Source organism: Rutidosis leptorrhynchoides, chromosome 4, assembly GCF_046630445.1.
Source record: "Rutidosis leptorrhynchoides isolate AG116_Rl617_1_P2 chromosome 4, CSIRO_AGI_Rlap_v1, whole genome shotgun sequence".
NCBI classification, from domain to species: domain Eukaryota; kingdom Viridiplantae; phylum Streptophyta; class Magnoliopsida; order Asterales; family Asteraceae; genus Rutidosis; species Rutidosis leptorrhynchoides.
The window spans coordinates 439,121,680-439,193,768 of record NC_092336.1 but is presented as its reverse complement, the minus strand read 5'-3'; the positions used below and the strand labels follow the sequence as shown (position 1 = coordinate 439,193,768).

The window sequence follows — 72,089 nt, the reverse complement described above, 5'->3', positions numbered from 1 at the left end:
CATGCTGCGAGATTCCAAAATACTGATTGCTAATTCCCGATGATTCGTATGGCAATTCTCTTTACAAGATGCGAATGAGTAAATGATGGGGTTTCAATGAATAACTATATTGACTTTTTGGAGAGGCTAAAGTCAAAGGGTAATGAAGTTGTTGTTACATATGCTAATAATTTGGTGGAATGTAAAAGGTTCCCCGGTAACGATGGTGTTTATCTCAAGGTTATAATACTGAAAAGTCGAAGTTGACTTGCTGGAGCTGTGACAAAACTGGCTACTTTGAAAAGGAATTGCAAAGTTATTTTTACTAATAAATGCCAAAGAATCTGAAAAGCGGATACGTTGTTTAAACTTTTACATTGGTTTCAAGAGTTTTTCGGGTACATAACGGTGGGTAACATGTGGTTGAATCATCATCTCGATTTCTCATCATTTGAAGCGTCTTCAGAAATTTTCGAAGGGTTTGAACACAGATTGTAATCGTTAATATACATTTGATGTTCTAACACAGTTTTGAAGTCAAAATATAGCTTTGAAAGATGTAGGAATCTAAAAGTGATGGTACCGGTTATATCTCGAATTGAATTCCGAGGTTTCAAAATCAGAATATGTAATTGAGTTTGAATGAATATGGTTATTTTGATTTCTTTGAAAGTATGTATACTACTGTGAAAGTAGGAAGTATAGTTGATAATTTGATTAATCAGATTCAAAGAATGTAACATATTAATTGTAAATATATATATATCTCTCGGGTATTACCTACCCGTTAAAAAATTTCACAATTAATATTTTGTACAAAAGAATTTTATTATAGTCTTTATGAAAATATACATGTATATATTCTCTTCAGATGTAACATAGATTTTAATGAGTTACTACTAAATTAAACTCATTCGATTTATGGCTAGAACTAGAATTGAATAATCCCTTAAAGGCTTTAGAGATTACATAAGTATTTCTTCAATAATATTGAAATTATGAATCAATACTTCGTTATATGTTGAGGAGTGATGTTGGTTTTTTGTTAAATTCTTGTGAACTTCGCAAAGTACGAATGATGGTATCTGGAAAGTTTTGGGTACATCAATGATGAAAGTGTAAAATCAAATCTATACTTGATTTATTAGGAATTGGAATTTGTTGAATTGAGACAGAGATTGTAGTCAACGATAGTTAAGTTGCAGAAATGACGTACATTATTGCATATTTGTAATATGAATTAACCGAGTAGTTAAGATTCACACACAATAGCTTAGCACGGAAAGATTTATTTTTATTTCAAAATATATATATATATATATATATATATATATATATATATATATATATATATATATATATAAAATATACATATAATTTCTTCAGAGGGAATGAGTTAATTCTTCATAACTCGTTGATACAATATACGCGTTATTGATTCGTAATGATGTCCAGAGTGATTCTTGAACTGACGTAGTTTGTGATATTATAGATGTTGTTGATTCTGATGCTGACTGCACTGACGATGCTGGTGACGCTGACGGTGCTGATGATGCTATTGGTAAAAACAAGTTTAGCTGGTTAATCACACACCATTTTTGTCAGGGTTTCTACTCTTCCTTCTATCATTTTGGTTTGCTTAACTGATTTATGGTTAAGGCTAGATTAGATAATCTCTAAGACTTTAGAGATTACATAATCGCCGCGGAATGTTTCTCTAATGAAGTTATGAATTAATACTTCGTCAGTTATTGTTGTTGGTACTCCTTGGTATCTATGGTGCGTATGACGTTGATGCTCAAGTTGAGGTTTACGATGCGGTTGTGGTTGGAGGTGGTAATGGTACTGTTGGCGTTGATAATGGTGGTACTGGCTATGCTGTTGATGCTGCTGCTGGTGTTTGTAATCTCTGCACCACATTCTCCAAAGCCACTACCCGAGCGCGAAGCTCGTTGACTTCTTCTATTACACCGGGATGATTGTCGATTCGGACGAGCGGATGAATAAGATCTAAAAATTGAGATAATATATAATCATGACGAGACACTCTGAAAATGAGAGAGAAAATGGTGTCTCGGACAGGTTCACCGGTAAGTGCTTCAGGTTCTTCGCCAAGAGGGCAATGTGGTGGATGGAAGGGATCACTTTCTTCTTGTCTCCAATGACCAAGTAGACTACGAACCCATCCTCAATTCATCCAGAATAGATGATGGCTAATCGATTGATCCATTCCGGTCACACTGCTTTCGGAACTCGAGTGGAATTTCATTTCGGAACCCGAGGGACTCGAACTAATGATTAATTCCATTTTGTACGATTGAATAAAGGATTTTTTTTCGATATAAAATGATTTTTCCGGCTATCGGGTGGTATTCTAATTACATAGAATATCTATGTATAAAGAGCAAAAGATTCCGTAGATTGCGGAGGAATTTACGGAATATTTCAGGCAAAGTTTACAGTAACAGATACGATAAGATATGATTTAGCAGATACGCTAAGGTATGAATTTTGTCTATACACTACTCATGCAATTAATGTAGCAAGACGTGTCTAGAATAATAAGGATAAGCAGGTAATTTCCTAAGGATGATAAGCAGATGATTTCCGACTAGAAATGATAAGCAAAACTTTTGACATGCAGACACGGTCGAAGTCCAGAATCACTAATGCATCCTAATAACTTATCAGTTTGACACAATAATGCAGACCTGGTTCGCTAAGACCACCCTCTGATACCAACTGAAAGGACCCGTTCATATACATTATAAACGATTCACAATAGTTGATTACATTGCGAGTTATTTGACCTCTATATGGTACATTTTACAAACATTGCATTCGTTTTTAAAGGACAATCTTTCTTTACATCGAAAATTGACAGGCATGCATACCATTTCATAATATCCACTCTCCAACTATAAATTGATTTAATAATAATCTTTGATGAACTCAATGACTTGAATGCAACATTCTTCGAAATATGCTATGAAAGACTCCAAGTAATATCTTTAAAATGAGCAAATGCACAGCGGAAGATTTCTTTAACACCTGAGAATAAACATGCTTTAAAGTGTCAACCAAAAGGTTGGTGAGTTCATTAGTTTATCATAATCATTTATTTCCATCATTTTAATAGACCACAAGAATTTCATTTCCAGTTCTCATAAATATACGTCCCATGCATAGAGACAAAAATAATCATTCATATGGTGAACACCTGGTAACCGACATTAATTAGATACATATAAGAATATCCCCTATCATTCCGGGATCCTCCTTCGGACATGATATAAATTTCGAAGTACTAAAGCATCCGGTACTTTGGATGGGGTTTGTTAGGCCCAATAGATGTATCTTTAGGATTCGCGTCAATTAGGGTGTCTGTTCCCTAATTCTTAGATTACCAGACTTAATAAAAAGGGGCATATTCGATTTCGATCATTCATCCATATAATGTAGTTTTGATTACTTGTGTCTATTTCGTAAAAACATTTATAAAAATTGCGCATGTATTCTCAGCCCAAAAATATAAAGGGTAAAAAGATAAATGAAACTCACGCATATAGATATTGTAAAACAGTTAATAAAGTATTTGCATGTATTCTCAGCCCAAAAATTAAATGAGTAAAAAGGGATTAAATGAACTCACCTAATGTATTTTGTAGTAAAAATACATATGGCGACATTGAGCAAGTATAGGGTTGGCCTCGGATTCATGAACCTAAATTAATTGTATATATTTATATGTTGGTTAATATTTGTCTATCAAATTAAGTCAAGTCATAGTGTACCACAATCCTAATGCTCGAGACTAATATGCAAAAGTTAACAAAAGTCAATTTGACTCAAAATAATTTCCAAAATTTATACATGATTATTATATACTTTAAATATCGTCGTTTTATATTTTTAAAAGATTTATTAGAGTAAATAATATAATTTATTTATTAATAAATAAAACTTTATATAGAAATATACTTTTATATCTTAGATAATAAAATTTATAAAGTTCATTGAATATCATAAAAATATTACGATAGGTTTTATTAAGGTAATTATATTATTTGTATTATATTTTTATTTGATAAAATAACATTGATAATAATAATAAGTAAAAGTTGTATTATTTTGTATTAATAGTTACTATTATTCTACTAATAATAATAATAATATTTATATTTACGAAAATGGTAATATAACAATATGATAATTCTTATTAATAATAAAATTTTATATTAACAATGATATTCCTATTAAAAATAATAATTTTTGTAAAGATGATATTTTTAATATTATTAATAATACTTATAATAATAATAGTGATAAAAATAATGGAAAATGATAATTTTATCTAATTCAATATCTTTAAATTTCATCATGATACTCATACTCATTATTTCCTAATCAATTTGTTAATAGTTTTTAAATCGTCTTTTATATCGCGTTCATTTTAATGATAATAATAGTAATTATAATAATTAAGTGTTACTTAATATTATAATACTAATAATAATAAATGTTATGATAATGATATTACTAATAACTATTTTAATGATTAATAATAATAATAATAATACTAATTATAACTTTAACAATAGTAATAATAATAAAAATATCAATTTTTTTAATGATATTACTTTTTATTGACAATAATAATAATAATAATAATAATAATAATAATAATAATAATGATAATAATAATTTGATAGAAACTAGAATGATGTTAATAACGACGATGAAAATAATCATTTTTAATAATAATATCAAAAATTTAATTGACTATAACTTCTAATCCGTTCATCGAATCCATTCGACATCTAAATGAAAAGTTCTTAATTTTTCGCTAGCTTTCCAACGACATGCATATCTTATACTTTATCTCAATCGCAGGTGTAACTAATTCGAGATTCCACATAACCTAACTAAGGGCAATATCAAAAGTACAACCATGCATAATCCAATATTCTCGAGCACTAGTCAGGGATACACTATTAGTATGTAAAAATTAAATTATGAGTACTCACGTATCAATATTGAGATTCAATATTGCAGGAGAGGTACGTAAACGCAACAGAGATGACCAACACTAAATTTGATCTTACGAGCATACCTATGAACCATACCCATCACCTCCATAGCTATAACCCATAATTTCCTTAGCCCTATCCCGCTCCTAAAATCCATTTTTGAAATAATTCGTTCATGACCTCGTCGTAGTATTTTATGTATAATACTAATAATAATAACACTCCTAACCCTAAGATGGATAATAATATTAATCCTAATAATAATAATAATAATAATAATAATAATAATAATAATAATAATAATAATAATAATAATAATAATAATAATAATAATAATAATAATATATTAAATATATGTGAGAAAGTGATCGAGAGAGTTTGAGATATGAAATGGTCAGACAACTGAACGAGTTTTATAGACATATCCTCACTTTGGACATCATGCGTTCATTTTAGGCATCTTGCGAGCGAGCGTACAAAAAATATAGCACATGGTTTTCTCAAAACCACGTATGAAATACACTTTCATATATCCCTGACTAATGGTTTTTTTTTTCTTTCAAAACCACGTATAATATCCATTAATATAATATAAATATTATTTAATCTATAGAATTAATTAAATATTATATTATATTTACGTGCGTAGTAAAAATGTAATTTTTACTAAAATGACACGGCGTGATCTCATAACTCATGTACCACTTTCGGTTTTTCGAGCGCACTTTCGTACGTTTAGAAAACTAACCTTTTACGTTACGCGACGTGTACCCTTATTAATAATTAGACTTTCTCATCAACAAATTACTTTATAAAAATGTATCTTACATAATTGAGTGTTGTGGTCATTTGCTTCTATAAATCAGTGACTCGTTGTTCATCAAAATATGTTATTTTAAATTAAGATGTTTTATGAATAAGTAAAAATATATATATGTTTTTATTTAAAATTCTAAATTTGTACATAATATATAAATGTTTGAAATATTTATTTACTGATATATTATTTAGTCTTTCAATTCCAATTATATTTCATAGTTTTTAAATAATAGTAGTTATGTTACCAATTAATGTTTTTAAGATAAAAACTAACGAGTTGATTTATTGAGAGACACGAGTAAATCAAGTAAAGTACACTTTTGAATTTTAAACAGAAACAATTACTAACTTTTGAATATCTCTCGTAAATGACACTTTGGCAATTCACTTTTACCAACTATTCCGAATATTGTTAAAATGGAAAGATTTCTCAAATCAACGTGAGCCTTTCAACAGAGACTTGTAATAATAATTCAATATATCTGATAATTCAATCATTTGATCTTATCTTCTAATTCCATTGATAAACATTTTGAAACAGATACAATCATATAAAGTATTTAATCTAATATTTTGTTTACGTTTCAAGTTATAATATATATACACATATACATATATAATCATATTCGTTTAATGGTTCGTGAATCGTTAGAACTTGGTCGAGGTTGAATGAATGTATGAACATAGTTTAAAATTCTTGAAATTTAACTTAACAAATATTACTTATCGTGTCGGAAACATATAAAGATTAAAGTTTAAATATGGTTGGAAATTTCCGGGTTGTCACACTGTTGGTGCAGGTACTGTTGCTGAAGCTGGTACATTTTGCACCATACTTTTCACGGCTACAACTCGGGTGCGAAGCTCGTTGACTTATTACTCTAGGATGATTGTCGGTAGGAACGGGCGAGTGAATAAGGTTAAAAATTTAGATAGAATTTAATCTTGGCGAGGTATTCCGGAAATGAGTATGAAAATCGTGTTTCGGACTGGTTCGTTGGTAAGTGCTTCAGGTTCTTCGTCTAGAGGTGAATTCGGTTGACAGAAAGGATCGCCTTCTTCGCGTCTCCAATGATTAAGTCGACCACGAACCCATCAGATGAATTGGGGATGGCTGATTGATTGATTTACTCTGGTGACGCTTCTTTCGGAGCTGAAGTGGGACTCTATATCGGAATCCGAGGGACTTGAACTAGTTGTGAGTTCCATTGCGTACGATTGAATAAAGGATTTTCCGATATGAAATGATTTTCGAATATCAGATGATATTATAATTACATAGAATACCTGTACATAGTACAGAAGATTCCGTAGATTACGAAGAGAATTAAGGAAACGTGTCAGATAAAGTCTACAATAACAGATACGCTAAAATATGATTTAGCAGATACACTAAGATATGAATTTTGTCTATACACTATTCATGCAATCAATGCAGTAAGATGTGTCTAGACTAAGAATAATGAGCAGATAATTTCCTAAGGATGATAAGCATATGATTTTTGACAAAAACGATAAGCAAAACTTTTGACATGCAGACACTGTCGAGGTCCAGGCTCACTAATGCATTTAAACAACTATCAGTTAGACACACTAATGCATGACTTGGTTCGCTAAGACCATCGCTCTGATACCAACAGAAAGGACCCGTCCTAATCCATCCGGACGAAGTCCATATCGATTACAAACAATTCACAACAGTTGATTTCATCGCGAGGTAATTGACCTCTATATGATACATTTTACAAACATTGCATTCGTTTTGAAAAGACAAACTTTCGTTACATCGACAGTTGACAGGCATGTATAGCATTTCATAATGTATCCAAATATAATTGAATTAATAATAATCTTGATGAACTCAACGACTCGAATGCAACGTTTTTTGAAATATGTCATGAATGACTCCAAGTAATATCTTTAAAATGAGTAATTGCACAGCGGAAGATTTCATTCGTACCTGAGAATAAACATGCTTTAAAGTTTCAACCAAAAGGTTGGTGAGTTCATTACTTTAACATAAATAATCATTTCATAATTTTAATAGACCACAAGATTTCATATTTCCATTTCTCATAAATATACGTCCCGTGCATAGAGACGAAAATATCATTCATATGGATTGAACACCTGGTAACCGACATTCACAATATGCATATAAGAATATCCCCATCATTCTGGGATCCTCCTTCGGACATGATATAAATTTTGAAGTACTAAAGCACCGGTACTTTGGATGGGGCTTGTTGGGCCCGATAGATCTATCTTTAGAGTTCGCGTCAATTAGGGTATCTGTTCCCTAATTCTTAGATTACCAGACTTAATAAAAGGGCATATTCGATTAGATAATCCAACCATAGAATGTAGTTTCGATTACTTGTGTCTATTTCGTAAAGCATTTATAAACGCAGCGCATGTATTCTCAGTCCCAAAAATATATATTGCAAAAGCATTTAAAAAGGGATTAATGAAACTCACCTAATGTATTTTGTAGTAAAAATACATATGACTATATTCAATAATGCAGGTTTGGCCTCGGATTCACGAACCTATATCATTTGTATATTCATTAATATTTATAATCGTAATCGAGTAGGTATATATATTATTATTAGTGATGTAATTTATATATATTTAATAAGTGATAAGTTTCATTATTTATTTGTATATTTTCATGTTATATATATAAATGTTAATATAGTTAAATTATGTGTACAAAATATATTTACATATATATATATAATCTTTATTGTCATAATTATAACTTTAAGTACATTATTAAAACTTTTATTTTAGTAATTATGATTATTTTAAAAAAAATTATTTATATAGATGATACTGATAATAACAATAATGATAATTTTAGTGATAGTAAAAAAAATGATAATAATGATAATATTTATTATAATGCTCATGTTACTAGTAATAGTAACTCTAACAAAATGATACTAATACTATTAATAATAATATTTATAATATTGACAATAGTGATAATAATAATAATGATACTAATTATAATAGTTATTATCGTATTAGTAATAAGTGATAAAATAAATAATAATTCTAATAATAACAATAATAATAACTTTAGTAATACTTGTAGTAATCATATTAAATTATATTATCAATACTAATAACAATGATAATAATAATACTCTAAATTTGATTAATAATAATAATGATATTTCTAAACATTATAAATAATGAGAATTTTCGTAGTAATAATAACATAATTGGTAATAATAATAATATTGGTCATGTTAAAAATACTCATAATATTAATTTTAGTGATAATAATAGTTAACACAATAACAATAGTATAAATGATAATAATAACAATTACAAAGACAATAATAATAATAATAATAACAATAATAATAATAATAATAATAATAATAATAATAATAATAATCAAATTAAAAAAATTGAAACTACCTTTAAGAGCTTTAAAAAGAATGAACTGACTGAGCCGGGACTCGAACCCGCAACCTCTCGCACCCCGACAAACACCCATGACCATTCGGCTGTTGCCGATTTTCTGAATTATAACCACATCGAAAATATTATAAACCGTATGACTTTTATTCCCTATTCTATCTTCTTCTTCAATTTCAATTTGACCGTGACCTCAAGATAAAAAACGTACCATATAATGTTGGATTCAAGTATATTAATTGGAATATGACTGCCCTCTGTGATTTCCAATTTGATAGCATCCAAATAAATAAATAAAAAAATATCACAGTCGCTATTTACCGAAAAAAAAAAAAGAAGAACATGACAATTGATTTTGAAATTGAGGCCGTTTTAGATGAAGTTTTCTACATGAATTAGGTTATAAACCACTCATCAAAACTTTAGAAATTATCAATTTAATCGGAAACTTTAAAATGAATCGTAATTTCACCAAAAACAAATTGGTTGACTTTTGAAAATAAAAGTTTGACCCTCCAATTCGAACTCAATATGGAAAATTGGATCTTGAGTCTTTACAGATAGTTTGAGGAGGGAATTTAAAACATAATTGCATTTTTACATCTTGGAAATTTGTTTGAAATCGAAGTTTTGATTACTTGGATGAAGAACAGAGGAAAAAAAAAATAAAAAAAATGTTCTTCAGCTATTTTCTACTTTAACTTGATTAATTCGCTCTGTTAAAGGGTTTGGAAAATATATTTGGTGATGTGTGTTTGTAGGGTCTCAATTACCTCTGGCATCGATCGTTTTATGGCTCAAATGAAATAAACAGAAATTTAAAATAAATAAATAAAGAAAATTAAAGTTTGATATTGTTTGGTAAATGCTTTTTGGATGAATCTGATATTGATTTAGACTAGTATTCGATTTTAAAGACAAGAATCCAAAAGCTAGAACAGTTTGATGGATACCCAAAACAGAATTGTACAATTTTTAATTCTATTTAATTTATATTTTTAATATTAATAGTTAATGATTATAATAATAATAGTTATTATTATATTACTATTAAAAATAAATAATAATGATATAAAAGTGATAATGATTATGTTTATTAATGATAATAATAATAGATGATATTATTTCCCAATAACTATGACAATGATAATATTACTAATATTAATAATAATAATAATATTATTAACAATTTTAATAAGACTAATAATATTGATAACAAAAATAATAATAATTTATAATAATAATAATAACCATAATCCTTTATGCTAATAAAAATGATAATAATAATTTAAATGGTAATCGTAGACTTATTAGTGATACTAATAATACTAGTTATATTAGTATTATTAATGATAATAATAACATTATCAATAATATAATTTAAACATGTTAAATTATATATATATATATATATATATATATATATATATATATATATATATATATATATATATATATATATATATCTATATATGGGAAGTAATATGTTACTGATAATAATATAAATTTTGACAACAATAATGATAACGACAGAAATGAAAATAATATTATTATATCAATTTTTTTATCCAAACATGTAATTAAATACAATACTATTTATTATTTATGTAATGTTATTGTATTATATATTTTAGGTATTTATTTAATAGGAATCACATATAAATTAATAATAACATTTGTATATATATTTATATATATTAACATGTATATATATACACATATTCCTCTTTATTTTAACAGTAACTTAACTATCCTAATTATTATATTCCAATTCATTAAAGTATACTTTATTAAATCATAATATTATGTATTCTTATGTTTATGTTTATATAATATATATATATATATATATATATATATATATATATATATATATATATATATATATATATATATATATATATATATATATATATATACTTATTTATTTACAAATAATTGTTCGTGAATCGTCGGGAACAGTCGAAGGTCAATTGAATATATGAACATTGTTCCAAAATTTTCTAGACTCAATTCTACATACATTGCTTATCGTATCGAAATCATATAAAGATTAAGTTTAAATTTAGTCGGAAATTCTCGGGTCATCACAGATTACATCACGAGGTACTTGACCTCTATATGATACATTTTACAAACATTGCATTCGTTTTTGAAAAGACAATCTTTCATTACATCGAAAGTTGACGGCGTGCATACCATTTTATAATATATCTAACTATAATTGACTTAATAATAATCTTGATGAACTCAATGACTCGAATGCAACGTATTTTGAAATATGTCATGAATGACTCCAAGTAACATCTTTAAAATGAGCAATTGCACAGCGGAAGACTTCTTTTATACCTGAGAATAAACATGCTTTAAAGTGTCAACCAAAAAGGTTGGTGAGTTCATTAGTTTATCATAAAGAATCATTTCATAATTTTAATAGACCACAAGATTTCATATTTCCAATTCTCATAAACATACGTCCCATGCATAGAGACAAAAATCATTCATATGGATTGAACACCTGGTAACCGACATTCACAAGATGCATATAAGAATATCCCCATCATTTCAGGATCCTCCTTCGAACATGATATAAATTTCGAAGTACTAAAGCATCCGGTACTTTGGATGGGGCTCGTTGGGCCCGATAGATCTATCTTTAGGATTCGCGTCAATTAGGGTGTCTGTTCCCTAATTCTTAGATTACCAGACTAAAAAGGGGCATATTCGATTTTGATCATTCAACCATACATTGTAGTTTCAATTACTTGTGTCTATTTCGTAAAACAGTTATAAAAGCAGTGCATGTATTCTCAGTACCAAAAATATATATTGCAAAAGCATTTAAAAAGGGAGCAAATGAACTCACCATACGATATTTTGTAGTAAAAATATACATTCTACGGCACTGAACAATGTAGGGTTGACCCTGGATTCACGAACCTATATCATTTGTATATATATATATATATTAAAACATATATTTGTAATTGAACAATTTCATATTTATATCTTATTTATCTTTTGTACATATATATATATATATATATATATATATATATATATATATATATATATATATATATATATATATATATATATATATATATATATATATATATATATATATATATATGGGCACGATCCGTGGCTAAGCTTAAAACGAGTACAAACTGGATAAGTAAATGTAGACCACAAATTAACATAAAACTAAAAATAACGCTGAGGGGTAAAATTGTCATTTACAAAATAGGAATTACAGAAAAGAAAACACGCTGAAAACAACAAAAACCCTAAAAATGATGAACGAAGAAATATCAGATCCACGAAATCGAAGCTAAGAAATACGAAAAAAACCGACGATTGTTGTTACTAACAACAATCTACTGAAGATCGATCGTAAAAGAATATTACAAGCTGAGATTACAAGCTCACGTAATGGCGGAAGATTCATCCAACAAACGAAAAAAAAAAGATGAAAATAATAAAAGAAAATCAAACGAAATTCATGATGCAGGTACGATAAAATTAACGTTTTATTGATTACGTGATTTATAAATTCTGAAAAGTAGTTACAATTAAACTGATGAATGAAAATTGAAATTATACGATTCAATAATAGGATAATATGGTTTAAATCTGATATCGATGAATGAAATTGAAAATGTTTAGAATAATTAAACTGATGAATGATGCATTAATAAGAATGACTGTTATTTTAGTTGTTACATGATTGATTATTATATGATGAATATGATATAAACTGAAATGAATGATGAAAATATGAATGTTATATTTATGCATTGTGCTGATATTTGAATATCATGAATGTTAAATGATGAATGATAGAAAAAATAACACAAAAATGCATATAGTATATGATGAATGAAAAAAAAACGTACAAATAATAGTTTACATGTTATATTGTGATGAATGATAGAAAGTAAGAATGTGTTATGTTAAAAAAAACTGCCAATCATAATATTTAATGATAAATGATAAAAATGAATGGTAAAAAAAATACATGTTAATGGTTATAGTTTATGATGAATGATGAAAAGTACATGATGAATGATAAAAAAAAATACATTAAACTGCTTACATTATATAATGAAGGACAAAAAATATATACAATAATTAGATTACATGTTTCATGAAGATGAATAATAAAAAATACGAATGTTAGATGTTGAAAAAATGACTATAGTTATGATGAATTATTAAAAATACAGATGAATGATATACTTAGATGAATACATAATTATAAACTTGTATGTAAAATAGCTTATGATGAATGATTGCATAACTGTTTGCAGAGATTGAAGAAAAACAGAAATTGAAAAAGAAGAATAAACATGAAAAGTTTGAAAAATCCGAAAAAAGAAAGTATGTAAGAAAGACACATGCATTGAATAAAAAGGATATAAAGCTTGTTGAAAATGCAGTAATTAAGGTACTCCAAAATATGGAAGAGTTGAAAAAAGTTGAAAAAAGTTTGGATAGGAAAATTAATACGTTTGGTGAAGGCACAAGTAGATCAAAACCCAAAGACAATTCCGATGATGATTTTGAAAGGCCATCATTGAAAGCTTCTAAAGAAAAAGGTAACATTCATCTTAAAAAAATTAAAAAAAGTTATTTTACTTTGATTTTTATATTTAAAAAATCTAATAACTGATGTAGTAGTTATAATAATATAATAAGCAGGTAATAAACACGAAGAAGATGAAATTATAAGGTCAAGATCATCACCAAAATGTTTGTACACCGCGATACACAATATGAATGACATTCAAAAAGAAAAGATAAGGGAGATTGGATTTGGGTCAATTCTAGAAATGAAGTTCTTTGAAAATCCGATGAAACTTGGTTACTATCTAGTAAACAACTTTGATGAATGTTCATCAACAATAAATCTTAAGAATGGTTCAATTAAAATCACAAAAGAAACAGTGCATGAAGTCTTAGGTGTTCCAATGAAAGGATTGAAGATTAAATATGTGGAAAGAAGCAATCCAATTGATCCTGTGACTATTTCATGGAGGAAACAGTTTAGAAATCACCAAGACATACATTCAACAGATGTTGTTGAATACATGAAAGAAAGAAAAAATGCAGATAGAAAGTTCGTTTTGAACTTCCTTGTTCTTTTTGCTACTTGTATGGCAGAAGCTAACAAATGTGGAACATGTAATTTGAAGTTCTTGCCATGTATTACAAATGAGGTAGATGTATCAAAGGTTGATTGGTGTGGATACATATATGAATGTCTATTGCAGAGCAAGAAGGGATGGGACAGAGGACAAAATGGACGGTATTATTCTGGATCATTAAGTGTGCTAATTGTAAGTACAAATTCATATATATTTTACTGTTAAAATTAAACTTATTCTTTATATTAAATACAATAAAAAACAAATTGTACTTTATTCTTTGATTGCAGCTGTTGTATCTAGAAAGAGTAGAATGTGAAGGTTTCTTGAAAAATAAAAATATCTATGTGATTGAGCGATGGACAACAGAAGAAATAAAAAGAAGGGTTGATGTAGAAATGAAGAAAGGAGAATTTGGTGAAGGAAGAATTGTGAAGGCAAAAGAAAAAATTGTTATTGATGATTTTCAAGAAAAAGGGAACCAAAAACAAATAAACCTTAAACACCAAACAATGCAGAGGTATGTTTTGTGTATATGAATTTTAATGAATGTTAAATGTTTGATTAATATTTTATCAGTTTGTGGCTGTTTTGAGATGAATGAAAACTGTTTAATGAATGTTATGATTGATAAAATATAAAATTTACAGGACTATCTTAAGTGTTTAGAATTGAGGTATCGACGCATAATTGAAGAAACAAATGCAATTAACAGTGTGTTAACAAAAGCAACAAAGATGTATCCAAACAATAAGGATATTGATGAATTTGAAAGAAAATTTACAAGTTTGTTCAAGCAAGAATCTGAGTCAAAAAAAAGAGAAGAACCTGCAACAAAAGAAGGTTCTAAACAAAAACAGCAAACAACTGCAACTACTTCAATACAAATAAGCAATAATGGTGAAAAGAAATCTGCTTTGAAACCTAGAAATCTGAATGCTGAGATGAATGAAAAGCCAAGAGTTGAATCTGAATCCAGATTAAAAAAGAAATCGTTGGATGGAATAGAAACTCCATCATTCAAACTTTTGACTGAATCCGAAGATGATGACATCATATTAACACCATGGAATGCAATTGTAGTTGATCACAAGAGTGAGCTCACACAAATGGAAAAAGAAATCTCAACATTCATGTACTGTTTTGCTGATGCACCAGAGTAAGTATATAAAAAACAGATTATGACTAATGATGTTATTTTCCATAAATCATATTTATAAATTATATTTTTCATAAATAATTATATTTAAAATTCATCATGTTTGTTCATTAAAAGAAATAAAAATTTGTCATTCATCATGTTTGCCATTCATCAATGTTTGCCATTGACCTTGATTGTCAATCATCATGTTTGTCAATCATCATGTTTGTCATTCACTATGTTTGTCATTGATCATATCTGTGTCATTGATAATGTTTGTAATTCACTATGTTTGTCATTTGATAAATTCATGTTTATTTACTGTGTAATAATGATTATTTAACTCAAAACAGGGTAGTTGTATACAGCTGCATGAGCGGGAAACTACTAAAGAGAAATGAGATTGCAAGCCTACTTCATCAAACGGACTTATCAAACTCAGTCATTGACTGCTGGTCAGCAATATTGAACATGGAAGCAAAATTGTATACAAAACAAAAGGCGACAAGATATATGTTTCCAGCTTCAATTTTGGTATGTCATTAAAAAACTTTTTAAAATAAAAAACTCAATGATTATGTACTAACAGCATATAAATTGTTTAAACTGTGAAGACAGAAGATATGTTGGATTTGCGTGCTTATAAGGAAGAAACATATGTAAAATTCAGAGAAAAAATTGTTCACCAGACAACATGTGATGATATAGATTACAAATTTTCTGAAGTAGAAATGGTAAGATAAATTGATATAAAAAATGTTAACAAATTATTAATATTTATAACTAATGTAAAAGTTATGATTGTAAAATGCAGGTTTTCTTCCCAGTATTTGTTAGTGGACTAAATTTCTTATTGTGCTTCAATCTAACAAGCTCAGATATTGATATAATAGACCATAGCTACTTGGATATGCTAACTGATGAGAAGTATGGACTTGCTCCTGATGGTTTGGTAAGAAAATTAAATAACAAAATGAATATAAAGTCTGTTAATGATGAATGAGAAAAATTAATGATTAATCATAAATTTATGAAAGATGAATGATAAATGATTAATGATGAATGATGAAATGATAAAATGATGAATGATAAATGATGAAAGATGAAGGTATCATTGATCATTCATTTTATCATTCAGTCAAAAAAAAAATATAATTCATCACCTATAATCTTTTTTTTTTTGTGGGTTTGGCATCATCTTATGTATGAAATAAGTAGAGATATCTAAAATTATTAAAATCATTTATAAAATGTAGAAATACTTGTTCTCGAGTTATCTGGTAGAATTCAAACATATCAAATCAGATTTGTTGACAAAATCAGAACCAAAGAGAAAGGTATTCAAATGGAGATCAAATGAAATGGATCCGGCTTACGGTGTTTTAACAATGAGATATATGGAGACATATGTGAGTGGTGATTCATGGGATTGTTATCTAGAAGATGAAGTCCAAGAAAGGGACATACAGATTGAGAAGCTGCGCAAAAAATATGCTGCAAAGATAATCGTTAGCGACATCAACATTATTAAGGATGAAGTTCTCAAAGAAATGAATTGCTTTCATAGTGCATACACAGAAACTGAAAAAGAAAAACTGATGGAGAGTGCAAGAAGAAGATACACAGAAAAAAAGTGAAAACTTTTATGACAAATGAGTAGTGAAAACATGATGAATAATATTTTTATTTACATGCATGTATTAAGATTTTTTTAAGAAATTTAACTGTTTGAGTTTAATTCATCCAAATATAGTTATGTTATAAATAATAAGTGTTGCTGATGAATGTTACTTTAATGAGAAATTATGTTTTTTAGATAAAAAATAAGTGTTGCTCATTAAATATATACACAAAGAAAAGATGTAATGTAGATTGTTAAATTCATCATTCATGATTTCATTATTTTCATTCATCATTCATCATTCACTAATCATCATTCATCATTCATCTTTCACTATACATCATTCATCATTCATAATTTCATCATTCATCATTCACTATTCATCATTCATCATTCACTATACATCATTCATCATTCATAAATCCATCATTCATAATTCATTATTCAACATTTATCATTCATCATACGTTTTCTTATTCATATTGACACAATTCTTAATTTTTGACACAATTCGTTGTCAAAACTGTGAAGCTCATCATGAATAAGTAAATAATTATTATTTAAAACATTATTAATTCATTAAGCATTAAAAAACATTACAATACAGGTTTTTAAACCAAGATACAAAAGACAATAACATAATTATCTAATAATTCATCTATAATGCTTAATAACTTCTTCCATCTCATCCTTAAGAAAGTTTATTTTACTCTCTTCATATTTCATCTTCTTCAAATTTGCTTCCATTCTCATGTTGTTAAGCTCAATCCTCTGTTCACAGTTTTCGAAGACTTTATTTGGTTTTGCATCTGCTGAAATTTTATGATAAAATTCATTATCAACAATCTTCTTATAACTTTCTTTCACGTCAATGATGCTTTGATAGATTTTTTGATGATTTTTGTGCTTCTCATAAAGCTCACTCAAGTTTCTTTTCTTGTTGTTGATGAGCTTCACAGTTTTCACAACGAATTGTTTATCCATTTCATTGTACACATGAATTGGAAGAATCATAATTTCTGGAGATGGTGAACATGGTGGAGATGACGGCTGTGACATATTTAGGGTTGGGTTTTTTTTTAATTATTAATACAGTATAATTCTTTTGGGGATAAACGATGAAAGTATTTATAGAGAGAGAATAAAATATTTTGAAATTCAAAATATTTTAAAATTCAAAATATTTTAAAAAATAAAAAAAAATTTCAATCCCAAAATTTTTTAACTTATCCGATAATTTTCTAAATAATTGCAGTATTAATAAAAAATTCAAAAAGAAAAAAAATAGAAGTCACGTGATCCAACCTCACGTGACCATCACAAAAACCCCAAATTAATCATCTATTCACTTCATACTTTATTTGTCACTTGTATCGCTACCTCTCTCAAAAACGCTCGATCAAAAATAAAACCCTAAATAAAAACAACAAGAAGCTCGAACTACTTAAAATAGATTGATTCTCTGATTAAAGAGAAACCTCAAAAGAAGACGAAGCAAAAATGGAGAAAAATAACGAACCGGAAACCACAAAAGGTAGTAAACACAAATAAATTTTGTTTAATATGTTTATTCGTAACTGTTTATTTGTTGTATATTACAGATAATCTCATAGTGAGGCTTAAACTAGGAAATAATGCAGGTATATTACTTATTATTAAATATATATGTATATTTTTTTATAATGAATGAATGATGATTATAATTTTTATTAATGTCGTTTATCATTTTTAACACATAATAAATAATAGATTAACATGATGCATGTGCTTACACTATATATTTTGTAAAATGATATTATTTAGGTTTGATGTTTGATATTTTGAATGCTTAAAATTAAAAAATGTTTAGTTGTAATTATAATGAATGATGAATGATGAATGATGAATGATGAATGATAAATGATGAATGATGAATGATGAATGATGAATGATTTTTTTATGAATATTGTCTTGATGTTGGAGTTTTTTGTTACCATCAGCTACAATAATGGGAAAAAAAGTTACTGAAGAGGAACATGAAAGAAGTGAAAATACTAACATGGAGGAGGAGGAGAATGATATAGAAGAACAATGTGAAAAACAAGCAGACATTAATGAAGGTACATAATCTGAAGATGAGGAAGAAGAATACAAACAAGGTAAGATGAAAAACAACTTGATATCTATCTAGAAATTAAATGCATTATAAGTATTTGATTATAAATAAATATTAATAAATTAATGGTAATTGTTTGATTAGTTAAAATTTTTTTTGATGAATTATAAGTGCTTGATAAATGTTAAATGAATGCTCAATACTTCAATTACAAAATGAATATTAATCGGTTTCAAAATTAAATATACTTAATGAAAGGACCCGTCCTAATCCACCTGGACGAAGTCATCAACATTTGGTCCCATTGCGATGATCGGCTCCAAGTAATGTCCTTATATTGAGCAAATGCACAGCGAAAGACTTAATTCGTACCTGAGAATAAACATGCTTTAAAGTGTCAACCAAAAGGTTGGTGAGTTCATAGGTTTATCGTAACAATCGTTTCAATATGTTAATAGACCACAAGATTTCATAATCATAAACATAATACACTCGCAAGTGTATGTAAAGCATTCTAAGTGGTTGAGCACTTGGTAACCATACTTAACATTTAATCAACGTCGCATATTCCCTTTATTATGAAATCTCACTACACCGTACCAAGTGTAGTCACCAAAACGAAGTACTGTGCAACCGTTAAATACTGGTCGTCCAGTCCGGTTGGGGTTGTCAGGCCCGATAGATCTATCAACAGGATTTGCGTTTACAATACCCATGTAAATAGTAGTTACCAAGCTACAGGGAAATATGCCAGTGGTACAACTCAACGTAGAATATATTTTTAAGTACTTGTGTCTATTTTGTAAACATGTATAAAAAACAGCGCATGTATTCTCAGCCCAAAAATATATATTGCAAAAGCAATTAAAAAGGGAGCAAATGAAACTCACTTTTGCCTTGAAGGTATTTAATTCGACTTGGTCTCCGATAGATATCACGAACCTAACCATATATATAATATATCAACATATTTTCTTTTTAAGTAATCGTTACATATATATATACTTTTAATACTTTTAATATTTTCTTAGTCCGTAGTTAGCAGTCCGATGTTAGTGGTCCACAATTAGTTGCTTAAATAAAATAAATAAAGACCCCATCGTATTCGTATTGATCAGAATTAATCTCAACCCATGGTACCATGTTGTCAAATGACGTGTTGCGTACATAAAGTACCGTGTTGTCAAATGACGTGTTGCGTACAATCATGAGGTCTTATGATTAATCTTCTCGTGTTGTTTACGGGTGGTCCTGAAATATATAAAATCAACTCATAAGTAATTATATATAAAATATCATATTAATTAGAAAAGATATGATTAATTTACTTTTTCTCCAAATATTTTCGTAGCTAAACTAGCTTCGGATACCCAATCTTGTTTTAGTCGTAGTTTCTTCATTACAACTCCGTTTTTGTTGGTTCAACTTGCCACTTCCTTGGATCGAGTCAAATTTTAAGAATATGAACTGAAAATACCTTAGTTTGTATTCGAAATCATAGGTTATAGGTCAAACTTTGGTGAAACTTATGAAAGTGATTATTTTTCATCATAAAAACAACATTTAATGATCATTTTTCTAAAAATACTTACACTTTGAGTTAAACCATGAAATTTTTATGTGTTAACATATTTATAAGAAATATAATTTTTCCAGAACATGAACTTCCAATTCAAAGTTCAAGATGGTTTTTAATTATCCAACCCAAAACAGCCCCCGGTTGCACTCCGACGACGTAGATTCAGTTTTTAAGATGTTCTTTGTAAAACCAAGTTATATCTTGTTAGGTTAGAATATCATTATGATATATTACAGGTCTTGAAGTATTTTAAAAGTCAAGTTAGAATGATCTATTTAGTTTGCGAACAAGTTTGAAATCATTCAAACTATGTTCTTGTTGTTAAAATTTTATACCACAAAATAAGATAGCTATATGAATATGAATTGAATAAGATTATGAACAAGGTTACTACCTCAAGTTACTTGGACAAAGTTACTGCAAAAGATAAGAAATAATCTTGGAATCAAAGAGTGGTGGAGTTAGATCAAAATGTTGGAAGTAAACTTCTTCAAATGGGTGGTTATTTTGATATGTTCTTGAAAGAGTTTTCTTATGGTGTTTAAGGCTTGTAATTGAAGCTAAATGATGGGGAAAATGCTTGGAGATGATCAATTATGAAGTATGGAGTATTTTGAGAGAGAAATAAGGGTATAGGTATGAGAAAATGGAGTGAAGAAATTGTGTTCATTTATAAAAACGTTTTTAGTTTATAAAGAAAGAAAAGGATTCCTAATTTTGTTTACTTACTAATAATTCATACTACTTGACAAATTCTAGTTACCTCATATCTAGGGCAGTAATAATGTTGATTAGGATGTTGATTTGATGTGTATATACCAATAGTAATTACGTATAGAAGCTGGGTATTATACGGGTACATATACCCTAGATATACGTATAGAAATCTTGAGGAAACGGAACGAGAATTCAAATATAGCTATCTTTTGTGAATATACTTATATTGTTTTATGTATTTAAGTCCTTAAAAAGTGATTAAATACATTATATATACGATACATGTATAAGCATTATAAGTATATATATCAAAGAATGTTACGTATAGTTATCGTTTTGAAAACTTAAGTTAGTAGTTTCAAAATATTCTTATAACTCATTGTCATTAGTACACAATGAGATGTTAAACCATCCTTAGATCATGTTAAATATATATAAATACATATATATACACAAACGTATAATTATCGTATATTATATAGTTCGTGATATCATCGGTCATATTGGACGGTCAAACGTTGTGTAAAACTCTTTTCAAAAACACAAGTCTCAACAATTTGGATTGTTTATCATGTTGGTATGGTTTAATTTATATAAATATTAATCTCATAAGTATAATTTGGTCGGAAAATTCCGGGTCATTACACTTAATCATTAACAGATGAAGAAAGCAGCACAGACGATGATGCAATGTACTACGTTCAACAAAGGAAAAATGGAAAAAACATTAAGCGATCAAGATCTGATGCACGACTTCCAAACAAAAATACAGGTACATATATATTGTTATGTTTGAATAATTCATCATATATTTTTGAAAATAATTATTTTTCATCATAGAATAATTTAAATTAAAATATTATTGTTGAAAATATGAAATGCAGATAAATCTGCTAAGAGAAGGAAAATGGACAAAAAAAAAATAGGGAAAACCAAAAAAACCAAAAGAATAGTGAATGAGGAATCCGAAGAGTTTAAGAAACTAAAAACCAGGATGTCTCCAAGAACATTGTGCTTGGTTATGCAGAAAATGACGAAGGAACAGAAGCATAGAGTTGAGTTATTAGGATTCAAGAAACTGCTAAAAATGAATATAAAGGAAATTCCGAAGAAACTTGCTTATTTCTGTGTCAATGCTTACAACCCAGAAACAAGCCAAATGGAGTTTGAAAAGGGAACAATTACTATTACAAGAGAAAGTATCCATAGGTTGTTTGGATTTCCAATGGGTGAAAAGCAGATTATGGTATTCAAAAAGCCTCCAAAAAATAATACAAGAAAAAGCATTTGGAGAAAACAGTACGCAGGGATAACGAATGTGAGATTTAAAGAAATTCATGATAAGATGGTAAGCTCAAAGGAAGTTGGAATAGAGTTCTTCCTAAACTTCATCGTCTTGTTTTCTACAACCATGGTGGAAATAAATCAAATGGGAACAACGAACCAATTATTACTTGGCAACTTTCAAACTGTAAAAGATGTAATTACATATGATTGGTGCGGTTTTATTTTAGAGCGGTTAATAAAGAGCAAGATAATGTGGAGCCAATCAAACGAAACGATATGGTTTACAGGATCCGTCATAATTTTAATTGTAAGTACACTATGCATATAACATTCTTCATTATGTATATATTGAATAAAAATAAAAATATTCTAAAAAATAAGTGATGAATGTTAACAAAAATTAATGATTCATGAGAAAAATTTATAATTCATAACTCAGAATTTATCATTCATCACCTCATTTTGTATCATTCATCAATCACACAAAAAAATTTCATTCATCTTGTTTTTATTCAATACATAACATCCCTAAGGTCATTCATTTTGTTTTTATGATTCATCAAAACATAGTAACTAAAAAATCATGCGGACTAATAATGAAAAATTACAGTTGCATTATGTGGAAGCGACAAGGATTGCAAACATGGAGATACCGAAAAAAGGTATAACATTATCGATTTGGACAACAAAAATATTGAAACAGAGGGAAACAAAAGAATTAAAACAAGGAGAATTTGGAAAAGTGGAATTTGTGGACATAGCGAATGAAAGAGAAGATGAAAGAGAGAATGATGAAGAAGAAGAAGAAGACGAAAAAGAAGAAGAAGAAGAAGAAGCAGAACAACAAGAACAACAAGAGGAAAACATAGTGAATGAAGAAGAAATTGAGGAATCAAATAACGGAAGAGATGAAGCTGAAGAACATGAGAAGGTAAAAAAAAAAATCTTTCATATTAAAATTTAAATTAGTAAAAAGAATACAAATAGAAATATAAATTTTCAGTTTGTATACATGATAAAAGTGTATTTTCATACAAAATTTAATGTATAGAAAAATCATATTGTATTAAACTGATACTTTAATATAATAAAATGTAGGAATGTGAAGAAGGGGTTGAAAAAGACTTAAACTTGATCAAAAAGGTTGCAATCAGATACAAAAAGAGATTAGAAAAATTCTCAAATAATCAGAAGATTCGGTTGGGGATAACAAAGATGATTGAAGTCTTAGATGATCAAGAGGATGTGTGGTCAGATGTAAACACACAAGAAAAAAGGAATAATGATGAGATATTGTCACCAATCAGGGATTTTGAAATGGAAAATGAAGAAGAAAATAATAATGATGATGGAGAAGAAGAGATGGAGGAAACCAGTGCAAAGAAAAACATACAAGCTGAGAGTGAGCAAGAAGTTGAAGAAAGGGAGGTAAAACAACTAAAATGAACAAACTGAAACAATACCAACATTGTTTTTTATATGATGAATGTTAACGATGAATACTTCTTTATTTCAGGTGAATGCTCAATGTTTGAATGAAGAGAATGTTGCTAGTGAACAAAGGAATAATGTGATCCAAACTGAGGTAGATAAAAAATATTAGTAAAAAATAACAAAAAAAAATTATTAATAATATGATAAAAACTATAACTATAATTAATATTTATTTCAGGTGAATGCTGAAGAAATAGATGAAGAAGTTGATGCTACTCCACAAGTGAATGTGAATGAAGTTGAAGAAAGAAGACAAGAGAAAAGAACAGAGGTACATAATATTAATGAAAAAATATAAAGAATAATTATTTATAAAAAGAATATGATAAAAAACTATACTATAATCAACGTTTAAATTCAGGTGAATGTTGATGCAAGTGCAAAAGTGAATGTTGATGCTACTCCACAAGTGAATGTGAATGAAGTTGAAGAAAGAAGACAAGAGAAAAGAACTGAGGTACATAATATTAATGAAAAAATATAAAGAATAATTATTTATAAAAAGAATATGATAAAAAACTATACTATAATCAACGTTTAAATTCAGGTGAATGTTGATGCTAGTGCACAAGTGAATGTTGATGCTAGTGCCCAAGTGAATGTAAGAGAAGTTGAAGAAAGAAGACAAGAGAATACTGCTGAGGTAGATAATATTAATAAAAAAATATAAAGAAAAATTATTAATAAAAACAATATGATAAAAACTATACTATAATCAACGTTTAATTCAGGTGAATGTTGATGGATTGAATAAGCTAGTAGATGCTAGTGAACAGTTGAAAGTTACAGATTTTGAAGAAAGAAATAAAGAGAACAATAATGAGGTAGAAAATACTAATGAAAAATAGCAAAAATAATTATTTATTATATGATAAGAGCTAACTATAATAAATATTTAATTAAGGTAACTAATGAAGCATTGGATAAGGAGGATGGTAATGAAAAAAATAAACAAGTTGACGAGGGGGTTGTTATGATAGCTGAGATGCTGAAAGATATAAATGAAAAGAATCAAAAGGATGATTTAGATGAAAATGAAAATGATGAAGAGGGCATGAAAGGAAAAGCGAAACGAGAAACTTGTTTAGCAGCAGTGTACAGATCACCCTGGTATGAACGGCAGGTGAACATCAAAGAAAAAGTTTTGAAGGAAGAAAAGAAAATTGCAAGATACTTCAAATCTTTTCTGCATGATGATTAGTAAGTATACTTTTATATATTATCATTCATGTATTAAAAAAACACAACTAATAGTTTGTTTTACTAAAATATTTAATACTTAACTAAGAGAATATATTGTTTTTAGGGATTGATTTTTAAACAGTATCTAAAAGAGCAAGGAAATCCAATTGAAAAAATGGGATGCAAAGTAAACGTGCTACCACTGGCATGGAGCACAAAATCAAATGATATAGACTGTGGTGTTTTCGTGATGCGTCACATGGAAACATACATGGGAGATCCTAAATGGAAGAGCGGTTTGTTTAAAGAAGGACTAGGTCAAACAAAGCAGTTGAATGACTTGCGTGTGAAATATGGAGTGAAGATTTTAACACATCCTACAAATAAATCTATGAATGAGTGGATGGAAAAGTACAATACCTATGAAGCAAGTCATTCAGAAAAGGAGAAAGAAGAGAAGCTAAAGAAAGAAGAGAAGAATCATAGAGAGACAATCTTAAACCAATGTTTGTTTGATGCTTATTTTGTATAAACTAAATGTTTGTTTCCTGAATGATGGAAAATGGAACAATGAATGATATGTTTGGTGAATGATTGAAACTTTTATGATGAATGTTTGTGATATATTAGAAAAATTGATAAACGATGAATGATAGATTGAAAATAGATATAAATGATTATGAATTTAAAATAACGATAGATTATGATTCATGATAACAAAAAATGGATTATTACATTGTAACATTATGAATTTAAACTAATTTTTTTTTAAACAAAATGATTTAAAAAGATATAAATGATTAATAAAAACATACAGTAATTGTAATGTTACAAAAATGATTTTAGTAATTATAACGATTCATCTTTTATTTTTGATATTAAAACTTGAGAAGATGAATGATAAAAGGAGGTGATGAATGATTAAAAAACAAGATGAATGAAAAAAGGAGGTGATGAATAATAAAAAATTAAAATGAATGAAAAAAGTAAATGATGAACGACAAAAAGTTGAAAACAAATAAGCTGATAAATGATGGAAAAAAATATGAATAATAAAAAGGAGATGATGAATGATAAAATAGAGATCACTAATGGAAAACAATATGAATGATAAAAGAAGATGATGAATGATAAAAGTAGGTGATGAATGATGAAAATTTTGCGATGAATGATAAAATGAGATGATGAATGATTAAAATGACAAGAATAATGATTAAAATGATGTGATGAATGATAAAATAACGTGATAAATAATAAAATAAATCTAATAAATAAAAAAGAAAGAACTAAAAATGACTAAAAACAAAATAAACAATATAATGAATGATAAAATTTATGAATGATAATATTCATGATCATACTGCTTTAATGAATGATCCAAAACTTGAAAAAAATACCTAGTAATCTAATTTCACAGAAAATTATACTAAAAAAGAGTAGCTGTATAAAAACATATAGAAAATTATAAAAAAGATAAAAACATTAACAATTAATCAGAATCAGAATCTTCATCTTCATATGCAACGTCTTCATCATCTTCCTCACTTTCGTCTTCTAATTCAAAGTCAATGACATTTTTTCCTTTATTCTTTGAATTATGTAGTTGAGTGAGGTCAGTAGTACGAGTCCGAACATTGTGATCATGAATACCACAGTCAATGACATTTTTTCCTTTATTCTTTGAATTATGTAGTTGAGTGAGGTCAGTAGTACAAGTCCGAACATTGTGACCAAGAATACCACAACGCTTGCAAGCTCTGGGCTTAACATGTTTCTTAACAGCCACTTCTTTGGAAGACAATATCCGATTTGATCTACGTTGACCTTTGTTTCTAATATTCTCCGGAGCACGAATATTTGAATTGACTGGTTTAGAGAATCCCCATAGTCTATTAATATGTTCACCTCTAGTAGATGTAGAAGGCTCATCAGAAGTAGAACCAAGAAAATCGCCAATTAAGACATCAAACTTATCTCTAAAACTAACAAGTTTATCTAGATCATCTCGATATAAAGAGGAAACCTTCCTAAGCTTGTTGAAAACATGATTGATAATCTTTTTGGATTCAGACTTATCATTAGAATAGACGAAAATGGAATTAAATGTTTCAGATACCTCCTTTGACCACCTCCTCAACAAATGAACCATAGGGATAGCAACAACATCATGAACATGATATACATAAAATATGTGCCTACATAAACGACCTTCACGTGTAAAAAGCAAACACGAACAGCTGGCTTCGGCAGTTTTAACATCAAAAGTAACCTAAAAAAAAGAGAAAATTACAAAGTTAACAACAAAGATAAATAACAAAACATAATGAATGGAAAAAAATGATGAATGACAAAAACAAAAAATGAATGAAAAAAAGATGAATGACAAAAACATATAATAACAAAAAAAATATGATGAATGACAAATATACTGAAAGAAAAAAATAAATAAATTAAACCTAAAAATATATTAAAACAAAAAAAAATGTAAGTAATCAGATTAGGAAAAATTTAAAAAGATATGAAGTGAAAGCTGACCCTATATTTCCAGTTTAGATGAGGAGGAGGAAATTTCTCTTCAATTACACCTAATTGTTTATCTTCATTCTCTTCAATGGTTGAGCTGATTTGCACACAAGAGAAAGAAGACTGAAATATTTCTTCTTGAACCAACAGAAACATGGTTGGTGTATAAAAATCCCTAGCATGCAACTCAATTAGCTTATTGGTAACACAATTAATAGATCTATTATCCATTTCAAACTCGAGAACCATGTTGTTATGGCGCTGCTTTTCAACTACAACATCGAAACGTGAAAAAAACTCCACCAATTTAGAATGCTTGTTCTTGCATTTTATAAAGAATGATTTTTCACTCTCACAAAGTGCTGACGTTCTCATCAATCCAGCCATTGGTGTATCTTGGAAAAAAACACGGTATCCACTTCTCCTTCATAGCATACATATCTTTAAACTAATCGACATCATGCAAGCCAAATTCATCTAAAACATGTTGCCAACACTTTTCAAACTTTTCAGCATTCAACTCTTGATTCCAGAATATGTTATTCATTTGCTTACGAAAATCTTTATTTGAAAACAACTCACGACCAACCTATAAAAAAAATAAAATAATATAAAACAAATGAATGATATCAAAACATGAATTAAACTAGAAAATTTACCTTTTTTCAAGTTTTTAACTGATATGCCACATACATAACTGATGCTGCGCAGTCTTAAACTTTATTTTAATAGCCTCCAACATTGCTGGGTCTTGATCAGTGGACACTAAGCCCGGTTCAGTCCCAAAAACTTTGAGAAAACAATCAAGAAACCAACTAAATGATTCTATGCTTTCACTAGCTAATAAAGCAGCTCCAAAAATAACAAGCTTCTTATGATTATCAACTCCAGTGAGAGGTACAAAAACCATATTATACCTATAATATAAAAAATTAGTAATAAAAAATCACGTAAAAATAAAATAAAAATTATAAGATGAATTATAAAAATAAAGTATTTCAATCATTCAGTAATGTTTTTAATGTTTAATGAATGATATTATTAATGAATAATGTCTTAAATAATAATTATTTAGTTAATTTTTGATCAAAATAAAGTGCAGGTTTACGATAAAAAAAGTAAAATAAGTAATCTGTCAATATGAATGAGAAAAATCAATGATGAATGATGACTGATTAAATTATGAATGATAAATGATGAATGATGAATGATGAATCATAAATGATGAAACATGAATGATGAATGATGAATGATGACTGGTGAATGATGAATGATGAATGATGAAAAATGAATGATAAAAATAAAGTGTTGAATGATAAAAATAGAATGATAAATAACAAAAATAAAGTGATACGAATTACAAAAAACTTACATATTTGTACCATATGTAGCATCAAAGCCAACGATATCACCAAACTTAAAAATATTGTCAGCCCAAAAAACCCCACGTAAAAAATCATTATGATCACAATAATACTCGACACTGAAGTTAGGTAAAGTATTTTTCTTCATAAGCAGTTGTTCAATAGCAATATGTGCATCAGTATCACCTAGAGATTGGATCAAATCACGATGAAAATTATTGAAATCTACAGGCAAAGGACCAACATTATCAATACCACCACTAAGAGCACTAAAAAGTGTGTGAGCTTTAAATCCACCCATATTTGATCGAGTACTGAGTTTGAAAAGAAATTCCATGTGTTCAGGATCCAACTTCCTCCTTTTATTCAACAAATTCCTATTCCTCTCAGTTATGAGTTTGTGACTATGCCCCTCAAAAAACTTAAAAATAACAATCTTACCCTTAATAAGTTTGAATCTAATGCAAGCTTCACATTCAACCTTAATACTAGAAGATTTACAGTTAGACACTTTCCTACGCTGATGCTTTCGCTTTGCAGGTTTATCAGGAATGGAAGAATCAGGATCAGGGCTAGATTGAGATGCATTGACATTAGCAGGTGGATGAACAATAGCAGGGGGAACAAGAGGTTTTGGGACAGGATGACCTGACCTATTACACCTATAAACTTGGTAAAAAACTGAACCATCTTCATCTTTATTTTCAGAAGCTTTCTTAATATTGAACCCAGCAGCCTCAGCATATAAGTCATAAAAATATAAACAATCTTCCCATGATCTTAATACAGAACCGATAACAGGATTAAAATGATCTGGAACATTAGGAAACCACAATTTCTTTCCATCAGGACCTTCATCCTCATAAGAAGATAAAAAATGATTTCTACAGACAGAGTTGGTGCCTATAAAAGAAAAATACAATAAAATTAGTTATAAATTACATGATGAATGATGAATGATGAATGATGAAGCATGAATGATAAATGATGAATGATAAATGATGAATGATGAATCATAAATGATGAAGCATGAATGATGAATGATACATGATGAATGATAAAAAAAAATGAAACAACATAAAGTTTACGATGAATAATAAAAAAAATCCATACAATAATTAGATTAAAATGTTACATGATGATCAAATAAAAACAAAATATGAATGTTATATATTATAAACTGCCAACATTTATAATGAATGATTAAAAATACAGATGAATGTTAAAAAATACATAATGAATGGTACGAAAGTACATGAAACTGCGTATAGTTTAGCATACAACACAAACAAAAAACATTTATTATACAACAAAACTCTAAAAAAGCAGATTTCACTGATGAATCAAAACATATATATTGAACAGAAAAATTACATTTATCATTGATCAAAATGAATATCTAATTCATATAAAAAAACACTAAACATAAAAAGAGACTGGATGAATGATAAAAAATATCAGATGAATGATGAATGAAAAACTTACTAGAAAATGTATCAGCAACAGAATCAGCAGCTGATTCATTAGACGAATTTGTAACAACATGAACTGGAAAAAAAGAAACAAACGACGTATATCAGTTAAACCTAATTTTAAACATAAAACTAATTTAAGTAAAACAACAAAAGAGAATACGAATGAACGTAACCATCAGATTGAGCAATTGAATTTGAATCTGCGATTGAAGATAAATCCATGAGTATATGTTGTAAATTGATGATGAAGACGATGAATATTGATGATGAATACAGAGATCGAAAGTAACAGGATGAACGATGAATACAGAGATCGAAAGTAACAGGATGAACGATTGAAGTTAAAAGTAGTAATTAAAAAATTAAAAATAAACGATTGAATTGAATCTACGATTTAAGTTTAATCGATGGATATATGTTGAAGATTAATGATGAAGATGATGATGAATATTGATGACGAAGAGAGAGAACGAACAGAAGAGGAATGAACGAGGAGAAAAGATAAAATATACGGAAATTAAAAATGTGAAATTCTGATTTTACCCCTCCGCGTTTTTCCAGCATAAATTGTATTTTTTATTAAAAATATGAAATGGGAGGCCCATATTCACTTATCCAGTTTGTACCCCATTTAGTGCTTATCCCTCGATTGGTCCACTATATATATATATATATATATATATATATATATATATATATATATATATATATATATATATATATATATATATATATATATATATATATATTCAATTTGTGTATATATTCAAATTTCCTATTATTTATTTAGTTACATTAATATATATATATATATATATATATATATATATATATATATATATATATATATATATATATATATATATATATCTGATTAGTATTATATATAAAATAGATATTAATTTGTTATATATGTATATTTATGTAAAAGTCATTGACATCATTAGTACATACTTATATGTATTGTTACTTATAAATGTTTTTATATACATAATGTTTATTCGGTAAAATAATATTAATAATAGTAATGAAAATTGTATCTGATTAAAATGATAATATCAATAATAACGATACTAATAATAATAATATTTATATCAAATTTTATTACTAATAATAGTTAGGATAAATATTTTTAATAATATAATAATAATGATACTCATATTATTAATATTACTACCTATAATTATCTAATTATATTGATCATAATGATATTGACAATAATAATACATAATAATAATACTAATAGATTTAGAATGTTATTAATACTAATATTTATGAAAATAATAGTAACTTATATTATTTCCATAACAATAATAATAATATTCATAATTGTATCTAATGTTATGATAATAAATGATAATTCTTATAAATACACTTAAGTTAATAATAATACTAGTAGTAATTATAATACATGTAATAATAACAATAATTAATAAGTACAAAAATAATAATAACAATAATAATTAATAATAATAATAATAATAATAATAATAATAATACTAATAATAATAATAATAATAATAATAATAATAATAATAATAATAATAATAATAATAATAATAATAATAATAATAATAATAATAATAATAATAATAATAATAATAATAATAAAATTAAAGTGTATACCCTTCGTGTAAAAAGAAAAGTAGCAGACGGGACTCGAACCCGAGACCTCTCGCTTAACCGACACGCACACAAACCATTCTGCTACCTTCACTTTTCTGATTAAAACCCATTCTATAACCTAATATATCGTATCTGTTTTCCTGTCTTCTTCATCAATTTCATTCGATCACAGAATCAAAACCAAAATGACTGGAAACAAATTAAATCATATTCGCGAATTACTATTTGAATAAAGAGTTGAAATTAAATTACGAATGCCTGTGTTGAAGAATTGAATTTGATTAGAAAAGAAAGAATAATTAACAGCAACAGCTGTTTAAAAAAAATAAAATAAATAACGAAGAACAAAAAAATCGGTTTTTGAGTTTGGGCTATTTTGACACCTCGATTCCTTCATGAAACATTTCCCAAATCGCTCCTAGAAACCTTCTGTATTATCAACTAATCCAAAAACCTCAACACAAATCCAAATTTCTTGAGAAATCAAACAGTTAACTTTTTAATGTTAATCTTTGATTAAAAATTCGGAACGAATAGCAAAAACTGGGTAATGAAAACTTACAGATAGATTAAATGAGGAATTCCTAACACGATTGCATTAATGGATTTTGGAAAACATTTCAATTTCGATCATTTGCCAAAAAGTTGTACGTACCGTATATATCGAGCAGTAATTCGATTTTTCTTTTTACTATCAGACATTAATAATTCTATGGATGTTGTAATTGATTTAGAGGGTAAAGGAAAATGAAGTAATCAATTTCAAATTGGGTATTGATTATTGTATAAACTATTGGTGTCGACAGTTTAACACGAGGGAGCAGAGAAAGCAAAAAAAATAAATAAATCTGATTGAGACCTATATGCACATACGCGTATATATATCTAACCTTATCTCTTTAATATAAGTAATTATAATTATTAAATATTCTAGTAATAATAATACTGATTTAATAATAATTATATTAATAATACAGATAAATAATAATAGAAATAATAATAATTTATAATAATATACAATCATGATACTACAAATTATAAGAATTATATTATTAATGATAATAATAATACATTGTATCATATTCTTTTTTATTAATACTAACTTTAAGAATAATAATGATATTAATTATAATAATAATAGTATTGCTAAAAATAATACTAATAATAATGTAACAAATTACATGTAACAACTTTTTATATCAATATATTAAAATTTTTATAATATTAATATTACAGATATTGATATTGATATTAATCTTAATATTCATTTTAATGGAAGTATTAATAGTAATATTAATATAATAACCATATTTCAAATTTAAATTTCATATATCAATATTACAATTTATTAATTATGTATTAGGTTAATAATTGTTATATAATATATATAATTGAATATTTATACCTTTTATATATTTTATAATATACACCTACTGATAAATATGTACAAAAAGCATGTGTTATATGTATAATTTAATAACAACTTAATTATCATATCATTTATAATTTTACAATTTAGTTCTTACAATTAATCATATATTACTTTAAATTATTATTATTATTATTATTATTATTATTATTATTATTATTATTATTATTATTATTATTATTATTATATATATATATATATATATATATATATATATATATATATATAGATATATTTATTTACAAATAATTGTTCGTGAATCATCAGGAATAGTCAAAGGTCAAATTGAATTTAGTTCTTACAATTAATCATATATTACTTTAAATTATTATTATTATTATTATTATTATTATATATATATATATATATATATATATATATATATATATATATATATATATATATATATATATATATATATATATATATATATATATAGATATATTTATTTACAAATAATTGTTCGTGAATCATCAGGAATAGTCAAAGGTCAAATTGAATTCATGAAAATAGTTCAAACATTATGAGACTCAATTTAATAGACTTTGCTTATCGTGTCTAAATCATATAAGATTAAGTTTAAATTTGGTCGAAAATTCTCGGGTCATCACTGTACCTACCCGTTAAAGAAATTTCGTCCCGAAATTTGAGTGAGGTGGTCATTGCTAACAATAAAAATGTTTTCATGACGAATATGAGTTGATAAATTGAGTTTTATCATCAATGAGTAATATGGATAAAAATAATTCGATTATTCAAAGAGTACGAATGAAGCTATCTCCAAAGAGTGAAATAGGAAAGTAAAGATTCATCTTAACTTTTGACAGAGTCAGGATTGTATTTAGAAAATAAGGTGCGTCTTAACTTTTAACGTTGTATTGGTTGAATTTCGGAATTCAAGAGATTTGAAGAAAATCTTCGAAATCTAAAAGATTTGATTTCTTCGGCGAATAAGGAAATTAGGATCTCTATAATTAATACGGTGATCTACTTCGATTACTCTGTATGATATTTCCATTATAAATTAAACTCTTTTGTTCCATTATTCTCATCATTCCTATACTTTCTTTCTTAATTCTTCCTCCAAACAATTGTGAAAATGCTTAATCCCATTCTAATCCTTGATATTTTCCTAATTATCATTTCTATCATCTTTCTTTTCAATCTTCCACCAGAAAATTTTGTTTCCTTCTATTATTACTTTGGGGTGATTCTATTCTTAATTCTACCGTGTCTTTATATTGTTATACGTATTTATATCCACAGTTTGAAATTTCTGGATTGTTGTTGAGTTTTATGTCTCCCCTTACATTTTGATGTCCCTGCTTCTGTCTCCTATAATCGTTGTCGTCCACAGTTAATGCTCTCTCCTATTTGCTACGATTTATACTCCCTTTCTATTTCGGAGCTTCATGCTTTTGTTTTCTTTTTTGCAAGTAACGGTCCAGAATTCATAGGCGTCGAGTTTCGAATGAGCTTAATGTTCTAAACATGAAAGAACGTAATAGCATGATTTGATTTGTCAAATTACCAGAATCACTGAGTATAGAACTATCAAGAATATATTTTCTTGATATGTTCAGAAGTTAATCAGAATGAAAGAGTTATGTAACATGACACATGATGACGTTATGATCTGTGAATCATCACGTTCCATTAGAAACTCAGCATGACTTTCTATAATATAATCACGTTGATCAAGTGTCATTATATTATACTAACTCATGCATCAGTTCCCAACATTACTTCCATAACATTCATCTTTTAAGCTCAAAAGTTTTCAGAATATAAAAACTAACAGTTTCTATATGATGTAACACTGATAGTACGAAGAGATTAATGATTTCAGATGAGAACAGTTATGAAAATATCTTAAGAAATATGGAGGATATTTATAATAAAAGATACAATGATATCTTGGAATTTCTAATATCGAAGGATGGTGAAAAAATTTGTCCGCAAGAATTTGGAGTCAGAAGCAAGGTATTCGCTAAAGATTTCATCAGAAACAGAATCATCAGGATTCTTAATGTACAAGTTTAGTCCTTGTGATTTTGTTCAGAGACTCCTTCGTAGTTTGCTCAATCAGTTTTTTTTTCTGTTCCAACTTTTCTGAGCTTTTCCAACATACTATTCTTTATCATCAAACTTTCGATGAATAAAGTCGTTTACGGTTGTCTACGGTTTCTGCTGCTTCATTCAGCTTTTTTTCCCCAACAATCAGAGTATTGATTTGCAGACTGGGTGCTTTTCAGAATTTCAGAATGAAAGATCATAATTCTAAGAGATAAATGTTATATGTATACATATAACTGTTGATGTAGGCATGCGGCGAGTTTTTAAAATACTGATTGCTGATCTCCGGTAGTTGGTATGACAATTCTCGTTACAGGATACGGATAAATATGTGATTGGGTTTTAATGAACAAATATAATGGTTTTTCGGAAGGACTTGAGCTAATGAGGGAATGAAGTTGTTGGTAATTTTACTGCTAATGTGGTGGGATATAAACGATTCTCCGGTAACGACGACGAAAGGAAACTTATATATCAAGGTTATAATAATGTTAATTCGAATGGAAGTCGAAGTTGATTTGCTGAAGTTGTGACAAAATTGGCTAATTTGAAAATAAATTGCAAAGTTATTTTCGGTAATAACTACGCCAAAGGAGCTAGCACAGATACGTTTTAAATGCTTACTCAGGTTCCGAGTGTTTTCAGGTGCATAACTATATGCATCAATCTTTTCTTCCGTAGATGAAGTGCGGTTGGTTCATCCTCTCGCTTGAGGTGTTTTCAAGAATCATGAAAGGTTTGAACGCAGATTATAATCGTCAAAATACAAATGAGGTTTAAGATGAAATCAAGTGGCAAACTTGAAGAATTGTTTAGTTTCATATGTTATAATCAATATTTTAATTTATTTTAATTGTCCAATGTTATTAGTCCGCAGTCGATAGTCCACAGTTGACAGTCCAATAATTCATATATAGTTTAATATATAATATTCGAATTAATTAATACGTGTCGTGACCCGTATACGTCTCAGACTCGATCACAACTCAAACTATATATATCATTGTAGAATCAACCTCAACCCTGTATAGGGAACTCGATTATTACTGCATATAGAGTGTCTATGGTTATTCCAAATAATATATATAGATGCGTCGATATGATATGTCAAAACCTTGTATACGTGTCCTAATATTTAAAGTGCGTAAAATAAATAACAGAAATTAAATGACGATAAATAAAGTGCGTAAAGTATATAACAGAAATTTAAATGACGATAAATAAAGTGCGTAAAGTAAATAACAGAAATTAAATGACGATAAATAACATTGCGAGAATTAAAATTGCGATAATTAAATTGCGATAATTAAATTACGATAAATAAATTGCGATACGGTATTATCAGTTAGTTAGGAACAGTTAGCTAGGAACAGTTAGCGTGGATTCTTAACAAAATTTCTCATAGTTTATTTGTTTGTTTCTGATAAATTTTATTTTGTCCAATGTTTTCTTCATTATGCCACTTGTTGGATTCTGATAAATCAAAATCCAAATATGAAATTGGATGAATACGGTTATTCTATGGTGAACGGATTTGTATATCGGTGGATGTAAGTAGGATAGTAAATGACTGTTGAATAAGCTTCGAAGAATGTACAGTATAACTTATTAATGTGAAATCTGAATATTCCTCGGGTATTACCTACCCGTTAAAATATTTTCACAATTAACACTTTGTACGAAAGAATTTTTTTTTTAATTACAATCTTTATGAAAACATATATACATATATATTTTCTTCAGATGTAATTATAGATTTAATGAGTTAATATAGTATTAATCTCATTTGATTTACCGTTAGAACTAAGATACATAATCTATAAAACATTAGAGATTACATAATCGCCATGTCAAACGAAGATAAAATAGATAGAACGATACGTAGAACGATGATTATGCTCGTGATACAGAATGTGATGTTGAGGCAAGGATTGTTGATGATACAGGTGCTGTTACTGATGGTACTGTTGGTATCGGTGATGTTGCTGAAGCTGGTAAGTTTTGAACCATGTTCTCCAAATTTGATTTTTCGAGCGCGAAGCTCGTTGACTTCTTGGATTACTCCAGGATGATTGTCGGTCAGAACGAGCGAATGAATAAGGTTTAGAATTTGGGATAATATTTAATCGTGATGAGATACTCTGGAAATGAGAGAGAGAATGGTGTTTCTAATAGGTTCGTCGGTAAGTGCTTCAGGTTCTTCGCCAAAAGGTGAATTCGGTTAGTGGAAGGGATCGCCTTCTGTGCGTCTCCATTGATTAAGTTGACTACGAATCCATCAGATGAATTGGGGATGGATGATTGGTTGATTCATTCTGGTGACGTTGTTTTCGGAGCTTAGATGACTATCCATTCGGAATAACAGTCCGGATAACTATCGGAATAGCTGTCGGAATCCGAGGGACTCGAACTAGTTGAGGGATTCATCTCGTACGATTAGATGAAGGATTTTCGATAAGAAATAGATTATAGGATGTAGATTAGTATCCTGCAATACATAATTTACATATACATATATAATACTAAAATCTCATAAGTTACGGAGGAATCTACGGAAGCGGTCAGGCAAAGATAACAATAACAGATACGCTAAGATATGAATTAGCAGATACGCTAAGATATGAATTTTGTCTATACACTATTCATGCAGTCAATGCAATAAAATGTGTCTAGACTAAGAATAATGAGCAGGTAATTTACTAAGGATGATAAGCAAATGATTTCCGACAAAAATGATAAGCAAAACTTTTGAAATGCAAACACGGTCGAAGTCCAGACTCACTAATGCATCCTAATGACTTATCAGTTATACACACTAATGCAGACCTGGTTCGCTAAGACCACTGCTCTGATACCATTTGAAGCGACCCGTCCTAATCCATCCAGACGAAGTCCATATCGATTATAAACGATTCACAACAGTTGATTACATCACGAGGTACTTGACCTCTATATGATACATTTTACAAACATTGCATTCGTTTTTGAAAAGACAATCTTTCATTACATCGAAAGTTGACGGCGTGCATACCATTTTATAATATATCTAACTATAATTGATTTAATAATAATCTTGATGAACTCAACGACTCGAATGCAACGTCTTTTGAAATATGTCATGAATGACTCCAAGTAACATCTTTAAAATGAGCAATTGCACAGCGGAAGACTTCTTTCATACCTGAGAATAAACATGCTTTAAAGTGTCAACCAAAAAGGTTGGTAAGTTCATTAGTTTATCATAAAGAATCATTTCATAATTTTAATAGACCACAAGATTTCATATTTCCAATTCTCATAAACATACGTCCCATGCATAGAGACAAAAATCATTCATATGGATTGAACACCTGGTAACCGACATTCACAAGATGCATATAAGAATATCCCCATCATTCCGGGATCCTCCTTCGGACATGATATAAATTTCGAAGTACTAAAGCATCCGGAACTTTGGATGGGGCTCGTTGGGCCCGATAGATCTATCTTTAGGATTCGCGTCAATTAGGGTGTCTGTTCCCTAATTCTTAAATTACCAGACTAAAAAGGGGCATATTCGATTTTGATCATTCAACCATATAATGTAGTTTCAATTACTTGTGTCTATTTCGTAAAATAGTTATAAAAGCAGTGCATGTATTCTCAGTCCCAAAAATATATATTGCAAAAGCATTTAAAAAGGGAGCAAATGAACTCACCATACGATATTTTGTAGTAAAAATATACATTCGACGACATTGAACAATGTAGGGTTGAACCTGGATTCACGAACCTATATCATTTGTATATATATATATATATATATATATATATATATATATATATATATATATATATATATATATATATATATATATTAAAACATATATTTGTAATTGAACAATTTCATATTTATATCTTATTTATCTTTTGTATATATATATATATATATATATATATATATATATATATATATATATATATATATATATATATATATATTCAATTTGTGTATATATTCAAATTTCTTATTATTTATTTAGTTACATTAATATATATATATATATATATATATATATATATATATATATATATATATATATATATATATATATATATATATATATATATATATATATATATATATATATATATATATCTGATTAGTATTATATATAAAATAGATATTAATTTGTTATATATGTATATTTATGTAAAAGTAATTGACATCATTAGTACATACTTATATGTATTGTTACTTATAAATGTTTTTATATACATAATGTTTATTCGGTAAAATAATATTAATAATTGTAATGAAAATTGTATCTGATTATAATGATAATATCAATAATAACGATACTAATAATAATAATAATATTTATATCAAATTTTATTACTGATAATAGTTAGGATAAAATTTTTTAATAATATAATAATAATGATACTCATATTATTAATATTACTACCTATAATTATCTAATTATATTGATCATAATGATATTGACAATAATAATACATAATAATAATACTAATAGATTTAGAATGTTATTAATACTAATATTTATGAAAATAATAGTAACTTATATTATTTCCATAACAATAATAATAATATTCATAATTGTATCTAATGTTATGATAATAAATGATAATTATTATAAATACACTTATGTTAATAATAATACTAGTAGTAATCATAATACATTTAATAATAACAATAATTAATAAGTACAAAAATAATAATAAAAATAATAATTAACAATAATAATAATAATAATAATAATAATAATAATAATAATAATAATAATAATAATAATAATAATAAAATTAAAGTGTATACCCTTCGTGTAAAAAGAAAAGTAGCAGACGGGACTCGAACCCGAGATCTCTCGCTTAACCGACACGCACACAAACCATTCTGCTGCCTTCACTTTTCTGATTAAAACCCATTCTATAACCTAATATATCGTATCTGTTTTCCTGTCTTCTTCATCAATTTCATTCGATCACAGAATCAAAACCAAAACGACTGGAAACAAATCAAATCATATTCGTGAATTACTATTTGAATAAAGAGTTGAAATTAAATTAAGAATGCCTGTGTTGAAGAATTGAATTTGATTAGAAAAGAAAGAATAATTAACATCAACAGCTGTTTAAAAAAAAATAAATAAATAACGAAGAACAAAAAAAATGGTTTTTGAGTTTGGGCTGTTTTGACACCTCGATTCCTTCATGAAACATTTCTCAAATCGCTCCTAGAAACCTTCTGTATTATCAACTAATCCGAAAACCTCAACACAAATCCAGATTTCTTGAGAAATCAAACAGTTGACTTTTTAATGTTAATCTTTGACTTAAAAATTCGGAACGAATAGCAAAAACTGGTTAATGAAAACTTACAGATAGATTAAATGAGGAATTCCTAACACAATTGCATTAATGGATTTTAGAAAACATTTCAATTTCGATCATTTGCCAAAACGTTGTACATACCTTATATATCGAGCAGTAATTCGATTTTTCTTTTTACTATCAGACATTAATAATTCTATGGATGTTGTAATTGATTTAGAGGGTAAAGGAAAACGAAGTAATCAATTTCAAATTGGGTATTGATTATTGTATAAACTATTGGTGTCGACAGTTTAACACGAGGGAGCAGAGAAAGCAGAAAAAAAAAATAAATCTGATTGAGACCTATATCCACATACGTGTATATATATCTAACCTTATCTCTTTAATATAATAATTATAATTATTAAATATTCTAGAAATAATAATACTGATTTAATAATAATTATATTAATAATACAGATTAATAATAATAGAAATAATAATAATAATTTATAATAATATACAATCATGATACTACAAATTATAAGAATTATATTATTAATGATAATAATAATACATTGTATCATTTTTTTTTATTAATACTAACTTTAAGAATAATAATGATATTAATTATAATAATAATAGTATTGCTAAAAATAATACTAATAATAATGTAACAAATTACATGTAACAACTTTTTATATCAATATATTAAAATTTTTATAATATTAATATTACAGATATTGATATTGATATTAATCTTAATATTTATTTTAATGGAAGTATTAATAGTAATATTAATATAATAACCATATTTCAAATTTAAATTTCATATATTAATATTACAATTTATTAATTATGTATTAGGTTAATAATTGTTATATAATATATATAATTGAATATTTATACCTTTTATATATTTTATAATATACACCTACTGATAAATATGTACAAAAATCATGTGTTATATGTATAATTTAATAACAACTTAATTATCATATCATTTATAATTTTACAATTTAGTTCTTACAATTAATCATATATTACTTTAAATTATTATTATTATTATTATATATATATATATATATATATATATATATATATATATATATATATATATAGATATATTTATTTACAAATAATTGTTCGTGAATCATCAGGAATAGTCAAAGGTCAAATTGAATTCATGAAAATAGTTCAAACATTATGAGACTTAATTTAATAGACTTTGCTTATCGTGTCTAAATCATATAAGATTAAGTTTAAATTTGGTCGAAAATTCCCGGGTCATCACAGTACCTACCCGTTAAAGAAATTTCGTCCCGAAATTTGAGTGAGGTGGTCATTGCTAACAATAAAAATGTTTTCATGACGAATATGAGTTGATAAATTGAGTTTTATCATCATTGAGTAATATGGATAAAAATAATTCGATTATTCGAAGAGTACGAATGAAGCTATCTCCAAAGAGTGAAATAGGAAAGTAAAGATTCATCTTAACTTTTGACAGAGTCAGGGTTGTATTTAGAAATTAAGGTGCGTCTTAACTTTTAACGTTGTATTGGTTGAATTCCGAAATTCAAGAGATTTGAAGAAAATCTTCGAAATCTAAAAGATTTGATTTCTTCGGCGAATAAGGAAATTAGGATCTCTATAATTAATACGGTGATCTACTTCGATTACTCTGTCTGATATTTCCATTATAAATTAAACTCTTTTGTTCCATTATTCTCATCATTCCTATACTTTCTTTCTTAATTCTTCCTCCAGACAATTGTGAAAATGCTTAATCCCATTCTAATCCTTGATATTTTCCTAATTATCATTTCTATCATCCTTCTTTTCAATCTTCCACCAGAAAATTTTGTTTCCTTCTATTATTACTTTAGGGTGATTCTATTCTTAATTCTACTGTGTCTTTATATTGTTATGCGTATTTATATCCACAGTTTGAAATTTCTGGATTGTTGTTGAGTTTTATGTCTCCCCTTATATTTCGATGTCCCTGCTTCTGTCTCCTATAATCATTGTCGTCCACAGTTAATGCTCTCTCCTATTTGCTACGATTTATACTCCCTTTCTATTTCGGAGCTTCATGCTTTTGTTTTCTTTTTCGCAAGTAACAGTCCAGAATTCATTGGCATGGAGTTTTGAATGAGCTTAATGTTCTAAACAAGAAAGAACGTAATAGCATGATTTGATTTGTCAAATTACCAGAATCACTGAGAATAGAACTATCAAGAATATATTTTCTTGATATGTTTAGAAGTTAATCAGAATGAAAGAGTTATGTAACATGACACATGATGACGTTATGATCTGTGAATCATCACGTTCCATTAGAAACTCAGCATGACTTTCTGTAATATAATCACGTTGATCAAGTGTCATTATATTATACTAACTCATGCATCAGTTCCCAACATTACTTCCATAACATTCATCTTTTAAGCTCGAAAGTTTTCAGAATATAGAAACTAACAGTTTCTATATGATGTAACACTGATAGTACGAAGAGATTAATGATTTTAGATGAGAACAGTTATGAAAATATCTTCAGAAATATGGAGGATATTTATAATAAAAGATACGATGATATCTTGGAATTTCTAATATCGAAGGATGGTGAAAAAATTTGTCCGCAAGAATTTGGAGTCAGAAGCAAGGTATTCGGTAAAGATTTCATCAGAAACAGAATCATCAGGATTCTTAATGTACAAGTTTAGTCCTTGTGATTTTGTTCAGAGACTCCTTCGTAGTTTGCTCAATCAGTTTTTTTTTTTCTATTTCAACTTTTCTGAGCTTTTCCATCATACTATTCTTTATCATCAAACTTCCGATGAATAAAGTCGTTTACGGTTGTCTACGGTTTCTGCTGCTTCATTCAGCTTTTTTTTTTTCTTCTAACAATCAGAGTATTGATTTGCAGACTGGGTGCTTTTCAGAATTTCAGAATGAAAGATCATAATTCTAAGAGATAAATGTTATATGTATACATATAACTGTTGATGTAGGCATGCTGCGAGTTTTCAAAATACTGATTGCTGATCTCCGGTAGTTGGTATGACAATTCTCGTTACAGGATACGGATAAATATGTGATTGGGTTTTAATGAACAAATATAATGGTTTTTCGGAAGGACTTGAGCCAATGAGGGAATGAAGTTGTTGGTAATTTTACTGCTAATGTGGTGGGATATAAACGATTCTCCGGTAACGACGACGAAAGGCAACTTATATATCAAGGTTATAATAATGTTAATTCGAATGGAAGTCGAAGTTGATTTGCTGAAGTTGTGACAAAATTGGCTAATTTGAAAAGAAATTGCAAAGTTATTTTCGGTAATAACTACGCCAAAGGAGCTAGCACAGATACGTTTTAAACGCTTACTCAGGTTCCGAGAATTTTCAGGTGCATAACTATATGCATCAATCTTTTCTTCCGTAGATGAAGTGCGGTTGGTTCATCCTCTCGCTTGAGGTGTTTTCAAGAATCATGAAAGGTTTGAACGCAGATTATAATCGTCAAAATACAAATGAGGTTTAAGATGAAATCAAGTGGCAAACTTGAAGAATTGTTTAGTTTCATATGTTATAATCAATATTTTAATTTATTTTAATTGTCCAATGTTATTAGTCCACAGTCGATAGTCCACAGTTGACAGTCCAATAATTCATATATAGTTTAATATATAATATTCGAATTAATTAATACGTGTCGTGACCCGTATACGTCTCAGACTCGATCACAACTCAAACTATATATATCATTGTAGAATCAATCTCAACCCTGTATAGAGAACTCGATTATTACTGCATATAGAGTGTCTATGGTTATTCCAAATAATATATATAGATGCGTCGATATGATATGTCAAAACCTTTGATAGTGCTCCAAATGAACATATATTTAGTAGCAATATCCTCCCAATATGTAAATTATTTAGTTGTAATTGTCCTATTTTAAGTTGTAATCGTTTATATTAAATAAGTGCGAAGACAAAAGGCGAAAACGACAATTTGAAGACGCAAATGACCAAAAAGCTCAAATGTACAAGATACAATCCAAGTGGTTCAAATTTATTGATGAGAAACGTCTAAAAATAACAAAAGTACAAGTTGCGGAACGCAAAGTACAAGATATTAAATTATACGAAAGGACGTTAAAAAATCCGAAACCGGGACCTGAGCCAACTATCAACGCCCGATGCAACGGACCAAAAATTACAAGTCTACTATGCACAAGAATATAATATAATATTTAAATAATTATATAAATTATTTATATATTTTATATTATATTAAATAGTGTCGGCAGACTAAACCATGCGATCGCATGGCCAGAAGGCACATATCCCATGCGATCGCATGGCCAGAAAAAGTTGGTCAGGTCCTATAAATAGCCAGCTTATTCGACGAGTTTTAAACATAATAATAATAATAATAATACTCTAATAATATATATATATATATATATATATATATATATATATATATATATATATATATATATATATATATATATATATATATATATATATTATAGTATAGGGTAGTTTTATATTAGATGAGTTTGGGTTATGTAAAGGTTATTTTACGGGTTTTAAAGTAGATGCTCTGTCCGTGTAACACTACGCGATAAATAATCAATGTAAGCTATGTTCTCCTTTTTAAATTGATGTCTCGTACTTAAGTTATTATTATGCTTATTTAAGACGAAGTAATCATGATGTTGGACTAAAAATAATTAAAATTGGGTAATTGGGCTTTGTACCATAATTGGGGTTTGGACAAAAGAACGACACTTGTGGAAATTAGACTATGGGCTATTAATTGGCTTTATATTTGTTTAACTAAATGATAGTTTGTTAATTTTAATATAAAGATTTACAATTGGACGTACCTATAAATAACCATATACACTCGATCGGACACGATGGGCGGGGTATTTATATGTACGAATAATCGTTCATTTAACCGGACACGGGAATGGATTAATAGTCGCTAGAATTATTAAAACAGGGGTGAAATTATGTACAAGCGCACTTGGCGTAATTGTTAACAAAGTATTAAAACATTGGGTTACACGCAGTCGATATCCTGGTGTAATTATTAAACAAAGTATTAAAACCTTGTTACAGTTTAAGTCCCCAATTAGTTGGAATATTTGACTTCTGGTATAAGGATAATTTGACGAGGACACTCGCATTTTATATTTATGACTGATGGACTGTTATGGACAAAAACCAGACGGACATATTAAATAATCCAGGACAAAGGACAATTAACCCATGGGCATAAAACTAAAATCAACCCGTCAAACATCATGATTACGAAAGTTTAAATAAGCATAATTCCTTTATTTTCATATTTAATTGCACTTCTAATTAACGCACTTTTTAATTATCGTATTTTATTTCATCGCACTTTTATTTATTGCAATTTCATTATCGTTATTTACTTTACGCTTTAAATTAAGTTGTATTTATTTTTAATATTTTACATTAGGTTTTAACTGCGACTAAAGTTTTAAAATCGACAAACCGGTCATTAAATGGTAAACCCCCTTTTATATTATTATTATATATAAAAATATATATTTTGTACAAATATAGTTGTTTAAAATATAGTGTAAAATAAGTCGTCTCCCTGTGGAACGAACCGGACTTACTAAAAGCTATACTACTCTACGATTAGGTACACTGCCTATAGTGTTGTAGCAAGGTTTAGGTATGTCCCATTCTATAAATAAATAAATATCTTGTGTAAAATTGTATCATATTTAATAGTTTTTCCTAGTAAAATATAAGCTATTTCATATACACCTCGCATAACACCAAGTTTTTGGCGCCGCTGCCGGGGAACCGGCGAAACGCTATATTTTTAAAATATATTTGTATAAGTATATTTGTATATTATTTTTTAGAAAAACAATATAAAATTCTTTTAAAAAAAAAACTGGAACCCAGGCCCATGCGATCGCATGAGTCGGGTGTTGTAAAACCATGCGATTGCATGGCCTGACCTGACACGCCCTACTGAACATGCCGACAGCATTAATTACGGATTATTATTAATTATTATTAATATTAAACCCTAATTAGGGTTAGTTATTATATTAATTAATTTTAGATATTAATTAATTTGTATATTTAGTTTATTTAGTTTTAATAAATTATAAAATTAATACTTTTATAAAATAAATAATATAAAAATAATATTTTTATAAAAATTGTACTTTTTACAAGTTTAAGATTATTTTTATATTTTGTAACTTTTTATTTGTTTTAGCGTAATATTTGTATTTTATCGCTCGTACTTAGTTTTAAACTTAGTTTTCGCCATAGTTATTTTTATTTCTATATTTTTAGGCTTTTCCGTAAAATCTCTTAAGTGCTTTTTCTTTAGACTAAGATTTAGGTGCTTTAGAGTTTTGCGACGCCGTTTTTTAGTACCTTTTTAAATTATTGCCATTTTGGGATATAGTATTTCTTTTAAGCTTTTATATTTTTTGACGCAACTTTTAATTCTTAGTTTTTAGTTCCTTTTAAGTTTCGACGCGTTACTTTCTTATTTTTGTTTTTCGCCATTTATTTTTCGACGTTTTCCGACGCACTTCTTTTTCTTTCTTATTTCTCGACGATCTAGTTTTTAGGACATAGAATTTTCTATTTCTTCTCTAAAATTTCAAAAACGAAAAAATTATTTTAAGCGGTTAAATTGATAGACATCCAAATTTTCTGCTTCGTAGTAATAGTTGGATTTGTTAGTGGCTGAGTTGTGAGCTTCCGATTTAAAGGGTTCTGGCTCCCTGTTGCATCTATTGGCTATTCAAAACGTGGGCAAAAGCAGAAAAGTCTATTAATTTGATAACCTATATAATTTTTATTTTTATAACTAATAGGATAATTAAGTAAATGCACCACATTGTAGCTAAAATTTGGTAATAAGCGCATTATGGAAAAACTCGAAAATATCTTGGAAACTCTTTATGACATCCGAAATCAATTTCATCAATACTCTCAAATAGGTGTTGATGACAATTCGTTCGGTCAATCTTGGATCACGAATGACGAAACATTAACTGGTTGTGAAATCTGTGGAGATTATCACTCAACATGGGAATGTTATTATTACGTTCCTATGGAAAATTACGCACCCACGGAACCTGAATGGAACGATTATGAAGAATACAATTCAAATTGGGATTATTCCCAAGAATATTTCCAAACTCAACAACCAGAAGGCGAGAAAAATTATGTGTCTGAAAATCTTTTAGACAATATGAAAATCAAACTCGAAGAACTCGATGCTCAAAATGAACGAATGAGAGAGTTTGTAAATCGGCAAGCTGAAACTCTATCAGATTACACACCTGTTGATCTGAGGAGTATTGTGCAAGAAAATCTCATATCATCGAATTTTGATGAATTCGAGATCTCCGAAATCACCACCTATTCCGATGATACTTTTTATTCAGCTTTACCAATTTCACAACATATCGACACATTAGCCTCTACCGACGAAATTAACGATCCATCAATGGATGAAGAAGAAGAAGTAAGGGTGACAAATTGGTACTCTTGGAAAAACGATAACGTTGAAAATTTTACCCCCAAGACCAAAATGGTGGGACCGATTAATGAAGAAGAATTTGCTTTGATCCCGAAATTCACCATTCCACAACCTTCCAACCCAATATTCTCAATAGACGAGTCATCTACCAAAGATGAACTACAAGCTGTAATAGATATTGACACCTCGAATTTCACCCAATTGGGTAATAGAGGTGAAAACTTTGATCCCGAGAATAAACGGAAGGAAATGTTAGGAATTATCCACCCTATAGAAATATGTATGTCGGTGTATATCGATCCATTTGACCAAGAACCAGAAAAGAGACATATCCATTTACTAAAAGCTACACTTAAGAAAGAATTAAGTAGTGACAATCGGGTGGGTCTAAACTTTAAACCCATTGATATATTTTATATCATCCGAGATGTAAATAACTGGCTCACTATTCTAATTCGTGGAACTTATTCTACCGACTTCACATGTCGTCAGCTAAGTATGGGGAAGTCTAACCCCACTTAACGTAAAATTCAGGGTTCGGGTTAGTGCATAACTCGTTAATAAACATGCATAATAAGTTAGGGTAAAAGACGCATTTTCAAAGATTAGCAACCAGTTCATAAAAGCAACCGTTTTTGAAGAAAAAACATGTGTGATAAAACAAGAAGGAATTAACGATGAGGCGCGCCATCTATCATTCGACGAGCTTTGTAATTACAAACTGGGTATTTTTAATCACTTTTCTACACTTATCACCCTCGTGAATTTATAATTATAGTCTGATTTCATGCAAATGAGGGCATTGCATGATCTCAAGTGTGGGGAAGGGTTATAAATTCTCTCGGGTTTGCACTTGGTTTATTTGCCAAATTTTGTGAAAATTTGAAAAATTTTCAACTAAATGAATTCAAAATCATGTTTATACATATTTATGAACGATGAAAACTAGGTGTTAATACTGAAATTATCGTTACCTCGGAAAGGACATAAATTGAGAAACAACTAAAACGCTTGAATTTATTTATTAAGATATAAAAAGACGCATGAAAAAAGCCAAGTGTGGGGAGAATGTACCAAGTTATTCAATTAAAAACTAACTATCACATATTTTTGTAAAGTTATTGCAGGTGCTTTTATTTTGGACTAAATTAACTGGTTTACCCGATTTTCTGTAAGAAAGATGGATATACACGATGAATCAATTCCATCATTAAAAGGAAGTAAAGTCTTCCGAAAAGGAAACGCGCTTCTTGATTTAGGTCATGAAGTTGTCGTCCAGACCAGCTGTAGGTTGACGAAAAATCTAGAAAAGTCATCACTAAAATCAGCAGGAAATCCACGGACCTCAGCATCAAACAGGGTCGCCAAGTGGTCAGACTTATCCTAACCATGAGAGGATCTGTCTCGTAAAATGGGGAGAGCGCCGTGCAAATTAGCTTGATAAGACTAATGAATCAGACCCCCCAGAAAGGATAATCTCCTTAAAGATTAAAAATCAGCTTTTAAGCCTGATATTACTTAATCCTTGAGATTGACCTTAAAGATTGAGAATTACAAACTCATGGAATTAGATGATATCTAAACTCTGGCTTGAACGAGAAAATATTATGATCAAATTAAAACCGATTTGTTTTCTGAAAACCTATTTTCAATGCGTTCATTACCATTGAACGTAAAATCCTAGGAATTAACCTAGAATTTATTAGGTCACCCGAACCAATTAGGGTGTCAACTGTAAGAACGGTGGTTGCATAGCATTGTCAAAGATAGGACCTTGTGCCAAACCGAAAAAAATTATAAGGTGATCTTTACTATTGCTCCTACAAAGGATAGTAATTGTATCCGACACGTTTTAGACCATGAACAAATGCATGTCATTAGACATTGCCTTAACATTTTCTTGTTCATCGCTTTCCTTTACAACCGGACGGTAGTTTGCCGAAAGGTAATATACGGGACAAGTATACTGGACGTGTTGCTTTCCCAATACAAGGTTAGCAAGTGGGTGACACAAAACCATAAGTTTTGAGCTAAAATTTTCAAATCTGAAACCCACAAAACCCACAAAAACATTTTGTAAATACCGGTGAAGGGGTATTCCGGAAAACTTATCTAGGGTAAAAGCTAGAATGAATTTTCAAAAGATCAAATGTTTTCATAAAGATCCAATTTCCTTAAGGATCTAAATTTTTATAGTCATGTGGGACTGTAAACCACATCGTTACTATCATTGTTTATACCGCCGTATCAAAATCACTAATGTATAAAGTGTGAAGAATAAAGAAGTGATTCGTGTGATTTAATTTCAAGTTCTGTATTGCTTGAGGACAAGCAACGTTCAAGTGTGGGGATATTTGATAGTGCTCCAAATGAACATATATTTAGTAGCAATATCCTCCCAATATGTAAATTATTTAGTTGTAATTGTCCTATTTTAAGTTGTAATCGTTTATATTAAATAAGTGCGAAGACAAAAGGCGAAAACGACAATTTGAAGACGCAAATGACCAAAAAGCTCAAATGTACAAGATACAATCCAAGTGGTTCAATTTATTGATGAGAAAAGTCTAAAAATAACAAAAGTACAAGTTGCGGAACGCAAAGTACAAGATATTAAATTATACGAAAGGACCATCAAAAATCCGAAACCGAGACCTGAGCCAACTATCAACGCCCGACGCAACGGACCAAAAATTACAAGTCTACTATGCACAAGAATATAATATAATATTTAAATAATTATATAAATTATTTATATATTTTATATTATATTAAATAGTGTCGGCAGACTAAAAAACAAATGAATGTGAGCTGGTGCCAGACACCATGCGATCGCATGGCCAGAAGGCACATATCCCATGCGATCGCATGGCCCAAAAAAGTTGGTCAGGTCCTATAAATAGCCAACTTATTCGACGTGTTTTAAACATAATAATAATAATAATACTCCTCTAATAATAATATATATATATATATATATATATATATATATATATATATATATATATATATTATAGTATAGGGTAGTTTTATATTAGATGAGTTTGGGTTATGTAAAGGTTATTTTACGGGTTTTAAAGTAGAAGCTCTGTCCGTGTAACACTACACGATAAATAATCAATGTAAGCTATGTTCTCCTTTTTAAATTGATGTCTCGTACTTAAGTTATTATTATGCTTATTTAAGACGAAGTAATCATGATGTTGGACTAAAAATAATTAAAATTGGGTAATTGGGCTTTGTACCATAATTGGGGTTTGGACAAAAGAACGACACTTGTGGAAATTAGACTATGGGCTATTAATGGGCTTTATATTTGTTTAACTAAATGATAGTTTGTTAATTTTAATATAAAGATTTACAATTGGACGTACCTATAAATAACCATATACACTCGATCAGACACGATGGGCGGGGTATTTATATGTACGAATAATCGTTCATTTAACCGGACACGAGAATGGATTAATAGTCGCTAGAATTATTAAAACAGGGGTGAAATTATGTACAAGGACACTTGGCGTAATTGTTAACAAAGTATTAAAACATTGGGTTACACGCAGTCGATATCCTGGTGTAATTATTAAACAAAGTATTAAAACCTTGTTACAGTTTAAGTCCCCAATTAGTTGGAATATTTTACTTCGGGTATAAGGATAATTTGACGAGGACACTCGCATTTTATATTTATGACTGATGGACTGTTATGGACAAAAACCAGACGGACATATTAAATAATCCAGGACAAAGGACAATTAACCCATGGGCATAAAACTAAAATCAACCCGTCAAACATCATGATTACGGAAGTTTAAATAAGCATAATTCCTTTATTTTCATATTTAATTGCACTTCTAATTAACGCAATTTTTAATTATCGTAGTTTATTTCATCGCAATTTTATTTATTGCAATTTCATTATCGTTATTTACTTTACGCACTAAATTAAGTTGTATTTATTTTTAATATTTTACATTAGGTTTTAACTGCGACTAAAGTTTTAAAATTGACAAACCGGTCATTAAATGGTAAACCCCCTTTTATATTATTATTATATATAAAAATATATATTTTGTACAAATATAGTTTTTTAAAATATAGTGTAAAATAAGTCGTCCTCCTGTGGAACGAACCGAACTTACTAAAAGCTATACTACTCTACGATTCGGTACACTGCCTATAGTGTTGTAGCAAGGTTTAGGTATATCCCATTCTATAAATAAATAAATATCTTGTGTAAAATTGTATCATATTTAATAGTTATTCCGAGTAAAATATAAGCTATTTCATATACACCTCGCATAACACCAACCTTGTATACGTGTCCCGATATTTAAAGTGCGTAAAATAAATAACAGAAATTAAATGACGATAAATAAAGTGCGTAAAGTAAATAACAAAAATTTAAGTGACGATAAATAAAGTGTGTAAAGTAAATAACAGAAATTAAATGACGATAAATAAAATTGCGAGAATTAAAATTGCGATAATTAAATTGCGATAATTAAATTGCGATAAATAAATTGTGATACGGAATTATCAGTTAGCTAGGAACAGTTAGCTAGGAACAGTTAGCGTGGATTCTTAACAAAATTTCTCATAGTTAATTTGTTTGTTTCTAACAAATTTTATTTTGTCCAATGTTTTCTTTATTATGCCACTTGTTGGATTTTGATACATCAAAATCCAAATATGAAATTGGATGAATACGGTTATTCTATGGTGAACGGATTTGTATATCGGTGGATGTAACTAGGATAGTAAATGACTGTTGAATAAGCTTCGAAGAATGTACAGTGTAACTTATTAATGTAAAATCTGAATATTCCTCAGGTATTACCTACCCGTTAAAATATTTTCACAATTAACACTTTGTATGAAAGAATTTTTTTTTTTAATTACAATCTTTATGAAAACATATATACATATATATTTTCTTCAGATGTAATTATAGATTTAATGAGTTAATATAGTATTAATCGCATTTGATTTACCGTTAGAACTAAGATACATAATCTATAAAATATTAGAGATTACATAATCGCCATGTCGAACGAAGATAAAATAGATAGAACGATACGTAGAACGATTATGCTCGTGATACAGAATGTGATATTGAGGCAAGGATTGTTGATGATACAGGTGCTGTTACTGATGGTACTGTTGGTGTCGGTGATGTTGCTGAAGCTGGTAAGTTTTGCACCATGTTCTCCAAATTTGATTTTTCGAGCGCGAAGCTCGTTGACTTCTCGGATTACTCCAGGATGATTGTCGGTCGGAACGAGCGGATGAATAAGGTTTAGAATGTGGGATAGTATTTAATCGTGATGAGATACTCTGGAAATGAGAGAGAGAATGGTGTTTCTAATAGGGTCGTCGGTAAGTGCTTCAGGTTCTTCGCTAAAAGGTGAATTCGGTTAGTGGAAGGGATCGCCTTCTGCGCGTCTCCATTGATTAAGTTGACTACGAATCCATCAGATGAATAGGGGATGGATGATTGGTTGATTCATTTTGGTGACGTTGTTTCCAGAGCTTAGATGACTATCCATTCGGAATAACAGTCCGGATAACTATTGGAATAGCTGTCGGAATCCGAGGGACTCGAACTAGTTGATGGATTCATCTCGTACGATCAGATGAAGGATTTTCGATAAGAAATAGATTATATGATGTAGATTAGTATCCTGCAATACATAATTTACATATACATATATAATACTAAAATCTCATAAGTTACGGAGGAATATACGGAAGCTGTCAGGCAAAGATAACAATAACAGATACGCTAAGATATGAATTAGTAGATACGCTAAGATATGAATTTTGTCTATACACTATTCATGCAGTCAATGCAATAAAATGTGTCTAGACTAAGAATAATGAGCAGGTAATTTACTAAGGATGATAAGCAAATGATTTCCGACAAAAATGATAAGCAAAACTTTTGACATGCAAACACGGTCGAAGTCTAGACTCACTAATGCATCCTAACAACTTATCAGTTATACACACTAATGCAGACCTGGTTCGCTAAGACCACCGCTCTGATACAAACTAAAGCGACCCATCCTAATCCATCTGGACGAAGTCCATATCGATTATAAATAATTCACAACAGTTGATTACATCACGAGGTACTTGACCTCTATATGATACATTTTACAAACATTGCATTCGTTTTTAAAAAAGACAATCTTTCATTACATCGAAAGTTGACGGCGTGCATAGCATTTTATAATATATCTAACTATAATTGACTTAATAATAATCTTGATGAACTCAACGACTCGAATGCAACGTCTTTTGAAATATGTCATGAATGACTCCAAGTAACATCCTTAAAATGAGCAATTGCACAGCGGAAGACTTCTTTCATACCAGAGAATAAACATGCTTTAAAGTGTCAACCAAAAAGGTTGGTGAGTTCATTAGTTTATCATAAAGAATCATTTCATAATTTTAATAGACCACAAGATTTCATATTTCCAATTCTCATAAACATACGTCCCATGCATAGAGACAAAAATCATTCATATGGATTGAACACATGGTAACCGACATTCACAAGATGCATATAAGAATATCTCCATCATTCCAGGATCCTCCTTCGAACATGATATAAATTTCAAAGTACTAAAGCATCCGGTACTTTGGATGGGGCTCGTTGGGCCCGATAGATCTATCTTTAGGATTCGCGTCAATTAGGGTGTCTGTTCCCTAATTCTTAAATTACCAGACTAAAAAGGGGCATATTCGATTTTGATCATTCAACCATATAATGTAGTTTCAATTACTTGTGTCTATTTCGTAAAATAGTTTTAAAAGCAGTGCATGTATTCTCAGTCCCAAAAATATATATTGCAAAAGCATTTAAAAAGGGAGCAAATGAACTCACCATACGATATTTTGTAGTAAAAATATACATTCGACAGCACTGAATAATGTAGGGTTGACGCTGGATTCACGAATCTATATCATTTGTATATATATATATATATATATATATATATATATATATATATATATATATATATATATATATATATATTAAAACATATATTTGTAATTGAACAATTTCATATTTATATCTTATTTATCTTTTGTGTGTGTATATATATATATATATATTCAATTTGTGTATATATTCAAATTTCTTATTATTTATTTAGTTACATTAATATATATATATATATATATATATATATATATATATATATATATATATATATATATATATATATATATATATATATATATATATCTGATTAGTATTATATATAAAATAGATATTAATTTGTTATATATGTATATTTATGTAAAAGTCATTGACATCATTAGTACATACTTATATGTATTGTTACTTATAAATGTTTTTATATACATACTGTTTATTCGGTAAAATAATATTAATAATTGTAATGAAAATTGTATCTGATTATAATGATAATATCAATAATAACGATACTAATAATAATAGTATTTATATCAAATTTTATTACTAATAATAGTTAGGATAAATTTTTTAATAATATAATAATAATGATACTCATATTATTAATATTACTACCTATAATTATCTAATTATATTGATCATAATGATATTGACAATAATAATACATAATAATAATACTAATAGATTTAGAATGTTATTAATACTAATATTTATGAAAATAATAGTAACTTATGTTATTTCCATAACAATAATAATAATATTCATAATTGTATCTAATGTTATGATAATAAATGATAATTCTTATAAATACACTTATGTTAATAATAATACTAGTAGTAATTATAATACATGTAATAATAACAATAATTAATAAGTACAAAAATAATAATAACAATAATAATTAATAATAATAATAATAATAATAATAATAATAATAATAATAATAATAATAATAATAATAATAATAATAATAATAATAATAATAATAATAATAATAATAATAATAATAATAATAATAATAATAATAATAATAAAAGTAAAGTGTATACCCTTCGTGTAAAAAGAAAAGTAGCAGACGGGACTCGAACCCGAGACCTCTCGCTTAACCGACACGCACACAAACCATTCTGCTGCCTTCACTTTTCTGATTAAAACCCATTCTATAACCTAATATATCGTATCTGTTTTCCTATCTTCTTCCTCAATTTCATTCGATCACAGAATCAAAACCAAAACGACTGGAAACAAATCAAATCATATTCGCGAATTGCTATTTGAATAAAGAGTTGAAATTAAATTACGAATGCCTGTGTTGAAGAATTGAATTTGATTAGAAAAGAAAGAATAATTAACAGCAACAGCTGTTTAAAAAAAATAAAATAAATAACGAAGAACAAAAAAATCAGTTTTTGAGTTTGGGCTGTTTTGACACCTCGATTCCTTCATGAAACATTTCCCAAATCGCTCCTAGAAACCTTCTGTATTATCAACTGATTCGAAAACCTCAACACAAATCTAAATTTCTTGAGAAATCAAACAGTTGACTTTTTAATGTTAATCTTTGACTTAAAAATTCTGAACGAATACCAAAAACTGGGTAATGAAAACTTAAAATAGATTAAATGAGGAATTCCTAACACAATTGCATTAATGGATTTTGGAAAACATTTCAATTTCGATCATTTGCCAAAAAGTTGTACGTACCGTATATATCGAGCAGTAATTCGATTTTTCTGTTTACTATCAGACATTAATAATTCTATGGATGTTGTAATTGATTTAGAGGGTAAAGGAAAACGATGTAATCAATTTCAAATTGGGTATTGATTATTGTATAAACTATTGGTGCCGACAGTTTAACACGAGGGAGTAGAGAAAGCAGAAAAAAAAATCTGATTGAGACCTATATGCACATACGCGTATATATATCTAACCTTATCTCTTTAATATAAGTAATTATAATTATTAAATATTCTAGTAATAATAATATTGATTTAATAATAATTATATTAATAATACAGATTAATAATAATAGAAATAATAATAATAATTTATAATAATATACAATCATGATACTATAAATTATAAGAATTATATTATTAATGATAATAATAATACATTGTATCATTTTTTTTATTAATACTAACTTTAAGAATAATAATGATATTAATTATAATAATAATAGTATTGCTAAAAATAATACTAATAATAATGTAACAAATTACATGTAACAACTTTTTATATCAATATATTAAAATTTTTATAATATTAATATTACAGATATTGATATTGATAATGATATTAATCTTAATATTTTTTTAATGGAGGTATTAATAGTAATATTAATATAATAACCATATTTCAAATTTAAATTTCATATATTAATATTACAATTTATTAATTATGTATTAGGTTAATAATTGTTATATAATATATATAATTGAATATTTATACCTTTTATATATTTTATAATATACACCTACTGATAAATATGTACAAAAATCATGTGTTATATGTATAATTTAATAACAACTTAATTATCATATCATTTATAATTTTACAATTTAGTTCTTACAATTAATCATATATTACTTTAAATTATTATTATATATATATACTTATATATATATATATATATATATATATATATATATATATATATAAGTATATATATATATATATATATATATATATATATATATATATATATATATATATTTATTTATTTATTTACAAATAATTGTTCGTGAATCGTCAGGAATAGTCAAAGGTCAAATTGAATTCATGAAAATAGTTCAAACATTATGAGACTCAGTTTAATAGACTTTGCTTATCGTGTCTAAATCATATAAGATTAAGTTTAAATTTGGTCGGAAATTCCCGGGTCATCACACGTGGGTCTCTAATTCCAGGAACCTCCGTCAGTGCTTTCACCCTACTATGAGAGAAACCATAGAGTTATGATAGAAAGCTTGATGAGTGCCGGTCATCCTAAGCCCGGATTGACCAATAAAGATAGGGGTACCCAGTCCCCTAGCTTTGGCGCACCCACCTTAACCCAATTTTGGAATTGATGATTATATTTGGAATTGATGAATTATTGGTGTTTTTGGGGGCATGGAGGTGAAAGAGGGATAGCCATAGCGGGTTGATTAGAGGAGCATAATTTTTGAAGGCATACACTTTATACACGGTAGACTCCTTGGCGAACGGTAATTTTTATGATATTCATAGCCCTTATTCATTTTGGGTTTATTTTATGATTTTCATGGTGATTGGAGCTTATGATATATATCTTGTCGACACTTTGAGTTGTTTTGGTGAGTTGTTGGCTATCCCGAGAATCCTACATAATTGGTCAATGTTAAGGAGGTTAAAAGTTTGAGTTTGTGACATTTTATACTTGATGATTGGTGTTTGATGACCTTTTCGAAGATGGAGTTGACTTTGACTGGGGAATGGTTGTGATGAGTAGATTTAGGTTTGAATTGTGGTTAATTTTGATGGTTTTTGTTGAAGACTTGATCCTTATGCTTGTTATGTTAAAGACTACACGATATGGAATTATTGCTTTTGAAGAATGATATCGGTATGTCTTGATTCTCTAATTATTGAAGACTTGTCCTAGTTTGTTTATTTCTACATAAGTTGATATTATTTTACGATATACTTGCTTGAGGACAAACGAGGTTCATGTGTGGGGGATTTGATATCGCTCAAAATTATACATATATTACATCGCGATATCGGTCCCTTATTATTATTTATTTGCGGAAATATGAAGACTTTGGTGATTAATTGAGATAAATTGGTAATACTAGCTCCAGAGGTCTTTGGTTTAATGTTTTGGTTGTTTTATGTTGAGTATTGGTTATATTTATGCTCAAAGTATGTTTGGACGCGAGAAATCGAAGTTTTCCTGAGTCTGGAGCTGATCACGGCAGCAACTGGTTGAATCCCGACCGTAATACATTGGCAGAAGTTGAAGAAATCGAAAACAACATCATCACGATCGCGATACCTTGATCACAGTCGTGATGCCTCTCCGCCATCCCGATCGCGATCCACCTATCAAATGGTCGAGGTTTTTAACCCTAAAGGGGTGTGCAGTTTTCCAGCTACGAAAAAGAGAGTTCTTTGAAGACCTAAACCCTACCATTGAAGACTTGCTCATCTTTTACTTCTGTTCGATTAATCATAACTTTCGGTACTTGTTTTTATCATCAGTTTATCATTGTAATCATGAATACTCCTAGTTTTTATTGTTTATTTATTTCTTGCTACTTTAATATGCTAGGCTAAATCAGTTTAGTGTTTGCTTGAATGTGAAACTATGAATATTAGATTGTTCTGTCATTTGGATTTAATGTTTTGTGATTAAAATTGATTGTGTTTGATTAAAGATCCACTTTTATGCATGTTCTATGTTCTTAATTCAATTACATAGGTTGTTAATTGTTTAATGTTGGTTAAATTGGGATGCAATTTATTCTTCAACACTTAGGTGATCTAGACAATTAGAGAAGTGATTTCAAGTGATTGTGTCATTGATTTAATTGGTAATTGATAAGCTTGTGAACTGCATAATAGTGTAATTATTGCAAGTGATTGTGATAATTAGGATTTTACGTGAGTTTAGTCTAAATCAAGTCTCATTGGTTTCTATCAAATATAATTTAATCTTTTGAATTGTGTTTATGTGAGTTTACTCACTTTGATTGATTAGAACTTTGTGAGAAGTCATACAACTATATTAAAGACATAATAATCGGTAATAATTACAAGAACAATCCATATTAATATTGAATCATTCAAGTGGACACTGTTTTATCTTTATTGTTAATTCATTTCATTTTGCTTCAAGTTGATTGCATGAATTGAAACACAAACCAAATCTCTTAATCAAATCTCTAGGATAATTACAAGTGTTAAGATCTTGATTAAACTGCTCTCTGTGGAACGAACTGGTCAAATTACTTATAGATTACTGCATGATCGGGTTATAGTTGCCTGTAATTGTGTGCTAATTGTTAAGTTTTTAGCTAGTTGTTTTAAGGTACGATATCACATATCAGGCCTTATATGGACGAAAATGTAGATCCCCATAGTGCTGGGATGAACTAGAGGACAGACATTTAACTGGTCCTGAAATCATTATTGAAACTACCGAAAAGATCTTTCAGATTAAGAAACGATTGGAAACTGCCTGCAGCCAACAGAAGAGCTATGCTGATAATCGTCGAAAAGATTTAGAATTCCAAGTTGGTGATAAGGTCATGTTGAAAGTATCCCCTTGGAAAGGCGTCGTTCATTTTGGTAAACAAAGCAAACTAAGTCAGCGTTTCGTTGGACCTTTCAAGGTTACTGAAAGAATTGGTCCCGTGGTGTATCGATTAGAATTACCCTCTGAGCTTAGTAGTGTACACGATGTATTTCATGTCTCGAATCTAAAAAAGTGTCTTGCTGATGACACACTCGTTATTCCATTGGATGATATCCGTATTGATGATAAAATGCATTTCGTTGAAGAACCCATAGAGGTTATGGATCGTGAGGTTAAACGCTTCAAACAGAGCAACATTCCTATTGTTAAGATCCGTTGAAATTCACGAAGAGGCCCCGAGTATATCTGGGAACGTGAAGACCAGATGAGGAGGAAATATCCCCATCTTTTATCAACCACTGATGCATCCGAAAATCTACCTGAAACTTCAGGACGAAGTTTAAATTAACGGGGAAGTACTATAACAACCCTCATTTTTTCTTTAAGAATTGACCAAATTGTCCTTAGGGTTGCGTTGTCTTGTTATCATTAGGGTTGTTATCCGGATATAATAAATGTCCAGATATATTAAATGCTCGTAATTAATAACCATAAACCCTTACCCTAATATTAATTAAATTATATGAACTATTAATATTATGTATATATATAATTATATATATAACTATGTACGAAACTATATAAAGTTATATAACTAACTTTATAAATAAAATGTGACAAAACTATAAATAATAAAACTTGAAGTAATTAAATTAAGAAAATGATAAACTAAGGTATTAAATGCAATTATAAAATTTTAATATGTATAAATAATAATAAAATACCAAAATTATAAATAATATTATATTAATTTGAATTAATTAATTAATTAAAAAAATAAAATGGTAAATTTTTTTAGAAAGATATAATATAATTATCTGCATTTTAAAAAAAATTATTATTTGTGTTATTCAGCCGGAGAAAAAAAAGAAAAAAAAAAGAAGAGATAGTTCTTTTGTTTAAATTTTAAAAATACTTTGAAAGGAAGTAAATGTATTTGAATAGTATATGGACTAGATTCATAAGGATAAAAAAAAACAATCTTATCATTTTTTTATAAAATGATTGCCTTATCATTATCTATATATATATATATATATATATATATATATATATATATATATATATATATATATATATATATATATATATATTAAAACCAATAAACTTCACCTATAAATACAAGTCTTCTAAATTGTTTTCTTCACAAACACTTGAGATTTTTCTCAAAGAAAAATTCCAGAACTTTTGAGGTACTTTTTTTTATTCTTCACTTCCATATATATATATATATATATATATATATATATATATATATATATATATATATATATATATATATATATATATATATATATATATATATATTTATTTTCGGTTATTATTTTTTTTTATTTTTTATTTCATTCGATTACTTTTTATTTATTATTAAATTAAAACACAATCTTAAAAATTAATATGATTATACTAAAATTATTATTAAGTGTTAATACATATTATAAAATTATTTTTGTAGATTTTATAGTCGGATTTATAATTATTATGCATTTAAAATGAATTTTTAATATATATAAATGTATATTCGATGTATATATGAAATAATTATATAAAATTCAAGGAAAATATTTTTACCGGTGTCTTAACCTTAATATGATATAATACTGATTAGAAATAATTTTTATAGAATTAATAAAGGTTAAAAATGAATTTACAAGTATTTATTTTATTTATATGTACCGAATATAGTATATATAGGTAAAAATCGAAATAAATTATCATAGATCATTAAAAATTGTAAAAAATAATTTTCACATGTTCTTTTAAACATATATAGATCAGGAAAATTGAAACTTGATTTTATATGATATTCTACATAATTAAATCCTATTTATTTGTATTCAGAATTGTTTATTAAACAATAAATTCTAAAAATTTGAATAAAATTTATTTTTGACAATAGGATCTGATCAAAAGGCATATTATTATTATTATTATTATTATTATTATTATTATTATTATTATTATTATTATTATTATTATTATTATTATTATTACTATTATTATTATTATTATTATTATTATTATTATTATTATTATTATTATTATTATTATTATTATTATTACTATTATTATTATTATATGTTAAAATACAATTTATGCATTTTTGTAACTAATAAATTATTTATTGACTATTTATTTGTTTCAGTATATATATATTATATACAAAATTGTAAATTAAATTCTATAAATACTTAAAAATAGTAGGGATAATTTTTACAGGTCTCAATATGTATATAAAACTTACTAAAATTGAAAACCAAAATTTCATATCATACTATATATTTATTGGTTATTTAAATATATGTCGAACCATTATTAAATACATAAATCAAATTAAAATAATATAAAATCACAAATACAGTAATAAACACTTAAAAATAGTTTATATCAGTTCAAGAACATCTAAAAATTATTACAATAATTTTTGGAATGCTATTATAATTATTTATGAATTATAATGTATTATTTTCTATTCCGGTCGCTATTTAAACATGTAGAAAATAAATAAAATTTATGTAAATACTTAGGAACTAGAAAAATAATTTTTACAGATTTCAAATGACTTATAATAAATATTAGAATCAAAAATATAATTTATTTGCTATTCTATATATTTATTCTTCAATTAATAATCCGAAAACTGTTATTTAAGTTAAAATTCGAAATAAATAATATCTTCGGTATAAAATTAGATCTTTAAATTTTTATATTATCCTAAAAGAATATAGAACTTATAAAAAATATATAAATCCACTTAATTAGGTCGATTAGGTAATTCTTACATAATTAACATTGATTTAATATAAATCGAAAAATATAAATAAAGAACAATGAGAAATAAATACAAAAATTAATAAAATAATTTTTATAAACTTTCCTACTGATTTATATGATTAGCTAAGTTTATAAAAATTAGGAACATAGATTTTAGATAATTAATGAAATTAAAAATGAATTAATATTTAATTATATAATAGATAATAATACTTATAATAATAAATTAACAATGACAATACATTATTAATAAATAATTATATTATAACTTATATAGTATAGTAACAACTTGTATTATAAGGAAACCTAATGTGACATTTTTCTATACGCTAATAATACGCGAGGGTTATAATCAAAACGTACAAATTATACGAACTTCACCGCTACTTACGGTCATAAGGGGAGGATGTCTATGGTTGCCAGTTATGGGATAAACTTGTGGATCTCGAATGTCATGACTTAGATTATGATCAAGAGTCCTAGGCCCCCGGTTACATCTGGTCATTCCTGACTTACTTGATAGCAACGAAGTTTGAGTAAAGTTGTACAACGTCTTGGTAAAGGAATATAACCCGAACTTTCTAAAATTGGAAACTTACTATAAATGGAAACTTTCCATAAATAGTAACCTTTCGAAAATAGAAACTCTTTTCATGAACCGTCACTGGTAATATAATTCATTATATTAATAAACAAACTTTCTCTGTTATACAGTAACTGACCAAACGTTCTATCTCTAGGTTGAGATCTCGGTCACGCACTTTCGTTCAATACTTTCATTTGTGGAATAACTCTTCAACTACTCTTAAGGTGAACTTCATAGCCCCTCTTTTACATACTTTATTGAATTTTATAAATCTCGAGGTGAGACACATGCTTGATTTTAAATGATTTACACTTTAGACACAAGTGCCTAAACATTTTGATATGCAACTTCATGAGACTTTTGTTGACTTGTATTCTTACATGCAAATCCCCACCATAATATCATTAATTGCTGAAATTAGAATGTGGAAAGCTTAATTATTGTGAATAGTCCTATTGAGAGTGACGTCTCTACCCATTGACCGATCGTCAAGGGGTTACATAATAATGATTACCGACACACGCGCAGTGTCAGGGGTTTTAAATGTTTAGCTCGATATTATAACTCATGGCATATTGATTATTTTTGATATTTTGAACTAAATCTTGTGGTCTAAAAATTTATTAAGATTATTAAACCTATGTTGTTCACTCAACCATTGTGTTGACTTTTAAGCATGTTTGTCTCAGGTGACGATTAGCTTATGTGCTGATGGTGATTGCTATATGTGTGATGCCTTGCATTGGAGTCTCGCATATTATTCTATCATTTAATAAACACTTGTCATTTACATTGGATTTATGATGTAAAACCTTATTTATTTCTGCTGTTACAATTAATATTTTTATAAAACGTCTCATATAGAGTCGTTCTCTTATTATGCTTGTGTTGTGATATTGAAAAGTCACAATTATCCCTGGTCCCCTTTGGGGGTGTGACAGTTATTGTACAAACAAACATCAAGAGAAGAAAGCCTATCTAGCATAATAAAATGGAGATGAAGCAGCTAATTGAGCGTAGGTTTTCTGGAGGCAAGAAGGAGAAAGATTAAAATTTGATTGTTGAGTTAGTGGGATCCATTTGTTTTCTTTGGTTTCAGTCAATGCAAGCAGAAAGCAAAAGAAGATTGAAGTATTGCTTGGCCACATATGTGTGTGGGTCATGAAAGAACAGAAGGGTGTATTTGGTACGGCTAGACAATAAACAAAAGGGACTTGCCCCTTTTTGTCCACTCCCACGTGAAATCACAACAAGCAAATCCCTAACATACCAGAATCCCAAAGAATAATGTAGCTGCCCATGGAATAAAATAAAAGGATAACGAAAGATCTAGAGCTTTCCTCAATAGGTATACCAACGAAACCCAGCAAATCCCGAACCTACCAGAATCCCAAAGAATATTCGGGTTACTGTCCAGACCCAAGGTCAGACCGCTCATCGTGCATCCTTGCTGAGACCTACCAAACACTTATGAAGCTTTACTAGAAAAAGTATATGTATGGCTAGATGCAAATGAAACAGCAGGTACCTTCGTCCTAGATGATGTCCCAGCAAACAGGCGAAAAGAAAAATCAGAAAGGAGGGATGACAAGCATGGTAGGAAAGAAGACAAGGGAAGATTCCACCCTTATCGAAGAGACACCGGAGCCAGAATTTTGGCGGCATTAATAAAAACCCCCAAGAAAATCCTAGCAACATAGAAAGCAACCCATAAATTGAATGCTCCGGGAAAAATGTCCAACCGGGGGAAGCAAAGAGATAGGACTAAGTTTTGTGACTTCCACAATGATTTTAGGCACGAGACAGATGAATGCTTCAACCTTAAAACAACCATCGAAGAGGTGGTTAAATCTGGAAAACTATCTCATCTCATAAAAGGGATTCGAGAACCGAAGAAAGAAAGGGTACAGGAGCAAAAAATAGGAGACAAAAGGCAAGAAACAGAAAACGCAATCTTGGCAATAGATTCACACCAGCCTTACAAGAAAAGAGAAAGGGCTTGTGCCGTCAGAGAATGGAACAAGGTATCGATTCCAGTCCTTGATACCATATGTCCCTCGGATCTACCCATCACTATCAGTGGGAAAATCTTCAACAGAGAATTCCGAAGGATATACCTTGATAGCGGAAGTGCTTGTGATGTAATGTACGAGCATTGCTTCGATCGACTAAGTCTCGCCATCAGAGCACGATTAGGTGCCCCAAGAGTACCATTAATAGGGTTTTCCGGAGAAAGGTATTGGCCCATCGGAGAAATTGACCTCGATTTCACAATAGGAGAACCACCGTTAATAAGAACCAAAACCATCGATTTTGTAGTAGTCCGAGCAAGCTCCCCGCACAAAATTTTACTTGGGAGAGTAGCTATGAGAAAAATGGGCATAATTATTTCAATGGTACATCAGATGGTTAAATTTCATACGCACGAAGGTTTTGGAACCCCCGCTTCAACGTATGACAGAGATAAGGTAATCCTTGCCATAAAAGAGACAAAGAAGGAACCAACCGAATGCATCCTAGAGACATTCGAAGAAAATCCTCAAGTGGAAAAGATATCGGTCAACCCAATGTTTCCAGACCAAGAGATCAGTATAGGATGCAATCTACCGTCATCCACCAAGCAAAAGCTTCGGAAGTTGTTACAAGCTAATGTGGATGTATTCGCCTGGGAAAATAGTGACCTGATAGGGATCCCTCACTCCATCAACATCCAAGGGTCACCTTTTGTTACGGAACACCGACTTAATGAGCACAAGCATCTCGAACCGGTAGATCAAAAGAAGAGAAACCTAGCACCCGAAAGAGATGAAGCAGCTCGTAAAGAGATGGAAGGGTTGCTAAAAGCTGGAATAATCCGCGAAGCCAAATATCCTTCGTGGGTTGCTAATCTAGTGATGATGAAAAAGTTCAATGGGGGATGGAGAATGTGCGTTGACTTGACCAACATCAACAAGGCATGTCCCAAAGATTGATATCCCTTACCCAAGATTGACTGGAAAGTCGAATCCCTCAATGGATATCAATACAAAAGCTTCTTGGACACCTACAAGGGGTATCAACAAATCAAAATGGCCAAGGAGGATGAAGAAAAATATCCTTCTTCACCAACAAAGGAATCTACTACTATCAAAAGATGTCATTTTGTCAAAAAAAAAATGCGGGAGAAACCTACTAAAGGCTCGTTGACAAAGTCTTCCACAATTAACTGGGGAGAAATCTGGAGGCCTACGTGGATGACTTGGTAATCAAAAGTCGAAAAGAAGAGAACCTAATAGAAGATATTCAGGAAACCTTTGACAACTCCGGGCAATCAACATGAAGTTGAACCCAAAGAAATGTTCTTTCGGAGTTGAAGAAGGAAAATTCCTTGGGTATTACATCACCAGGAAGGGAATTCAAGCGAACCCAGAAAAAGATGACAGGCTCAAGTAACTCCAAACTCCAGTGACCATAAATGACATGTAGATTTTATATGGAAAGCTAGCATCGCTTAGCAGGTTCGTATCACGAGGATCCGAAAAACAACTACCCTCCTTCAAAGTCTTGAAAGTATGCTTGGGAAAAAAGAAAATAGTCTGGAGTAAAGAAGTGGAAAAGGCATTTGTTGAAGTGAGTGAATATATTGCCAATCTCCCAACATTAACTACATCCATAGAGGGAGAAACACTCTTCATGTACCTGGCCGCTTTGAAAGAGTGTATCAGCACAGTCTTAGCCTCAGAACGAGAAAGAACACAAGTATCGATATACTTTGTTAGTCAAGTACTTCAGGGAGCAGAGATGAACTATCATGAGCTTAAGAAGCTAACCTTAGCACTTGTCCACACAACTAGGAAACTCCGGAGATACTTCCAAGCACACCAAATAGTGGTACTCACCAACAAACCCATTAGACAAGTACTCTCGAAGCCAAAAAAGTCGGGAAGAATGGCCAAATGGGCCAACGAGCTGGGTGAACATGATATCGAATTCAGGGTAAGGCACGCGATCAAAGGGCACGTTTTGGCAGACTTCATCGCCGAAACAGATAACATCGACGAAGAAGATGTAAAAAACTCCACTCAAATTATCACTCTGAAGGTTGAAAATGAAGAATGGAAGTTGTATACTGATGGTGCGTCAAGCTCCGATGGATCAGGTGTCGGTCTAATGTTGGTAAATACCGAAGGAAAAGAATTTACTTATGCACTTTGTTTCGAGTTCGCAATAACCAATAATGAAGGTGAATACGAAGCACTACTCGCGGGACTAAGAATGGCGAAGGAATTAAAGATTTTTCACCTTCGTGCTTTTGTTGACTTCCAATTAGTAGCTAACCAAATCATGGGCACCTTCGAAGCTCAGCAACCCACCATCTAGCTCTACCTCACAAAAGCGAAGGAACTAACTGAAAGTTCCAAAAGCTTCAACATTAAACATGTTTGACGAAGCCAAAACAAGAAGGCATACGTACTAAGCAAACTCGCTTCATTAACATTTGAGCATCTTAAGAAAGAGGTCTTGGTGGAGGTACTAAAGAAGAAATCAATCCTTGAAGAGGAAGTCAATGATCTTATACAAGAAGATGAGGTAACTTGGATGACTCCACTACAAGTGTATCTCGAAACAGGAATGTTACCAGAAGACAAAAACGAAGCTAGAAAGATAAGAATAAAAGCACCATCTTACAAAATGATGAATGGGGCCCTGTATCGAAGATCCTTTCTAACACCACAGATTTGATATGTGGGGCTGAAGCAAGCAACTGTGATAATTCAAGAAATGCATGAAGGGATATGTCGCCTCCACGCAGGACCAAGGTCGGTAGTCGCAAAGATCATGAGCCTTGGATACTATTGGCCTACGATGCACCACGATGCAGTAATGGTACTACAAACTTGTGAATCCTGCCAAATCCACTCGAACGTCCCCAGGCTACCGAAGCAAGAGTTGGTCTCAGTAACCTCAGCCTGTCCGTTCATGAAGTGGGGGATAGACATAGTAGGACCAATTAATGACACCCCAGGTAGCCCAAGGTTCCTAATAGTAGCAATCGACTACTTTACCAAGTGGGCTGAAGTAAAACCCTTGACAGCAATCACAGGCAAACAAGTGGAAAATTCATTTGGGAGCATATTGTATGCAGGTTCGGAGTTCCCCAAGAAATAATCTCTGACAATGGGAAACCGTTTGCAGAAGGGCACTTCCCAAATTTCTGCGAACGATTGAAAATCCAACAAATCTTCACCTCGGTATATCATCCTCAGTGCAATGGATACGTAGAAGTAACTAACCGAGATATAGTCAAGGGAATCGAGAAGCGCCTGGGTAAGTGTAGAAAGGGATGGATTGATGAAATCCCCCTGGTATTGTGGGCACACAGTACGACCTCGAAGCGAAGCAATGGAGAGACACCTTATAGCCTCGCATACGGAACATAAGCTGTTCTTTCAGCTGAAATACAAGTGTTAACAGACAGGACGGTAAACCATGAAAAAAATGAAGAAAATCTCCGAATTAACTTATATCTACTTGAAGAAAGGAGAGAAGCAGCCTTGATCCCCGAAGCTTCATACAAGCGAATGATCGAAAGCTATTAAAATAAGAGAGTGAAGCCCTCGACTTTCAGGGTAGGAGACTATATCCTAAGGCTCAACATCACAAGCAAGGTGGAATACAAAGGAAAACTGGGACCTAATTGGGAAGGACCTTACGTAATTTCACAAGTACTAAGCAAAGGTTCCTACAAGCTAGAGACAACTGCTGGGAAGCCCATACCAAGGGCATGAAACTGATCAAACCTCCGAAAGTTCTACCATTATATGCTCTATATCCTTTCTTTTTAATATGTAGTGGAAAGTTATTGTATTGGTAGTTGAAGTCTATAAACTTCCTACAAAGAACCTAATGAACTTCCTACAACTCTTTTGATATAACAACGTCCTAACAAAATTAAATTCCGAATAAGGAATTGCATGAGGATATGACAGCTGGAACATACCTTAAAGGTATAAATAACCCTGTCAAAACATAATACCGAGCAACGAAGCAAAAACTTTCTTCGCAATGCTCGAAGTAAGGAAACAAAGTTTCCTTAAAAGTGATCACTGTCTGATAATCCCTGCAGGAAGAGAGTTTATTACTCACCTCAGCAGGATGAAATCCATGGTAAAATATATAAAAAAAAGTATGCTAAATGTAAGACCCTAATATTTATTGTACATAGAGTATTTATGATGTACATTTAGTGTGTGAAGCATGGTGTAAGAGGTAAAGCTCAGAACCTGTTCAAACAAGTGTGCGCGCCGCGCACATTCATGGGAGCGCGCCGCGCACGTGGCCTAGCGACAGATTTCCGTCTTTTTCTATTTAGAGTTAAATGAGGTGATTTTTGGTCATTTCAATTGGGGACGGATCTGAAGCCATATCACCTGGTTTGGATCTAACTTTGGATCACTTTCACATCCACAAACACTCTCAACTATCTTAGAGAGAGAGAGAGAGAGTTCTAGATAGAGAATTGGGGTTTTGGAGAAGAAGAAGCTTGAATTGATCAAAAGCTCGAGTGTTAAAATTGTTCACCTCGTTCCTAGCTACGTTGTGGTTGTTGTGGTAAGTTCTAACTCCGAATTTCATTGTTTGATTTTGATATTCAAGTTAGGGTTTGAACTTAAATTGTTGAGAAACCCATTTAAACTCATGAAGTGAGTTTAGTGTTGCTAGTAATCGGGTTTATTGTTGTTATTGGTGGGTTTTGGGTTGGAAACCGACTTGGTCATGATTTAGGACTTGGAATTGGATTTAATCACTAGGTTTGGTGATTATGGAAGTGTTGGGACCCATTTTAGTGTATTTGAAAGACTAATTTTGAAATGAGTCAAAATTAGGGTTTATGGGTGATTTTGAGAATAATAAGTGTTTAACACTTATGATTGGGTTAAATTGGCATATTAGGACCACTGTCACTAGTGTTGGTGATTATTGGTTAGTTTGGGCGCGGTTTGTTCTTGGAAGTGCGATGGGTCGAAATTGCACTAAATGTCGATTTGAGTTGGTTTGTAAATCCACTCTAAGTGTGTTGTTTGTATTGTGATAATGGAATAGGTATTTTCCATTGGCAAGTTGCAGATTATTCGGTAGCACTCTTCAAGACGACAAGGTGAGTGTTAATATCCTATGTGCATATGTATGCGTAGGATGGGTGCGGGTCGGGTGAAGTGGTTCTTGGTTATAGAGCTCACTTCACATATAGGTGGATTTGATGGACTTATGTATATGTCCAATTGGCACAGTTGTGCGTTTTGGTTGACCACCTTTGGCGAGGTGCACACTTTGTGTGTACGTTATCACATGTGCTTGTGATGTGGATTATATAACCCCAATGGCGAAGGGTTGATTTTGAGTTGTGAATTGGATAACCCCGATGATGTGGATTTTTATAATTCCTGGGACCGTGGGTTTTGATGTGGGAAGTGAATCACATGTGGATGCGGATTCACGAT

The 72,089-nt window shown here is 29.2% G+C and overlaps 2 protein-coding genes across 2 annotated transcripts; both read right to left on the bottom strand.

Moving 5' to 3' along the window:
* Positions 1–27,018: 27,018 nt before the first annotated feature.
* On the bottom strand, positions 27,019–28,439 carry LOC139842113 (uncharacterized). The gene is made up of 2 exons (XM_071832287.1): positions 28,065–28,439; positions 27,019–27,798 (listed from the first exon to the last, which is right to left on the bottom strand). The coding sequence occupies exons 1-2, from the start codon at positions 28,437–28,439 to the stop codon at positions 27,019–27,021; spliced, it is 1,155 nt and encodes a 384-aa protein (XP_071688388.1).
* Positions 28,440–28,500: 61 nt separating this feature from the next.
* Positions 28,501–31,113, bottom strand: LOC139842112 (protein FAR1-RELATED SEQUENCE 5-like). The gene is made up of 5 exons (XM_071832286.1): positions 31,065–31,113; positions 30,902–30,964; positions 29,425–30,319; positions 28,786–28,969; positions 28,501–28,641 (listed from the first exon to the last, which is right to left on the bottom strand). The coding sequence occupies exons 1-5, from the start codon at positions 31,111–31,113 to the stop codon at positions 28,501–28,503; spliced, it is 1,332 nt and encodes a 443-aa protein (XP_071688387.1).
* Positions 31,114–72,089: the final 40,976 nt, after the last annotated feature.

Coding starts and splice junctions, on each gene's coding strand:
- LOC139842113 (XM_071832287.1), bottom strand. CDS start 28,439: ATGGCTGGATTGATGAGAACGTCAGCACTTTGTGAGAGTGAAAAATCA. Junction 27,799..28,064: donor ATCTAAACTGGAAATATAGG/GTCAGCTTTCAC, acceptor TCTTTTTTTTAG/GTTACTTTTGATGTTAAAAC.
- LOC139842112 (XM_071832286.1), bottom strand. CDS start 31,113: ATGGATTTATCTTCAATCGCAGATTCAAATTCAATTGCTCAATCTGAT. Junction 28,970..29,424: donor GCTACATATGGTACAAATAT/GTAAGTTTTTTG, acceptor TTTATATTATAG/GTATAATATGGTTTTTGTAC. Junction 28,642..28,785: donor AAGACCCAGCAATGTTGGAG/GCTATTAAAATA, acceptor TTTTTTTTATAG/GTTGGTCGTGAGTTGTTTTC.